This window comes from Hoplias malabaricus, chromosome 1 (genome assembly GCF_029633855.1).
Source record: "Hoplias malabaricus isolate fHopMal1 chromosome 1, fHopMal1.hap1, whole genome shotgun sequence".
Taxonomy (NCBI): domain Eukaryota; kingdom Metazoa; phylum Chordata; class Actinopteri; order Characiformes; family Erythrinidae; genus Hoplias; species Hoplias malabaricus.
Window position 1 is genome coordinate 43,067,028 of NC_089800.1, and position 72,089 is coordinate 43,139,116.

Consider the following 72,089-nt stretch of genomic DNA (forward strand, 5'->3'; position numbering starts at 1 on the left):
GATGTTTCCTCAGAAATATCAAAAAATGTTCAGAGATTAACACAGCCACTGTACTGGAATGAAATGACCTTTCGAAACTGCAGTCCTGAGAACTACTGAGATGTTCGTGTAAAGCAAACCAGTGCAATGTGAATATATAACATAACATAACATAAGTGAATGTCCTGACTACTACTATGGGTCTTGGCACAGAAGAGAAGTATGACTTGAATATATATTATCGCTGTATCTTGACTTTGTACCACAACAGCAGGTATGTAGCCAGTCTGAAAATGATGAAGAAAATGCCTAGAATGATGAAGTCCATGTAAAGTTCGGCATCCTCTACATCCAACAACTGAAGCACTGCCTCAGGCTTCTGGAATTGACAGAATTGTCCTGGACATTCTAGTTCAGTGCGGTTCATTCCATAGATGGAGAGAATGACCCCCTCGAAGCCGTATCTGTCAAAGAAATCAGGAGTGTCATATGAGAAAGGGCCTTGGTTAACAGTATTACATAAATGTGAAACAATAGGACATACCTAACATAAGAGGCATAAGAACTCCATTGGAGATATTTTGGAATAGCATTAAAGTTGACAAAATATCCAGAGAACAGGAGGATTGGGACGGCTATGACAGGACCAATAAATGTAGCCACCTGTGAGGAAAATTCATATTATAGACTGTATATACAATACATGAATGTATTAGACTTTGTACTCTAGAAAAATGCAAATATGCTAAACTATGGTCATCATTAAAATTTTAGATTCAGCACCATACTTTATAAAATTAAAATTTCAGATAATAAATCATTTTGGGAAGCTAATTATTGGGAGCTGGGCTTGCAATCGGGCTACAAGTTTGAATCTTTGTGACTGCGCAATCACCGAGATTCAAACTTCAAACGGGTATTGTCAATATCTGCCTATATTATAATGTAAGCTATTTATAAGTCTGGGTTCTTGTCTACAGAATAGAATACTTTCTGAAATACCTGAAGAGAGGTTGAAGCAGCACCAATGAGGAGTCCCAGAGACTGTGATACCAGGGCAGTGCAAATGGACAAGGCTAGAAAGAGCAAAAAGCGACTTGCCTCCGGTGGCTGCTCAGTCATCCAGTATGCAATGCTACAGTACAAAAGAGGGCAGATGACCTAGGATAGGGGTTACAAAAAATCCATAAGAATTTGAGAACTTTTCATTTTCAAGATCACAAGACAAACAAGGCATATTTCCCTCCATTTCAACATGCCTTCTGTGCCATTAGGATATTGTGAAATGTTCGTGCCACATTTCTGGTTAAAGATGTTCCCAGTGTCAGCGCATATCCAACACATGGGAGACTCACAGAGGCTCAGACAGGCACTCACCTGAAATGGAATGTCAGCCATTGTCTTGGCCAGATAAAAGACCTTCAGGCTGTACCAGTAGTTCAAATGCTCCCTCAGAAACACAGCCATCTCCAGAGGAACTGAAAGCAAGCAAAACACTCTCTCTGATTTCCTGTACTTCCTCAGTCAAACAGAGAGTGGGTGTTAAGACTAGTTTTGTGTACACAAGTACATCTGCTTAAGTTAAATTCTGATGGATTCTTATTTTCAAAGGAAATAACTTTATTTCAACCGAAGTATATATTACAAGTTCTACATTTTAATTCAGTCTTTGTGACTCTTCTCATTTTATTTTAGACAAGAGGGGGGAACAATATCATCAAAAAAGCTTAATTTCCTGTACACACTGATGCTGGGTGTAGAAATTACAATTCTTTTTGTTTCTCAACACTTGCAGAGCTTTTTTGTCTTGATATGGTTTATGCTTTTGGGGGAAAGTTTTACTAGATTAATATAATTTCAGTATAGACTATCTTTTAACCAGCTACGTCACTGGAGTAATGGTGGGTTAATTATGTAATTGCAACAAATCTCTACCCACATCTTAATACCCATCTCATCAAACATACTAATCAACATATTTACTAAATATTGCTGCTTTGTCTTTCCCTGGTTCCACACTCACATGTGAGCACAGTAGGCATGAGGGCTCCAAACATGAGGAAGAGCATTGAGAAGAAGATCAATCCAGTGTTGTTGAACATTCTACTGGCATCATTGCCGATGTTGAGGTAAAGCAGACCTACCAACACTCCAATGAAGATGTGGGACATTAACCGTAATTGTGTAAACACCTATCAAATAAACATAGTGCAATAACCTTCCATGAGATTATACTGGTAATATGGCACCATAACACATTACATTTTATTTACAAATGTTTACAACTGTAGTGCAGTTTAAAGATTTAGGCTTTCTGGATAAAACGTGCAAAGATGTATAACTATTTATAAAACAGATGACCTAAGGTTTTTAATGATAATAAATGACAATGGACAGACATAGTGACAAAAGCTGTGGCTTTCTGGCATAAACCACTTTTACATATATTTTAATCCATAATTCCAATTTTCCACATATAGGAAAGTGTGACTTGTTTTCAAGAAAATCTTACACAGAAAAACTATATGGCATTTTTAAATAGGCCTCAGCTCTCATTACTTGAGAAGGGTTTTTCAAAACCATTTGTTGTCTTGTGAATACTGATATATGCTTTTCATTTTACTTTATTATGATATTCAATGCTTATGCATGTGTTAGGAAGAACATGTCTAGTCTACAATGAAAATGTTATCCAAAAATGTTAAATACATACTTGATCTCTGCATATTGTTATGAATGTTCTTTTGAAGAGGATGCAGAACTGAGTCAAACTGCTTGTTGCAAAAGTATGGGTCTCAGCATGTACAGAGTCCTATAAGGTAAACAATAACAAAACATCAAACCTAAGTACTGGTGAGTCATATTTGCATTTTATTAATATATTAATGTTAAGTTTTAATTTGTTTTAATAATATGTTTTAGTTATATGTTAAAATATTACATTTGCTAACTATTTGCTTCATTCTGAGTCAAAAAGATATTGCAAATGAATAGGAATGTGGAATTCATTTGTACTGAAGGAACTAGTTTTCTTAATACATTTTCAGAAAAATGTATTAATTTTATAATGGTGAGCTGGAAGAGTGAAATAAGGACTTGCTTCTTCCAAAACATGTGAATCCAGTTACATTTCTTATAGAACTGCAAGTAACTTAACATCATTGGACAGACAACTGTGCCTGGAAATGAACACCAATTGCCTAGATCTGTTATATCTGGTAAAAGGTGTTTATACTGACTAGCACAATTCTGATTGATACAGGGAGAAGAAATGCCATCCAACCCACCCAGAGAAAGCCATTCCAGTTATGCTTTCTTGGTGTCCCAGGGTCAGTCACCAGGGGTCAAAGCAACAACCTCCTTATCTCTGTTACAACTTTGAGTGATTGTCCACTGCAAGCATCTTTGTATATAATACATTTTTCTGTGTTAGTTTTGAGGTCAAATTCTGTGCTGTGCATTGCCTCCTAAATGCTTCCTGATAATCATTGTTTAGAGGTCAACATATCTGTTTCTCTAAATTCAATTAAATTAGACATAAATACACTCTAAACACTATGCCTTATAAATAGATTTGGACAAAAACACTCCGCTGTAAACAAGTCATTGCAAGAGTCACTCACTTTGGAATATTGGTCAGGGTAGGGACTTGAGGTGTCCATTTTGCCAAAGTAGTTGTTCTTCTCATCCGGAGCACACATTCCACTTTGGACAGCTTCGAACAAAACTGGGTTTACATCCCCGTACTCTCCTGATGCCACCTCGAGGACTGGACATATGAATGAATTTAATGTAATATTTTGTTTATTAATATAAAAGTTGACATTTGAAAATGTAATTACCTGACTATTTATAATTACTTTAGAGAAATAAACCACAATATGCTGTGTGTTAGGCACAGCATGAAATATTATGAACAGATCTGGATGGCTTACTGCTCTTATATAATACAAATAAATTGCAAAGATTTGCACCAATATTCATTCAGTAATATATTAAAAATGTAAATCAGTCAAACAATACAGTTAGCCAACAGTAGCCTACCAACATAGAGGTAAGCAACCAGTAATATTTTAAATTTGGTTTCACAAATATGGTAAGCAACACAAAATTATTTAATAATGGTTTCTATTATACAGTGAATAAAGAGTGTACAAGCATGTTATATGCCAGGTTTTTGTAAAAATAAATATAAATAAATAAATAAATAAAAACACCACAACATTGTACTGTGACCTATACTTTGTATAATTTAGATGAAAAACAACTGAAATGTTTTAAATGAGAAAACAAAAACCATGAAATAACCTTGTTGCAGATATATATATATATACCCCCTTTAAAGTAGTATTTTATTGAAGCACTCATTCAGTTTTGTGAAGGAATCTATAAACCTGGCACATCTTGTTATCTTCTGATTCTCAGGGCATATCCTGTGCACAGCCCCCTCAATCACCCCACAGTTTTTCAACAGGATTTAGATCTGGGCACTGACTGGGCCATTGCAGAACTAAAAGATCTTTTTCTGAAGCCATTCTTTTGCTGTTGTGGAGGTATGGTTTTCATTATTGTTGAGCTGAAATGTGAAATTCTTCTTCATTTTCAACTTTGTAGCACAATCCTGAAGGTTCTGTGTCAAAATTTACTGATATTTGGAACTTTTCATAACTCCCTTCACCTTGAGTAAAGTTCCAGCTAAAGAAATGCCCTAAGGCATGATTCTGGCACCGCCATTGTTTACTGTGGTCTTCTTTTGGTGATGTGCACAGAACATATTGTTTGTAACTATGGACACAAGGTTCAAACTTGGTCTAGGTTTTTCCAAAATGTAGCCAGACTTGGAAGGATGTTTTTCTTTGTAAGAAAAGGCTTCCGTCTTGCCATCCTACCCCACAGATCAAACATTTCAAGAATACTAAGGATTGTTGTTACATGTAATATACTCCTTTAATGTTGCTGTAGGTCTCTTGGAAGTATCCCAGACAACTTTTCTAATTGTTTTGAGTACCATGCATTTTGCTTTAAGATGATAATGAAGCTCTGGGATATCCTATTAGAACAACTGAAATAAATATGGATTAAACATATGGCTAATTGAGAGCAATTGTGTACTGAACTGATACTTTAATACTGATACTTACTGAACTGAACTTTAATTCTGAACACAGACACCTCCTCAATTATAAGTGGTTATGAACATTATTGTAGTGTTTATTTCCACTCTATGTACTACATAATACCTCGGTGCATTAATCCAGAATAAAAGTTTTCTAAACGATGAAAAGGCTGCTGATCCTGAAATACAGGATTTTCCACAGACAAATGCATTTGCATATATATAAATAATTTGTACAAAGTAGCTAAAGAAACTCACTGAAATCCGCAGGGTTGTGGTACGTGGGACAGTGTAGTCCCAGGTTTTTCAAATAGGGAACAAGGTAGGGCACATTGCCTTTGTATATGCATTGGCCCTGACTCAGTATGTACAGCTGTAGAGGTAAAGAAAACAGCAGTCAAACTGTGGTCAGTTAAAAAGGCACCAAGTTGATTTATACACAAGTGAAACAGATGCACCACCTTATCAAACATCTCAAACTGTTTAGCGCTGGGCTGGTGAATAGTGCAGATGATGGTGCGCCCTCCCTGGGCCAGAGACTTCATTAAAGAGACCACTTGGAGACTTGTGGCACTATCCAGTCCACTGCCACAACAGAGAACAGACAGAGAACAAGAGAGATAGAAAGAAAGGAAAAAACAAAATGATTAAAACATTCAAAATCATTGGATGTGTCCTCTCTCCATGTTTCAACATCAATCAAATATCTTGTAGACCTATATCTATAATAGTATTCTGTTCCAGATCTTAAAAAGGAGTCTCACAATTATTTCAGTGTATTTCATCATTAACATAAATATACACAGGTTGTTTGATGTGAAATGCTTTGTAAAAGTGCATATTGTTGATTTAGAGTTCATAATTAAACCAGATATTCAAAGAGTTTAATGTCTACAAAATCTAGCTCACTATTATTTTATATATTATGAAAATGCTGCCTTACGTCTGAGACACTTTTATAAAAACAAATAGTCTCCAAAACAGTGTCATGTAGACTGCTGAATGTAGCTTTCTTTTAAAGTATACTACAATTATTACTAAAGCAAATCCAACTTTTTAAAACAAGCCTAGATTTGTGGGACCGCCATTAGCCATATAGTCATTGTCACAGAGGTGATTCTGATATTTCAAAAACAGGAAAGCCCAAAATACACACCCTTGTCATTGGAAGATCTGGAGAAGCTTTGGTGCTTCATGTCAGTGTCTTTGTTTACAATTATAACAAACTATAAAAATAGTTTATGTTGTCAGTTGCTGACAGTATGATCATGTAAAGCCTGTTATGTTCTGTTCATACAAAGCTACAAAACTGAAACACCATGTTGAGATGACATTAAAGCAACTCGTTTATCAGAAAGCAACAATATAACATTTAAGTTTTTGAACATTTCTAAACCAAACACTTGACTTTTCAATTCGAGTATCAAGTAATCTATACTGGATAAAGGAACAGGGCACCCTGGAAACTAGATATTTATTACTGACTTACATTTCGATAAGGCTTTGATTGATAAAACTTGTTTATTTTGAGTAACACCTCGCTCTGGTGTTATGTTGAAGCGGCACGAGTGTGTCCCAATTCAGCTCTCACCCCTTAAACACTTCAACCTTTGCGCCTTCTGCTCACCTTTCAAAAAGTGAACATTTAATTAAGGATTTAGGGCTTATAGCAAGAAATGGGATGAGGGAAAGCCTGCAGGCAGCAAAATCCCGGACAGCTTTAGCAATTTAGAAATCACTGCAGGGCGCATATTTTAGGTCCCAAAAAGAGAACTTGTCCAGGGAAAAGAGGACGTTTGGTCACCATGGTCCCAAATTTAGATCACAAACTGGAATGTGAAATATGGCTGAACTAACAACAGGCGCTGTAGTGGCGTCCTTCTGAAGTTTTCTCTGTGAAATATGGCTGATTTAACGTTTCCTGCTCGTGCATGGGCGTTTCAACATTAGGTGCCAGTCATTCAGCCAGTCAGTAAGTGCAAATGCCTCTTCTAGGCCAGCCCGGCAGGCAGTCCGGCAAAAACACCCCTGCTTTTTCAGTAACAGGATAAAGCAGTGTATCTGCATGATATAAGTGGTTATTTATTAATTTGGCTCATTTTCTTTGCATCACTTATAATCTGTGTCATCTGTGCTACAAGTGTTTTTAGCACAAAATAATTCTCCATCTATGCCATTTGTAAATTGTTTAATTTACCTGGTGGGTTCATCAAAGAACATGACGGGAGGGTTGTTCACCAGCTCAAGGGCAATGGCCAGCCTTTTACACTGACCTCCAGATAGAGACATTGTACGAGTGTTGGCACATGCATGGAGCCCCAATGCTGTAAGAATCTCGTTCACCTTTTACACAGAGACATACAGGGAGAGAGAGAGAGCAAGAGAGGGAGAGAGAGTATAAATATTTGGCGATAAAGCTATAAAAAATAGGCATGTACTGGGACAAGAGGTGGATTTGAATTAGAATAACAGAGAAATGCAAGACTAATTTCTTTGGGGTTAAATATTCAATAATGCAGTTCTAAAGCAAAATACATATATTATCAAATTTCTGAACATCTGTCCAATGCTGGTTTCTTCCCTTATGGATATGATTCCAGTCTGACTTTGCTTCCCTGAAAATGAACGGTACTGAACGCTACTCACCAGCTCTTTTTTCACCTGAGTACTTTCGTAGAGCTTCAGATTGGCAGACACCTGTAACAGCATGAAGTTGGGACAGAAACATGAAGTTACAGTACCAGTGCTATTGAGTCTATAGTTAGTTCAGTGCTAAACTCCTGAGCTAAACTAAACCTGTGTCCTCATACGACTTTGTACCAACACAGAACATGCTGTAGAGGGCATCAACCTCCACGTCATTCTGTTCCAGTAATAACTCACTCACCATCATTGCCTCCTGAACTGTAAGGTGAGGGAGCAGCTTGTCCTCTTGCATGATGTAACATGACATTTTACGGAACTTGCGGAGATGCCTGGGTCTGCCATTGACCAGAATCTGCCCAGTCATTCCACTTTCCCTATGAGAGATTTGGATTAATAACACTGAAATGTTAGTTTTCCATTCCAGTGAACTGAGTTCTGATTACTATATTGACCCGATTGCAAGTTTGTTAGGTACACCTACTTATTAATTTACATTCACTGGCCATTTTATCCAATAGACCAGGCATGTCCAAACTTTTTTCAAACTGGAGCATTTAAAAATCCTTAAGGGCCAGTCTCTCTTTCCAAAGATAATAATCATAATAGTGTTTTCAAAATATGAAAAACACAAATGTATTAAACAGTTTATATTCATTAACAACTGATACCAATACTATTTCATTTTAGAGCATTAACTGAATGTAAAAGAATGTAAAATCCACCATTTTGCTGCAAATACTTCCCTCTCTTGAAAATCACCAGTTCTCACTTTAAACTTTGCGTTTTTTTTTTTTTGCAGCCATCACCAAATGTTTTTCTGTGAACATTACAATAACAGGTAACTATGTGTTAATATCATTATTCTAATGAGAATGGTCTACCACTCACAAGGTATATAATTTTAACAGCCAGTGAATGCAACTGGAAAGTAGGTGAACCTAAATACTAGCAACTTAATGTAGATACACCTTTATATAAAGACTCCTGTTCTTTTCTTCACCTGTAGCCAGCCAGGATGTTCATCAGTGTGGACTTGCCAGCACCTGAGGGTCCCATGATCCCAACAAGTTCTTGGCTATTGAACTTCCCAGAGAGACACTTGATTAAAGCCTTATAACCTGCAAGAATATACAGAAGAATCCAAATGTCACGCTTTTCTCATTTGGCAAAATTGGAGCACCACTTGCTAATCCCTTCAAATACAATGTAAAGAGGTACAGTTTAATATGTGAACCGCATGACTGTGCCACATAGTTTTTGTAAAGCTCAATCTGTGTGTGTGTGTGTGTGTGTGTGTGAGAGAGAGAGAGAGAGAGAGAGAGAGAGATCAATGTGATAATAGGAACATTAGGATCATTAGAGTTGATGGTATGTGACTCATTTACTCTGCGCTTTACGGTACTTTTATTCTCAAATATCAGGAAAAAATACTATATTGTGAAAATACTGTTAATATTGCCATGCCTAACCAAGTATTTTAGTGTCATATATATTTTTCAAAGCTCAGCATGGTGGCATAACAGGTGGTTTCATTGTCACACAGCTCCAGGGTCCTGGGGTTGTGGGTTCAAACTCTGCTGTGTGTGTGAGTGAATGTGTGAATGTGTGTCGCCCTTTGAGGGACTGTCTTGCACCCAGTGATTCTGGATAGGTTCTGGACCTACTGCGACCCTGAACTGGATGCGGTTACAGACAGTCAATGAATGAATGAATGTATTTTGTCAGCTTAAGCATTAGACATAGGTGGTAACGCTTATAAGTTTAGTATTTAACACATATAGTACAAGGCCAATTCAATTTTTTGTTATACAGATCCTTCTGCTAGTAGCAGTATTCCAAGCTAATATGGCATAATGACTAGGCATAACAAGCAATGTTCAGTCCTACATTGCTTTCTAATCATATGGTTCTTAACAGTCAAAGCCAAACATGTTAGCATTCGCAAGTCCACCAAAAAATAACCTGCAATTTTATGTCATCCAAAGCAATGAACACATATCAGTATTAGATCATTACGTAATGTGTGCTGTTCTCAGTCCTCATGACTCAGAGATATTTTATGACTCAGCTTTTAGTAAAACAGTAGTAGGGACCAGGACGTGATGTGGCCTGCAAAGACGCATATGCTCCATGCACTGCTTTTAGTCCCTAATCCTTGATTCTGTATGTGTGCTTATTTATCTACAAAACCCTCAGACATTGAGAAGCTATTCTTTCAAACATCAACATACCAGATTGTATGAATTAGCATCCATAAAAATAAATACTACTCTGTGCTGACCTTAGTAGAGACCAAGGCAGAAATGTTTATCTACATTTTAAATATGTGAAAAATATTTCATGGTTTTCTTTGAGCATTAATTCCCTGATAGTCTAAGCATTGATGGTTCCATACTTTGATTCCACATTTAATTACATATTTTACATACATAGTAATTACCAAATTATATCCGTTATAAATAAATGATCTAAAATTTTAGAATCTAAGGGGTTAATTAGCATTTGCCTCATGTGCCCCATTTTTTTTCTTTTTCCAGAACATATCTCTCTCCCCATTATTAATTATCACCCCAAAATAATTCAGCCCTGATAGCAGTTGCTGAAGGTTTATTTACCATGGCAACAATGTTTTCTACATGCAAAAAATCACAAAGTTTATCAATAATTAACAATATACTCTCTAAAGGGAGATTTTTTTTTCTCTGATAAAGACTTTCTGACCTTTTTTCTTCCAGCTTGGCCCCTCACTGATTGTGTAGGACAGGTCTGAGAACTCAAGGTCCACCGCAGAGCGTTTAGGGAGGTGAGTAAAGCGCTGGGCTTCAGTGATCTGGTTCTCCACCTTCTTCGGGTAAATCTGTATTGGTGCCTCCTGCAGCTGTTTCTGCGTTCCACACTTGGACAGACTGTCCTCCATGGCTATGTTGACAATGCCCATATTACACGACTTCTTTGGCATAACAACAAGCTGAAAAAATAAAACTATTAGTCTATTAGAAAATGCAGGGTTTCTACACGTACTGACCTAGAGTCATCACCAGAGTGGTACTCTGCTATTAACATGTGCCTTTTTGAATATACTATGCTTAAAAAACAGAATAAAGTCACTGGACCTGAAGAACATTCAGAGGTCATTTGCATTCTCTGTAACTAAAATAATGTATATTTACCACATATTTTCTTCCACTACATGCCATGTCCCTATTTAAGGTCACTTCATATTACACTGATATAAAAAATATACACTGATCAGCCGTAACATCATTACCACCTACTTCTGTCTAAAATTCTTTCCCATTTTATCAGCTCCATTGACCATACCAGAGCCCACCTGTTGCTCTGCATACTTTGTTTGCCCCCTCAGGACCATGATTTGGGTGCTGGATCATCCTCAGCACTGCAGTATCACTGATGTGGTGGTGGTCATGTGTAGTGTGCTGGTACAAGTGGATCAAACCCTCAGTGCCACCAACAAAATAATATCCATTATGCAAAAGAAACTGGTCTGTGAAAGCCCTGTATCCTGTGTCCTGGCCACTTAAAAATGAAAACAGGAGGTGGAGCAACTAAATTTTATTTAGTCTGTAACCTATAGTATGTACTAGAACTACAATGTGAAAGTATACAGTGTGTGAACAATCAGTATAGAAACAAAGAGGCAGTAATAATGTTATGGCTGAGTGGTGAATAATATTAAACAGATTTCAGCAGAAGTAAATCATTTATATACAGTTATACAGTGTCATTCTGAGTTCATATGAAATGTTTCACTGAAGAGAATTTTACTGACATTGTGTTTAATACAATAATAACCTTATTATTTTCTGTCCTAAACAAGCAATGATACCACATTTCTTCTCATTTATTTCTTTGTAATCTTGAAAATAAAAATTGTAAATCAGAAAGCAAATGCTATCATTAGGTAGCATATTTTCCTTATAACACCCTGCACATTTTCTGCCATATATCAATTTTTTAGAAGCCAAAAAGCACAACAATGGAGGTAGCTAGAAACACCTTAATGAACTTTAATGTCTGGATCTCATCATTTTTAAAAATTCAGACTTATTAAGTGTAATCAAACATATAAAAAGACCACTCCAGATTTTAAAATTAATCATGCATAAATTTTAAGTCATTAGTGAAATTAAAAAGATTAATATTTTTAAATATCATCTTACTTGCTTGAACATTTAAAACACATTTAAAAATCAAAAAAATGTTTTACAATAATGGGTAACTGATGCATTTGAAAAATTTCCAAGTTCTAACTAAATTCTGCTGCCACAGAATTGTAATTTCTCATTACTCATTTCTGATGTAATATTGCTGCCACAGAAATGCAGATTGATCTTTTACCATTCACTACATTGTCCAATCAAAAGGGATCCCGCTACAGATTGATCTTTTTGTGCTTTTGAAAAGACCTCGTATATGGTTTCCACCGAGAGCCAGCATGTGCTGATGCATTAAAAGGCATAAAAAAAATCCCCAGAGCCGGAAAAAAGCAGCACTATCAGAATCACAGAAGAAATCAGAGTGGAACAAGGCCCCATTGCTTCAACTGCACAAAATATACTAGCTAGGATAAATAATGTCAATTATTTAGCCTAGGCTTAATGGTAAAATCTAGCAGTATAATTTGCAAAGCTGATAATTAAGGCACACTAAATGAATAAATTGGAATGAATGAAAGAGAAAGGAAATCAGTCAATAAGTCTTGATGGGGCACTGTAAATTATTAATTGACTCTCCTGTTTGTCTACAGCATTGTACAATGACATATTGTTTGAAAAAATATATTATAAACAAATGGAAAAGCTCATAACCCCAGTGCTTTGGATTTTTGTTTCACTCTGAGTATATAAGCTTATCCATGAGCATTATAGATTTTTTTACACTGCATTGCCAGTTAGAGGAGGTGTAAGCTGTGTTAAAACAGAAACCTAAGAAAATTTTAAGACACGTGGTTACACCCTTACCACTAAAGACATTAAGACACTTGGTTACACCCTTACCACGTTTGTAAATATATATTTAAAAAAAGGTATTAATACATTGGAGTTACATTACATAATTGCAGTGATTAAGTAATGCAAAATGTTAGAATATTTTCACTTTAACATGTTTAGCTTTGAGCTAAAAGGGGAAGCCTTATTTGCTTGCTTAAAAAACATAATGAACTTAAAGTAATAGACCAGCCATAACCTCCGTAAATAAATTATACCCTTCGGTACAGACTTACCCTTGAGGATATATCCATTTCTAACCCAAAGTAGTGCCTTTTCTTCCTTATTCTCTTCCAATTCAGGCTTCCAGTTCAAACTGCACATTAAAAAAGCATGTTGTGCATTTGAGAGTGTATTTACATTGTCTAGACAAAAATATAATTGTACAGTACCCTATTTACTGACCTGAATTAAAATTTATAAAAGGTCAAACTGGAAGTTAATACATTAGAATTTAGGGTTTTACATTAGTTTGGCAAAGTATTACATTGGTATTTCCAATATTTGTTAAAAACATTTCCATGCAGTTTTCATCTCTTCCATTCTTTCTTTAATATTTTTAATATGAGGAGTGTTTCTTGTGTGTTACCTGATTTGTAAAGTAATGTAAACCATGAATATAAACAAACAAAAACACAATAATATTAGGTAGAAAAAAAGAAAGAAAAATAGGACATGATTTAACGAGTGTTGGCATCAGTAACACTTCTCTTAGCTGTGTTGTCATTTTATCTCAGCCTTGTATACTTTAAGGAAAAGGAAAAAAGACACACTCAACATTTTTAAAATCCCAATGGTTAAGTTTAGCTGCAAATATCAGCATTTCTCATCTCTCTTATCAGCTGTAGCACAAGAGTAGAACTTACCTCAGAACACACTTCAATTTATCAGGAGTGTTCTTCACACTGTCTGAGCTGAAAGGACAGATCACAGCCCCTGAAACATTTCTACTTTTATAGCTAGCTCTCATTCACTTTCTCATCACTGGAGAGAGAGAGAGAGAGAGAGAGAGAGAGAGAGAGAGAGAGATGGGGTGTGACGTAAGTTGCCTAAGTTGCACAAAGAGAGAGAGAGAACCTATTCAAGAACAAATTTTTGTGTAGCATCAATTGTATGTTCCTTCCATTTTAGCCCATAGACTCTGAATTTAAGATGCTTTTATTTTGTTGTTGTTGTTTAAAAATAAAATAATATCTTCACAGAATAAATATTGTTTTCATTGAGAAAGTAAGATGGTATATGACCGTTGCCTCCAAACCTCAAATTCAAGTATAAATATTTCTATACTACCCCTATTTATACTACCCCGTTTATGTGGGAAAAAAAAGTACTTTTGACAATCAACTACATTGTGTATAAAGTGTAGCTACTGATTTCTCCTCACTGAAAGGATGACAATATTGTATATGTTTTGCATTTACTTCATTCAGCCATCCATTTGTCTATATTTGATGGTAGTTCCAGGATATGCATACAATGCAGTCAACCACATCTATTGCTGGGCCCATAATGAAAAGTCTGTTCAGTTCAATGCCTGTTTAAGCATTCTGCCAAAAAAGCATTATGTTATACACAGTACATTTGGAGCCAGGGAACTTACATTTAATTATGAAACAAAAAGCTGAGCAGGGTCAAATGTTTTAAACCAGAGGGTACAGTCTGTAAATCTTTTTGCTAAACTGAGTTCTACCAATGATTCAATGCTCATTGTTAAAATGCCGGAATGGTTTACAAATCTGTGGGTATGGTTTATATATATTGTAGGGATATTAAAACAACTGATTATGGATTTTGTAAAGGAGTAGTGAGCCCTGTACTGGACACTTTATAAACTCCACCTATATTAAAGATTTCTTCTAGACTTCTATACTTAATCATCTGCTACCTTATATATTTTCTCAGTCTCTTCTTTCTTCTCATTATTGATCATTTTCTGACCACAAGACATGAGGTGGTTTCTCAGCACTTCGGTGATAAGTATCCAGGAGAGTTCATTCATTGTCTGTAACCACTTATCCAGGTCAGGGTGGCGGTGGGTCCAGAACCTACTTGTAATCACCTACCTGAAAGGTGGAAACACATTCTGGAGGGGACACCATTCACACCTATGGACACTTCTGAGTAGCAAATCCATCTACCAACGTGTGTTTTTGATCCGTGGGAGGAAATTGAAGCACCTGGAGGAAACCCACGCAGGCATAGTGAGAACACGCCAAACTCCTCACAGACTGTCACCCGGAGCAGGGCTCAAACCCACAGCCCCAGGTCCCTGGAGCTGTTTGACAGCGAGACTACCTGTTATGCCACTGTGATGCTTAGGAAAGTACATTACAAGTTATTAATGATAACAATGCAGGCAAATGCAGGATACAGTAAATCAACATTGTCTAACGAAAAACACGTGAAAATTTCATGGACCAACAGAATTGCTCCAAATTTACTTATTAGATTATTTACATTGACTTCCACTGGAATATAAAAAAAATCTTTCTCTTGTAATGTTACTATTTTGGAGATACTACTGAAACTACTGGAAAGGTCATACCACATTTGCATATTCAATTAGGTAGATAGTTAGGGAACTGGGCTTGAAAACTGGTTGCCAGTTTGATCCACAAAGCCAACAGGTCATGACTGAAGTGCCCTTGAAGTGCTCCAACTGCTACCTGGGTGTTGTGGCTAGGGCTGCCCGCTACTCTGGGCATGTGTGTTTCACTATACGTTTTGGTTTAAAATGTGAAGAACTAATCCCTCTGTATGCAAACACAGTGGCCAAAGAAGTGATTCTAATTCTAATATTATAAAATATTACATCGTAGCTGTCAGACCAAAGCCTCATATTTTCAAAGTAATATTAAAACAAAAGGAAAAGAACATTTTAACATTCAGTGCAAATTATAATAATAAAAATAATCATTTGAAATGAATGGGAAAATGACAAATAAAAATTTTGTTCTGACAGTAGTGCTATAAAGTAAATCAAATTTGTAAATATGTGGGTGGTGTATGAGCTACAGATCACTAATTCCATGTCTAATATTCAGTGTGGAGCTGAAATCCTGAGGCGTTAACCAAGCATTTGTGGTGTGGTGTGTCAGCTGCTGGATCACAGACAAGTCTATGCTTGAAGAAATCAGATGATAGGATCTTTCCTCTGTTTGATTACATACTGCAGTTTGAATGTGAGGAAAGTAACAGGTTAAACCAAACTCAGAACAGAATACTTGGAACATCACAGAAGTCTTGGATTTGTCCAAACCGCCTTAAAAAGATGTCTAAATAAAGAACACACACCTCCTGATACTGCCATAAGTGGGACATTTGTATGTAGGCTATATATTATGATGACACACTTGACAGTGACGAGTGAAGTGGATGTTTCTGAATTTTGGGACAGAGGTAAAATAGAGAAAGAGAAACAGGAATGATTCTGTGAGAAATGTAGCCATATGGGTTTGAGAGTACTTCAATAAAAACCATTGCCACATAACACGGTTTGCCTCTACATCAAATGCAAATACAACTTGAAACTAAGTTACAAAGTTACAGTTCTTTATGCCAAAGACGAAAAAGGACCATACAGACTGTTACAGGGATTGTGTAGAAAGTGTCGAAAACAAAGTATGCAGAACAACAAATGGACTACATTCTGTAATTGTAGAACTACAAAGTAGTGAGGGTAGTGAGTGTAAAAACAAGCAGATGGTGATAATGTTATGGTTGATCGGTATATGCTGTCATCAAGGTGAAATATTTTCCTGGCATGTCCATAGTCATTTCTGCAAGACAACACTAGGCTTCATTGTGCACATGCTTCAACAGAATGGCTGCTTAGGCACAGTGTGAGCTTGACTGGCCCTCTAGATGTCTCCTATGGCACATCATGAAGAGCAGAATAGTGGCATCCACCTAAATGACGAGTCTAAACTAAATGAAGCATGCACTTGTCTTGGATGAAGAAATTTCTCAACAATATATTTAATCCAGTTGTATTTAGCTTCATATTTTATATTTAAATATGTGAAAAATGACTGGTCTGGACATCAGTGTTGGTGACTTCATACCTTGTGATCATAAATAAAGGTTATATATGATCTTTATAAATAAAGATAATATGTAAATATAGGTCTATAATTAGATTGTACTAAGGATACTAAGGATCCAGACCCAAACTGCAAACCCAGATTGAAAATGCAACGAGTTTTAAGGCCACAGCACTGAAAAAAGTCAGAATTCTCAGAATAAAGTCACAATGGTTATGAGATTAAAGTCAGAAAAATTCAGAGAAAAAAAGTCTATATAATTCTGAGAAAAATTATATAAAAAAACAGGGTTTGTTGTCATGTCACGTGAATGGAAGCGTTTAATAAATAATTCTGTTCACTTAATTGACTGCTCATGCTGGGAGTCTGTCTGTCTAAACATTACAATAGATAATAATCCAAACAGTATTTCGCTAAATACTCTGACGTTAGTCTCAGAAGTTTTCCGACTTTTTTCTTAGAATTCTGACTTTATTCTTGGAATATTATTATTATTATTATATAGTTTTTCAATGCCATGGCCAAGTAAGCAGACTGAAACTAAATTATATCCACTGAACTATAAAAGTGATTTAAGGCTTTGGGACAGAATTTGTTTTATTTTATTCAATTTAATTAAATTTCTTCACAGTGATTAACTTGTGTGGGTGGATGTCAGACTAACTTTTCACTATTAGAAAGTAAACACAAATGTAGGCCTAAGCCAATTTTATGTAAGTATTAAATTAATTTTATTCAGTCTGTTATTTTATTTCAAAATTGTTTGTCAGTAAAACAATTTCCTATGTGTATGAATAGCACACATATTAGTTTTGTAGCACCCTGTCTTTATCTCTCTCCTGTATGTTTTTTTTTTATTGTTGTAAGTTTTCTTTAGTCAAGACAATGATTTAACCATGAACAAGTAAAGGCAATGTCTACAATTGTGGAGAAACAATGTTCCATTGTTTGTTTATGTTCAGAATCTCTGCATCTTTTAATGTGAAACGGTACGTTGGAGGAAAAAACTGCCTGTTGTTTGTAAGTGACTGATGTTTAACTTACAAAACAAAACAAAAAAAAGATTTCATTAACTTTTTGAAATACCAAAGAATCACATTTGTATCTAGAGTTGTTTAACTTTGTAGCTAAGGATAAGCAATTAATTAATTAATTAATAGATAAGTTAATGAATAAATTACACAGTCAAAAAATGTATATATATATATATATATATATATATATATATATATATATATATATATGTGAACATTCTTAAAACGTTTTGTATAAAGTTTTTACTTTTTTCAGGATTAGTCAGAACTCTACCCACTGAGCGTGTATGGTGTTTGCGTAAGGGAGAAAATTGTTTGGAGTATTAACCTATACAACTTCACAATGATTATTTTTTAATCAGTTTTAGTTAAGCTGCTGGAATGTACAGTAACGTTTTTGTCTGAGATACACAATACATGCTGAGATAAATGTTCAAAAGTATCTAGACACCTCTTTTAAATAATGAATTCACGTACCCTAAAGCCTCCTAGGTAAGCACAGACATTGAGTTGCACAAACAAAAATATCTCAGCAAAATAACCATAAATCCTTAGATTATCCTTGGATTTAAACACATTTAATTAGCCCACATAGGAAATATGTTACTTGTCACTTATTAAGAAGCCTATGAATATCAGCACTGTTCGAAGCACCCTGTTCTTGAAAGACACCATTGAGGCAAAGTCCTGGAATCACCTTTTAAAGAGAACAAACCCCTCATCAGGAGAGGTCACTGAATGCAACACATACCTTTAGATGCTAACATTTAGAGCGTTAAGTGTTCTTAATAGGCCATGAGGTTTAAGTATCAAGTTTATCCAAACGTGTAACACTCTTTAGGCAATACCGTGAACAGTAAAGAACACTAAGCCATCCCATGGAATGTCAAATTGAGTAATTTTTGATTACCTCCTCCATTTACCTGTGCAGCTCCAGACACGTTTTTCATTCTGCTCCACTTCTAAGGCTCCTGTCTATGGAGGACCAAACCTGTCAAAATTTAAAATGAATAAATAAATGAATAAATGACTCAAAAAAATGAATTTCCTTCATAACAAATTTAAAAATATTTTTTAAAAACTCAGTAAAAATAATAAATTAAACATTGCATAAATTAAAATGTTTGTTTACCTGCATGGGTATTTAATTTACTTTCTCTCTCTCCTGATTGATTTATTTTTACATTTTAAAAAATATATATATTTTTTATTTTTATTATTTTTGGTCGTTTTTATGTATTAATTTTATTATTTATTCATTTATTTCTATGACTATTTATTTTTTGCATTCATTTTTTTTCTGTAACTATTAATTCTTTTTGCATTCATTTATTTTTTTAATTTCATTGCTCTTATATGATAAAAAGGTATCTGTCCATCAATGATGTCAGGGAGTCTTATTCTTATTGGTTGATCAATGCCCTAGATCAGCTGTACATGTCTTGCTCCATCAGAGGTATAGTAATGGTGGCCTTGATATACTGTTAGCAAAACTCAATGGAACACAGGGACTGACCATGTGCAGGAGAGACAGCTCTCTCCCCATGGCTATTCTGCTCCCAGAAATGGAGCAACAGCAGACACGTCTCTCTATACAACTCCTCTGCTCCAGGGATGGAACTGCAGGAGACACTGCTCTCTCTACGCGGCACTTTTGCTCCCAGAGACAGAGCAGCAGAGTCAATCCGCCCGGCAGGTCACACACCTCAGAATGAGCTATGATTGTGCAAAAAGTTCTGCCAAAAACACATTTGCTTTCTTTTATGTTGAATTTATTTATTTTTCTGAACTCCTGAACTGAGCTCACATGATTGATTAAGGTATTCAGCTTTATTCAAACAGTAAACACATGAATGTATGACACGGGACTGAAGGCACAACTAGACCTATTCAATTGTGTGGCATCACACTTAACAAGCGGATACATACATTGCTCCTTTTATTGAGGCGAGCAGCTGCTTCTTTGAGCAGATCCGACACCAGCTTTCACCCTGACGTTTGTGCCCTCGGACACTTCTATTAGAATCAACTACTCTGTTCTGGACATAAACCAGAATGTGAAAAATATGCCCCCTTCATTAGTGTGTATTGAGGATGAAACACAGAAAAAATAAATGCATAAATGATAAATAGAATAAATAAATGAAAAAGAAAATCAAACACAAGTTAAAAATATCAATACAGATTTTTTATTAATTAATTAATATAGGAAATTAATAAAAATAGTAAATAAAGAAATACATATATAGAATATTAAATTAATGCACAAAATTATATGCATAAATATACAAATTTTAAAAAATATATATGTACTATAACTATATTATATTATAAACCCACCGCCTGGTTTTATTTATCTTTTTTGTTTATGTCCCATATTAAGTCATTTTTTTATATTCTGCTCATTTCTTTCCAGTTTTATTAATTGATTTATTTATTTTTAATTTTGGCAGGTTTGGTCCTCCATACGTATCAGTGTGTGACAAATCTGCTTCAGTTGGGGTGAGGCTACCCTCCTGGGCTTCTCTGGGCCATTAAACAGAGACTTCTCCGCTATGAAAGGACCAAAATATTGTCACTAATCAACTCTGACTTTCTGTTAGCATGTATATATCCCATCAAATACTTGATCATATTTAATAGCAATAAGAAGGAGAAAGATTTGTATTTATGCTTGTGTCCAGATGAAGAATCCAGAGCAGTTTTCTTAAGCAGCCTTGCTGTTGACTTCTTTGAGGTAGGCAAGCTTGAGGATGTAAGCCAGGATCATCCAAGCATCTGAAATATCAAAAATCATTTTACCACAAAAGGAGCAAACTATTAGCACTAATAAAACCATTTGGCTCTTGCTCTGTATGTATACATCACATATATATCATGTCATGTTTAAATGGCTGGCAATAGATCTAATCTTAAAAACCTTGGAGACAAAATGTGTTGGAGTAATAAAGCAACAAAAAGTGGCTGAAATGCTCAGTCAATCACAAGCAAGGATGGGGTGAGGTTCGCCAATTTGTGAACAACTGTGCGAGCAAATTGCCCAACAGTTTAAGAACAACGTTTTTCAATGTACAATTGCAAGAAATTTAGAAATTTCATCATCTACAGTCCATAAAATAATCAAAAGATTCTGAGAATCTGGAGAAATTTCTGCAAATAAGCGGCAAGGCCAAAAACCAACATCAGGTGTCACTGCATTAAAAACCAACAGAATTCTGTAACGGATATTACCACATGGGCTCAAGAACAGTTCAGAAAACCATTGTCAGTGAACACAGTTCGTCACTCTATCTATAAGTACAAGTTAAAACATTAAACATTAAATAATATAATGTGAGAGTGCATGGGCCAGTTGTTTGGCCAAAGGTAAAGTTTCCTAAGCAAGAGGATGTTCTGACTCAGTTGTTGTAAACTATGATAATCATTCAGAAGCAGGGAGAAGAAACACATAAAAAGATTCAGCAACATGGAGAAATGAGTGAGCAATTAATGCAACAGCAATCAGAATCTTCAACATTTAGCAATTCACCTGCTCATCACACCTCTCCTGTAGTTTGAGCCTGCATAAATGATACAGTTTCAGCAGTCACAAAGTACTATTAGATACCACAGCTGAAGAACACATTGGTATAGAACAACTGATTTTAGCTCCTCAATCAACCCCTCACGTGATATCTCAGATACAAGTTGAAGATCCAATGTCAATCGGTAACAAATCTTCCTAAATCTGCTAGACAACCACAGTTCCATCAGCATTCTTTGACTATCTTTTTGATTGATTTTGCCATTCCAGGTCCCGTCAGTAGACACAAGCAAACCAGCAAGGTTTGTATAGTCAGCAACCAGCCCATGTCTAGAATCCCAGTTTTTTTGTTTTCTTTATTGTAGAGAATCCTTATCACACAATACCATCTATAGTTTCTTCAGCATCAGTAAGAGCCCATTATCGTCCTGTAGAAGGCCCTAGCGTTCCTTACATGACTTAGGAAAATGAAACTCAGTAACTGCTTCTTAGTATAGCTTTAGATAATCTGTTAGATTCTCTAGAATCTGAACTGTATAAATTCCATATTCTTTTAGATAATTTGAAGGTAGAATCCACTAGGATATTAGCCTAAGCATTCACATATTTTACAAACCCTTATACCAAAGCTATTAAAGAAGTAGATGAGCACCCGCTAGTCTCTAAACAAATTCGAGCTATTATGAATTTATCCCCTTTATAGAGTGGTGATGGGGAAGTGAATTTGCTTTTAGAGTCCAGTCTCTAGTAGGGCTGCTACAAACAATGAATGAGCAAGGCCAAGTTGAATTGCTTTGTGGTTCACATGTGAAACGTTCATTGGACAAACTTCCACCACATCAGTACTGTTGCCATATGTATACAATTCATCCTGGATTTTTCAAATTGCCTAAAAATTGATGCTTGTTGTCATCCGAAAAAGTCACGTTCGTTACAATCTACAACTTACACCCAGACAAATACCTAAACCAAAACTGCCTCTATTTAGCCAATCGACAGTTATGTGTGGAGTTGACATGCAAATAGGAAGATTTGGACAAACTCCACAAATTAATCCTAAACTCCTTTGTCCATGTTGTGCTTCATATAATCACAATGTCAGCAACTGTCATTGAGCATGACCAAACTACAAAAGATTGAATGGATCAAAAAGAACAAATGATGTTACATTGTGCAAGAGGGCACTTCGCTATTCACTGTTGTGCTTTATGTAAAGGCAAGCACCTTCAGGAATTTCACATTGTCTGTTATCTTCATGGTATCACCTGTAAATCAGCCAAAACTTGCTATAAAATTAATAATGCAATCACTGTAGAACAACTGGCATTTGCAGAGCATTCATATCCAATGACGCTGGAATGGAGATACAAAATCTTACAAGTTTTACCATTGATACCATTTACTAATATGTCTCTAGTTCTCAGTATAAGTGCAGATCATACCCATTTGATTACACCTGTTGAACCAGTACATTTTGGACCTAAACTGCACCTGCTGCAGTGAAAACATGGCTGGTTTGGATGTATCAAGGACCTCTTGTTGACTTTCCATTGGATCAAAGCTCAATTCAGTGTCTGTTTACCAAAGTCAGTTCTCCTGCTGATGAATTGTTCAAGAATGTAGAGAGACTGTGGCAATTAGATGTTTTACCTCCATGCAATGAAAAGGCAGCAATGAGATCACAACAGGATAAAACAGCTTTGGAGCTACTTAAAAACAAAACAAACAGCGTAACAGTTGCTGGTGTGAGCCATTGTGCAACTCCTTGTCTGAGAATGCAAGATGTGCTTCCCCTAAGAGCTACAGCAAAGGCAGTAATATCATATCTACAGAGAATTGAATTATTGAATTATAGATCTTTGCTGCGTTTTGACTGGTGTGATATGCAACATCAACTTTTTGAATCAGTATATCAATGGCAAGTGCTTCTTTTGGCACTGTTTGTAGCCCTTGTTGTATTGTCTATTCTCTACAGGAGCATGCCAAATCTACAAGAGATGCAGATGTAACATACTCAGTGGAAAAGTGTTTCTATGTAGATAACTGTCTGAAGAGTTTTTCATCAGTATCTAAAGTAATGCACATCCGTTATCAACTCAGAGTTCTACAAGCTACAAGAGGTTTTAACATTTGTAAATGGGCAAGTAATGAGTCTTCTGTGATTCAACATCTCCCATCTGAAGCAAGATCAACTAGCAGTGAATTATGGTTGTCCAATAATTGTTTTAACACACAGCAGCTTACTTTGGGAATGCTTTGGGATTGTAGAACAGACACACCTGGGTTATAAACGTAGACCTATTCAATCTTGAGAAGTAATGCAGCATATATATAAGGATTTTACCAGTCAGTATGATCCCATACTTTCACAACTCATGCTAAAATTCTTGTTCAGCAGTTATAGGAAAAGAAAAGGCAATGGGATGACCCTCTTCTCCCTCCAGAATATCTGAAAATGTGGCAAGACTAGGAGGATGAATTAGATTCAAGATTAGAGTTATGTGCTGCATTAGTAGGAGCTCGGCTCTTGGCTGTAGTCAAATCAGAACTCACTCTTCCCATAAGAAAAAAAAAATCTTATGGACTGATTCTATAACAGTGTTGTCATGGATCCAGAGAGAATTTTGAAGGCTTAAAATATTTGCTGGAACAAGAGTGAATGACATTCAAGAATTTAACAATCCTAATGACTGGAGTTATATTGATTCTCTGAATAATGCAGCTGATGTTATTACGAGAGGGAAACATCTGCAGGATCTCATTAGGCCCAACAGGTATAATAATTGTCCTGCTTTCTTATTTCAGATATAAGAAGTTTGACCATTTGATAATATAGTCATTAAGTTCAGTGTAAGTAATAAATATTCAAGTGAATATTGTAAATCCCTATTCTGTGGTTTGCTAACTTCTGATATTCCTCTGCCTGATATAAGTAAGCACTTAATGACGTTGCACAGTCCTTACAGGAGACTGAGGACCAAACATATCCTTCAGCATCTGATTACCATAAGGCTGAAGTAAAACTCTTAAAGAAAGCACAGATGAATGCTTTCAAGGAAAACGTTGTACAGATTTATAAAGGTAAACCTCTATTACCCATCCGTTGTGTGCTGATTAGGTAGTGTTGCAGTCACACAGCTCCAGGGACCTGGAGGTTGGGGGTTCGAGTCCCACTCCAGGTGACTGTCTGTGAGGAGTTTGGTGTGTTCTCACTGTGTCCGCGTGGGTTTCCTGCGGGTGCTTTGGTTTCCTCCCACAGTCCCAAAACACATGTTGGTAGGTGGATTGGCGACTCGGAAGTATCCATAAGTGTGAGTGTGTATGTTGCCCTGTGAAGGACTGGCGCCCCCTCCAGGGTGTATTCCCACCTTGCGCCCAATGATTCCAGGTAGACTCTGGATCCACCGCAACCCTGAGCTGGATAAGCGCACACAGATAATGAATGAATGAATGAATGTTTGCTTATTTTGTATTCTGAACTGGATCCCATCAATGGTTTGATCAGAGTAGGAGGGAGGCTACGTTACAGTAATTAGGATAGTGATGCTGTCCATCCAATTATGTAGAATACTAAACATCTAATATCACAGTTAATCATTAAAGACTTTGATAATAAATTGCATCATGCTGGCCCTTATTAATTTTTGCAGAACTTAAGAGAAAGTATTCTCTTATTCTCGTATTCTCTGGTCATCAAGCTGTTCATAATTTTCAGTATCACTGTCTTCAATGTTGCCAATGGAGATCAAATCCAGTTCCTCCTAAAATAGCAGATTTACCAGAGTCCAGATTAAAATTACCCAAAACCCTCCATTACATTCAACTGGTATGGATTGTTTTGGTCCATAAACAGTTTAAATTGGCTGCAGATTGGACTAGATCTTCCTAGTATGAACACAGATTCCTTTCTACTAGCACTAAGAAGGTTCATTGCAAAAAGAGGCCACCCATATAAACTTATATCAGATCAAAGTACTAACTTTAAGTGAAGGGGAAAAAAACAAGAAGCCTTCTAAAACCTGGTCCCTACCTTTCAACAACAGTTTTCAAACAACAAATTAATTTCTCTATCAACCCCCTCATGCTCCATACTTTGGGGGTGTATGGGAATAAGAAATCCGTTCTGTAAAAACAGCTCTAAAAATTGTATTAGGGTCTCAAACTTTATCTGAAAAAGTTTTGACTGTTCTAATCAAAATCGAAGGAATATTGAATGCTAAGCAATTAGGATATGTATCATTTGATATTGCAGATCCTGAGCCTGGATCTCCAAATATTCTCATGAGGTGACGGGGTCCTTCTTTGCCTTTAGTGTCCTACCCAGAATCTGAACTATTGAGTCACCAATATTGGCATTATAGTCATATATCTACCTGTCTTACAGTCCAGCCCAAAATGGGCAATGAGTAAAAATAATTTACAAATCGATACTATTGTAATGATAGTTGACAGCCAATTACCTAGAGGCTTGTATTGGGTATATATCTAGAGTTATTCCAAACAAAGATGGTGTTATCCACAATGCTGAAGTAACTGTTAAAAATAAGGTTCATGTTTGTCCAGTTACTAGTTTTATCCCTCTTCCTAAAGTAACCTGAAAGTTTTGTTTTACATTCAATTCTTTGTTAGATTCAAAATTATACCTAAATTTGGGGGTGGCTGTTACAATGTATCAGGGTTGGATATTGTGCCTTTAAATATAGCTTCGCACGCTGATAAGAAGTAGAGGGAAAATAGACTCAGAACCCATTGTTCAGATGTGTTTGTTTGTCTGGCAATGGATGGTTGTATGGTTCCTTCCCTGTGACGCAGTGTGTCAGTGTATATTTAACCACTCTTGGCTTGAAGGTGGAAAGAATAAAATCACCATGGCATCGTGAATGACTTGAATCCTTTCCTGTCTGTGTCTAATCGTACACCGTATGGTTAATGGGAACATCATACTGGCTAACTAAGTAATATATTATAATGATTCATGTTTGAGATACACAATACATGCTGTGATAAATGTTCAAAAGTATCTAGACATCTCTTTTAATAAAGGCCTCCTAGGGTATTCAGTTGCACAAACAAAGATGTCTCAGCAAAATAACCACAAATCCTTAGAACATCCTTGGATTTAATCACATTTTATTGGTCCATGTAGGAAATATTTTAATTATAACTTATTCAGAAGCCTATGAATATCAGCACTGTTCGGAGCATCTTGTTCTTGAAAGACACCATTGAGGCAAAGTCCTGGAATCACCTTTTAAAGAGAACAAACCCCTCAGATATTTATTAGTAAAATTTATAAATTACAATTAATAAAAGTAACAATCCTTGCTACTGGCACTTTATGCTAAAGTACCTGCAATTGCTTGTTTTTCTTATAAAATAATGTCAATGGGATTCTTACGTGAAGTTTTCATAAATATGGAAATTACATTTGTGAAGGACTGGTGTGATCCAGGGTGTGATCCTGCCTTGAGCCCAATGACTCCAAGAAGGCTCTGGACACACCACGACCCTAAACTGGATAAGCGTTTACAGATAATGAATGAATGGAAATTACATTAACTTACATGAGAATTAAACATGCTAACTATACTTTCAGAAGAAACAGTGTGGTTTAAAAGCTCAGCAAAATAACCACAAATCCTTAGAACATCCTTGGATTTAATCACATTTTATTGGTCCATGTAGGAAATATTTTAATTATAACTTATTCAGAAGCCTATGAATATCAGCACTGTTCGGAGCATCTTGTTCTTGAAAGACACCATTGAGGCAAAGTCCTGGAATCACCTTTTAAAGAGAACAAACCCCTCATCAGAACAAGTCACTGAATGCAACACATACGTTTAGATGGTAACATTTAGAGTGTTAAGTGTTCTTGATAGGCCACGAGGTTTAAGCATCAAGATTATCCAATAATGTAACACTCTTTAGGCAATACCATGAATAATAAAGAATCAAATTCAGTAATTTTTGACTACCTCCACCATTTGCCTGTGCAGATCCAGACACGTTCTTCATTCTGCTCCACGTCTAAGGCTCCTATCAGCGGGTAACAAATCTGCTTCAGTTGGGGTGCAGCCTCCCTCCTAGGCTTCTCCCTTCTGAGACGTCTCCGCTATGAAAGACCAAAATATTGTCACAAATCAACTCCTCTGACTTTCTTTTAGCATGTTTATATCCCATCAGATACTTGGTCATATTTAATAGCAATTGGAAGGAGAAAGATTTGTCTTTATGCTTCTGTCCACATGAAGAATCCAGAGCAGTTTTCTTAAGCAGCCTTGCTGTTGACTTCTTTGAGGTAGGCAAGCTTGAGGCTGTAAGCCAGGATCGTCCAAGCATCTGAAACATCAAAAATCATTTTACAACAAAAGGAGCAAACTATTAGCACTAATAAAACCATCTGGCTCTTGCTCTGTATGTATGCTATATGTATGTATGTTATAAAGATATTTATTAGTAAAATTTATAAATTACATTTAATAAAAGTAACAATCCTTGCTACTGGCACTTTATGCTAAAGTACCTGCAATTGCTTGTTTTTCTTATAAAATAATGTCAATGGGATTCTTACGTGAAGTTTTCATAAATATGGAAATTACATTTGTGAAGGACTGGTGTGATCCAGGGTGTGATCCTGCCTTGAGCCCAATGACTCCAAGAAGGCTCTGGACACACCACGACCCTAAACTGGATAAGCGTTTACAGATAATGAATGAATGGAAATTACATTAACTTACATGAGAATTAAACATGCTAACTATACTTTCAGAAGAAACAGTGTGGTTTAAAAGCTCTAAGAATATGGCAATGCTCTTGTTTCTAGATGCTCAGTTTTCTTGATTGTTTGAAAAGATGTACTGACCAGCTTGGATTTTGAGGTCAGCATGTTGCTGTGGCACGCTGCCTTCTCCTTCACAGGCTGGATTCTGGGCCAGCATTTGTGGTGCTGCCCAGAATCCAGGGATGCTGCAAAGCCTCCTCTGGGTTAAGTCGCTTAGTAGGGTCCCACCTAAAGGTGTTGGGTAATAAAAAGTTCACACGTGTTCAGTCCCAGACAGGAATTAGGTAAAAGACAGGAATTATTTTATTTGAACTGTTCAGTGAGCACATACGTCAGACAGCCCGCGATAAAATCCAGGAACAATGCGTCGTTTGTCTTTAAAGCATTTTCCAACTTTTTGGAGCTGGGCTGTCGGTCTTTGGTCTTGGGTGTGCCCTCAGAATCTGTACAAAAATACAAGACCCCTCATCACCCAAATTCTTGCCTGTACACATAAGTTTCCCACACGAAGTACTCACCAAAGAATATGTGTCTCCTGGAAGAAGTCTGGAGAATTTCAGTTGGTGGTAGTCCAAGTACCTGAAATATATATAAATACACATAAAATAGCATTTAATCATTAAAAAGTTTGTATTAAACAGTGTGTTTTGTGAAACTGGAAAGAAAAAACCATCATGGTAATGAGACATACTGAGCAAAATACTTAACCAACAATACCAGCTTTAACTAGCTCAGAGACCCTCCTTCATATTGGCAATGGGAAATAATTTCTTATTCAGGTCAACTTTACTTTTGCATGCATAACTAGAGAAGCAAAGGGTGCCTTTACCTCCATGATGCGGGCAATCTGATCATGTTCGTCCTCTCCAGGGAAGAGAGGCAAACCTGTGTGTAATTCCGCTAGAATGCAGCCCAAACTCCACATGTCAATAGCCGAGGAGCTGGGCTGACCCAGGATTACTTCTGGAGAGAAGTAAAACTGAGTTCCAATACTTGTGCGCACTGAAAAGCAAGATATGGAGGTTAATATAAAAATAAAACAACATATAATTTACACACACATATGTTACACAAAACTTGTTTCGCTCACCTTTCTGATCTTCAAAAAAGCTGCATCCAAAATCAATCACTGTAATGCCTTGCCCATCTCTTGACATCACAATGTTCCCCTTTACAGATAAAAATAGCAGGTCATCAGCTCACTTACTGACGGATCAATATAATTATTAATTATCATGACTAAACCACTTAACATTCCTTATATATATATATATATATATATATATTGTGTGTTCTCCTTGTGTCTGCGTGGGTTTGGAGATATTTAGGTATATATCTAAAGAGATTTATATATAATAAGACATCTCATTGCTGCACATACACATACAACCAATTAGCAATCTGAAACGGAATATACATCACATTTCACTCACTGTTTGTTGTTACTCAAATGAAAGAAACATCAATAGTAGCTTTTAGCAATACATATTCTGGTCTACATATGTTTGCTCATTCGTGAAAAAAACTTCTACAGTCAAAAAGGTGTTTTATACAATGACAAAAGGTAGTGTCACAGTGACACAGCTCCAGGGACCTGGAGATTGTGGGTTCGAGTCCCGCTCCGGGTGACTGTCTGTGAGGAGCTTGGTGTGTTCCCCCTGTGTCCATGTGGGTTTCTTCCGGGTGCCCCCGTTATAAGATATAAGTGGTTACAGACTATGAATGAATAAGTGTGCAAGGGTTACATCTAAGCAGAGTTAAAAAGGGACACTGCCAATGTCTATGAAAGTATCACTAGTGAGCACTCAGTGCTGAAAGGTCAAACAGTACAGACCATGAGCCATTCATGACTACAGATTGTTTGGTGAGCTGTCACACTTCTGCTGAAACTGATCAGTCTCCGTACAAAGGTTATACACACTGCAGGGCTTTGCTGTGTCATGGCTGTGGTGGTACTCACAGGCTTTAGGTCACAGTGCACAATCTTTTTCTCCTTGAGCCTTGTCAGGGATTTTAGCAGCATTTGTGCAATATGGCGAACTTTTTCCTGACTGAAGCCATGATAGCCGTTCTTCTCCAGCTTCTTATCCAAGTTTGGTCTGAGCAAGCAAAGAGGAGCAACATTAATTAGCAACCTTATGCTGCAAAAAGAGACATGTTCAGTGGCTCCTTAATTTCATCCTGGTATACGTCTGCTCTGAATATTTTGATGTTTTACTGATTGATTAATTAAGTCATCAGCTAATTAACAAGCCCTTCCTTAAATGGGGTGGATCTCCAGGATGAGGAGGCAATAGAATAGTATAATAGCCATGTTTGTTCACACACTCACACACTCACACACTCACCCCAAGAGCTCAAAAGTAATACATAGATGATTGCGGAAATAGAAGAAACCCTTCATGTTTATAATATTGCAGGAACTGTCTTTGTCCTTCCTCTGCAATGCATGAAGCATCCTTAGTTCCACCATCCCCTGCTGATGACAACTAAACACAGGCAAAAGACGCCCAGAAGCACAATTCAGAAAGTACACTTTCACACACAATAAATGTTTAAGCTAGTCTTCTATACAGTATTAACTAATCAGCAGTAACTGCAGATAGTTACAAAAAGCCATAGAGGTAAAAGTGTAGTAAGATCAAGAACATTACATGAGCAAGTGTAATATGTTTAGACCTTGGTTGGTTTCGGATGACTTTGATAGCCACCCTCTCCTTGGTTTTGTGATCCAAACATTTGAAAACTTGGCCAAAGCTTCCCTGCCCAATCAATCCCAAGACTTCATAGCGGTAAGCGATATGGTCATGAATAATCTGAAAATACAACAAAGACTTTGAACTACTCTTGATCTAATGAAATGATGGACAGCCTATAAAGCTATTGTTCACGCAGTAATGAGCTGGATTGTTACCGGATTGAAGGCACCATTCTTATTATCATAGCTGGAGTTGTAGGCCTTGCCAAATGTTTCCTTGATTTTCTTGGCTTTCAGTCCCAGGTACCAAATCTCAGAGTACCCCAATATCTCATGCTGCTCAAAATCATTCAATCTCTTCCCAAAGTGCCTAAGTGCGTCTGGAAGGAACACACAAAATGGTAAATACATCTTTTAAATCCATTTAACTACTAAACATGCAGTAATTATGTAGATACTTTAGATAGTTTTTAGATACTGAGATATTCAGAGACACTTTTTGTGACATTAAAAGTATACAAATTGAAGAATATTTTCTATATACCCCCCCCCCAAAGGAAAAAAAAACATTAGCAGCAAGTAGTCGTTAAACAAGTTAAAACAAGACAATCTTGTCACCTAGAGAAAATGTGCAGAGTAATTTCATACTCTGAGATACTTCCTAAATATAGGCTCTGGTCCGAGACCATTCTTTTACCTTTTGGGGCCATGGGGAGCGCATAACTCTCCAGGTGCTGACTGTGCTTCTGCTTATAGGGTGGGCTCTTGTACACACTGCACTTTGGAAGGTCCTCATCAATGGGCTTTGTCTCCTTATTATTAACATAAAACAGACAATGCACATGAATCAGATAAATGTGCCAAAAAAGTGTCCACGTTACATTAAAATCATTAATAAATAAATCCTTGTAGGCTTTTTTTCATTAAATACTATGACAATTATATGCATCTTATGTAGTTATGAAATCTATATCGGAGGACTTCTAATTCTGTTGATGAAAAAATCTTTTCAACTTATATATTGAGTTTTCTTGTGCCATGATCTGATTTGTTTGTTGAAGGAAAGTTAAAGTTTTGTCCAATAAAAAATATTGTATAAAGAGGTCATTTTCTTTAATTCTGCTAAAGGATTATTACAGCAGAGCACATTTAAATGTAGTTGTTCTCCAGGAAATGAATTTGGAAAAAATAAAGCATTTTTACAGTGGCTTGACACAGTATCTCATATTGTCATTAAACTAGAAACATAATCAAATAAATCGTTTTGGAAATACCACATTTACATGATTACCCACTTTTACTAGATGTAGTGGATCTGCTAAAACATGTCTGGAGTACAAAGATTGTCTTCGTTTATTAAGAGTTGTGAAGTTCGGGTTGTTCTGGAGATAATGGTCATTCAAAATGGCTTTCGTAAATACATGCCCAAAAACTTCTTTCAACCAGCTCAAACTGCATCCAGGTTTTAATAAAAGTCTTACAAATTAGTTGATGGATTTGAACAAAATATGACTTCAACTGAAATGTTAACGTAAATCAAACTTCAGTGAAATGGGCAGACTTGATATAAGCATTTTATACTGCTCACTACAGTACTTCATTTTACATGTCTAAGTGCCAATGTTGCTCATGAAACATAACACGCATTATCATTGTGCTAGTTCCTTTATATAAATACAAAATATTCAGTGCTACTCTAGTGTTGGGATGTCTCAGGCTTAAACATCAACTACTACTTACAGGATTTAGATGCCTGTGTGCCGTCATATAGCTGCTGGGCTGTCTTTTGTCAGCGATGTGAGGCTGTGGCTTTGCATTTATTTGTGGAAGTTTGTCTCTTCCATTGCTCTACACAAAGAAAAAATATAAGTAAGTGCCCATGGCATTACAGTCACATGTATAGCTCGCTATTTCACTAAAACTGACAATCACAGGGGTAGCACGGTGGAGCAGCAGGTAGTGTCACAGTCACACAGCTCCAGGGACCTGGAAGTTGTGAGTTCAAGTCCTGTTCCAGGTGACTGTCTGTGAGGAGTTTGGTGTGTTCTCTCCGTGTCTGTGTGGGTTTCCTCCGGGTGCTCTGGTTTCCTCCCACAGTCCAAAAACACATGTTGGTAGGTGGATTGGAGACTCAAAAATGCCCATAGGTGTGAGTGTGTGTTGCCCTGTGAAAGACTGGCACCCCCTACAGGGTGTGTTCCTGCCTTGCACCCAGTGATTACGGGTAGGCTCCGGACCCACCGCAACCCTGAACTGGATAAGCGGTTACAGACAATGAATGATATTTGTAAATGACAATCACATCGCAAATTTGAATGATATTTGGAACATGGTTGTTATCTTGCGTGGTATAAATTAGACTTTAATTATGAAGTACATTATTTAATGTAATGTGCCAAATTGCATGTAATATATTGTAAAAATATGTTGTCTGTTGGGGTCTTGTTCATGAGTGAGGGAAAACTGGAGTGGGAGATTTACAGGTGGATCGGTGCAGCTTCAGCAATAATGTGGACTCTGTACCGCTCCGTTGTGGTAAAGAGAGAGCTGAGCAAAAAAGCAAAGCTCTCGATTTACCGTTCAATCTACCTATGGTCATGGGCTTTGGGTAGTGACTGAAATAATGAGATTGCTCGTACAAGCGGCTGAAATTAGTTTTCTCTGCAGGGTGTCTAGACTCTCCCTTAGAGATAGTGTGAGGAGTTTGGACATCCGGGAGAGACTCGGAGTGGAGCCGCTGCTCCTCCACATCGAGAGGAACCAGTTGAAGTGGTTCAGGCATCTGGTTCGGATGCCTCCCAGACGCGTTCTTAGTGTTCCGGGCATGTCCAACGTGGAGGAGACCCAGGAGAAGATCCAAAACACGCTGGAGAGACTACATGTCTCGACTGGCCTGGGAACGTCTTGGTATCCCCCCTTGAAGAGCTGGAAGAAGTGGCTAGGGAGAGGGAGGTCTGGGTTTCTTTACTCTGACTGCTTCCCCAGTGACCCGGACCCGGATAAGCCGTAGAAAATAGATGGATGGATGAATGAATGGACTTCCCTTGGTTAGTCATAATGCTTCTGGATTATCCGTCAAAATCATTAATGACACACAAGTAGCATTAAAAATAACCAGCTTCTACAAATGATTAAGCCAGCAAATGTAACCATCTATGTATTAACCAGGAGTTAGATATTGCAGCTTCTGTCAGTCTTGTTCAGTTCTCTTCTTGATAAAAGTAGTGAACACCTGAAAGTGCTGAGGAATAATTTTGCCAATGAAAATATAGGGCACTCTGCATGGTGGGTGGTAAAGAGGATCTTTTGTAAGTAGGCTTTACAACTGCATGACCTAATGAAAATCTTACCAGCTTCCTGGCCCGGCTGGGTCCTGCATTCTCAGGCACAGGTTTCTTAAGCTGAGGGAGGGCATCAAGCTTCCCAACCTGTGGAGTCTAATAAGCAGTGATCAGTACAAGTTGAGATAACTGAAACCCTCTTACACTCAAATCAAATCAAATAAGGCAGTGAAGTTGTTAATGCCACACACATGCCAATCAAGGACAGTGGGTAACACAGATTCAGGAAATATACAAACCAGTGGGCCGGTAATATGCCTGTATACTGTAAAACTGAACCCAGTGCGCTATGAATTTTTATATGAATATTTAAATTTAACCCAGTCTATAGAATGTTTAATCAATGCCACAGACATGGTAATATAATTGTCTAATCCTTTGTAAATAAGCAAGACATAGTGGTTCTGAGACAAGAATACAGTCGTTAGGTATTGTAACTTGTGGAGCTCTCATTCAATACTCTTCATGATATAAGCAGGATACAGCAGAAAGGAATAATCCTGCCAGTGAAATATTGCTGAACTTTGCCTGGAGTTTGATAAAGGGAATCCCTCACAAATGGACTTTGCATAAATTATTGGAAGACTTACCAGCCTCCTGGGCTGTCCATATGCCAGGTGAGCGTTCTCACAATGTGGTTTAATATGTTGTGGGAGAGCATCAAGCTTCCCACCCTGTAGGACGTAAATAAGGTGAAATCAGTATTGCTCAAATAAATAAAAGCCTATAAATAAAACTGGGCCAGCTTTTGTCTGTGATGTGAGGCAAACCCTTGTCATTGACCTTGGACTTGGCAAGATCAGCAGGCTGTGGCTTTGCATTTATTTGTGGAAGTTTGCCTCGTCCATTGCTCTACACAAAGACAATACATAAGTGAGTGCCCATGGCATTAGTCAAATATATAGCTCGCTATTTCACTCATACTGACAATCACAGGGGCAGCACGGTAGAGCAGCAGGTAGTGTCACAGTCACATAGCTCCAGGGACCTGGAAGTTGTGAGTTCAAGTCCTGTTCCGGGTGACTGTCTGTGAGGAGTTTGGTGTGTTCTCTCAGTGTCTGCGAGGGTTTCCTCCGGGTGCTCCGGTTGTCAAAATATGTTGTCTAAGACTAGAGGATTTATCTCCAGAGTTCCCTTGGTTATTCACAATGCTTCTAGAGTATCCGTCAAAATGATTAATAACACACAAGTAGCATGAAATATAACCAGCTCCTACAAATGATTAAGTCAGCAAATGTAACCATCTATGTATTAAACAGTAGCTAGACATTGCAGCTTCTGTCAGTCTTGTTCAGTTCTCTTCTTGATAAAAGTAGTGAACACCTGAAAGTGCTGAGGAATAATTTTGCCAATGAAAATATAGGGCACTCTGCATGGTGGGTGGTAAAGAGGATCTTTTGTAAGTGGGCTTTACAACTGCATGACCTAATGAAAATCTTACCAGCTTCCTGGCCCGGCTGGGTCCTGCATTCTCAGGCACAGGTTTCTTAAGCTGAGGGAGGGCATCGAGCTTCCCAACCTGTGGAGTCTAATAAGCAGTGATCAGTACAAGTTGAGATAACTGAAACCCTCTTACACTCAAATCAACTCAACTCAAATAAGGCAGTGAAGTTGTTAATGCCACACACATGCCAATCAAGGGCAGTGGGTAACACAGATTCAGGAAATATACAAACCAGTGGGCCGGTAATATGCCTGTATACTGTAAAACTGAACCCAGTGCGCTATGAATTTTTATATGAATATTTAAATTTAACCCAGTCTATAGAATGTTTAATGAATGCCACAGTCATGGTAATATAATTATCTAATCTTTTGTAAATAAGCAAGACAGTGGTTCTGAGACAAGAATACAGTCGTTAGGTATTGTAACTTGTGGAGCTCTCATTCAATACTCTTCATGATATAAGCAGGATACAGCAGAAAGGAATAATCCTGCCAGTGAAATACTGCTGAACTTTGCCTAGAGTTTGATAAAGGCAATCCCTCACAAATGGACTTTGCATAAATTATTAGAAGACTTACCAGCCTCCTGGGCTGGCCATATGCCAGGTGAGCGTTCTCACGTTGTGGTTTAATATGTTGTGGGAGAGCATCAAGCTTCCCACCCTGTAGGAAGTAAATAAGGTGAAATCAGTATTGCTCAAATAAATATAAGCCTATAAATAAAACCTTCTAATCAATGATTAACACAGATTCATTCATTCATTCATTGTCTGTAACCACTTGTCCAGTTCAGAGTCGTCGTGGGTCGGGAGCCTACTCAGAATCTTTGAGCGCAAGGTAGGAACACACCCTGGAGGGGGCGCCAGTCCTTCACAGGAGGACACAGACACACACACCCACAGACACTTTTGAGTCGCCAATAAACTTACCCACGTGTTTTTTGGACCGTGGGGCGAAACCGGAACACCCACGAAAACCCACGAGGACAACACACTAAACTCCTCACAGACAGCCACCCGGAGCAGGACTTGAACCCACAACCTCCAGGTCACTGGAGCTGTGTGACTGTTACACTATCTGCTGCGCCACCATGCGGACCAATACAGATTCAGCTGTAGTTAAAAATTGGTGCACAGGTATTTTGGCTATACACTATGAAACTGAACCTAGTGGACTACATTTTATGAGGTCTATAAAAAGTTTCCCACTTCATGAAGGGCTTTGCTGCACAGCTAATAATAAAAGTTAAGTGCTTTCATTCTTAACAGCAGATAAATAAAACAAACAAATTACTAAATGAAAGCCAGGGTACAGCTTCCTGGGTTTATAAATAAACAATGCACAACTGTCTCCATACATAAAGTGTGGCAAACTGCCAACCCGGTCTCACATGTATTTGTGATATAGTCACATATATAGGGGACTGCAATTCATGACACAGTCGCATATTTTCAACATTTTATGCGACAATATCACGATCATAAGTGTATGGGTAATTACCATACAAACAATATGCGACAGTAACACGAAAACTCTTCGTCATTACAGGTGTCATTACTCATAACACTCATAAAAAGCATAATGCGAATCAAATAACATAGGTTCTTATTCCAACAAAAGCATAAAGTATTTTATTAGAATATTTTTCCTTAGCAATGCTTATTATTGGTGTCCTACTTTAGCTTTAACTCTAACGGGAACATTTCTTTCACTTAACGTTATTTTGACAAATTTTCAAAAGGTTAATACTGAAAATGACATTTCTCTAGCCATTATTTGCTTTGAAATTTTAGCAAATAATGAATTAGTAACGTTGTATTTTCTGTAAATAAAAATAAGACCATGGTATTAACGGATGGTAATGACGCCTTAATGAGGAAGTGTTTTCGTGTTACTGTCGCATAACACGGGGCACGGATATCACGTATATAGGTGTGGTAATTGCCCATTCACTTATGATCGTGATATTGTCGCATAAAATGTTGAAAATATGCAACTATGTCACGAATTGCACTCCCTAATGTATGTGACTATATCACAAACAGGTGTGAGACCGGGTTGAAACTGCAGTATTATCATACAGTCTTAGTTTAAAGCACAGCCGTATAGAGGGAGAGTTTTTGTTTAATTGTAATTTAAATGTGCATTTTAAATTTTTTAAACTGTATTATTTAAATCAGTTAATTAGCTCTGGTTTCCTCCCATAATTCAAAAACACATGTTGGTAAGTTGATTGGCGACTCGAAAGTGTCCATATGTGTGAAAGTATGAGTGTGTATCGCTCTGGCGCCCCCTCCAGGGTGTGTTCCCACCTTGCACCCAGTGATTCCAGGTAGGCTCTGGACCCACCGTGACCCTGAACTAAGCGGTTACAGACAATGAATTAATAAATGAAATCAGTTAATACATTATTTTACTATTTACATATTTATTTCATGTGTTTTGCACTTTTAAATAATTAAATCTGTCAACATCATCCATCATTCAACAACTAACTGTGATCCAGGCAGATTTATTGATTTAATACAAAAAAATCTCAGTTAGCATGAGTGCAGTGCCTAGCCTAGGATCTGTCGCTACCAGGTTTGCGCCGCTGCCTGATTTGGACTGCGCATGCGAAGAACACCATGTTTGTGTACACTACTGATATTTTACTAATTTCTTCTTCGAGTATAATTGTAAAGAAACATGGCCCTCTTTGGTTGAACACCATGTGTGTCTCACATCGTTATTCGTAATATTTTGTTTAAAAAGAAGACCAAATCAACATGGATGTTGTTTGTTTTAAATACATTTTGCAGGTACTCCGTTTTTTTTAAACTGTAAAGGACAGCAAGGTAAGGCTAACTCATGTCTATAGTAAAATAAAGCTCTTCTTTGTGAAAAAAACTCTCTTTGCTGCTATAAGCTATATGCATGAAAGTCAGGAAATGCGCCATCTAAATCGAGCAGGTCGTGAAAATCGGGTAGTGACATCTTTTTAGACCTAGCTAGCGCTGAAGAACTTAGGGGAACCTTGGGGAGGAACCTGATGAAGTGAAAGATAACGGAGCAGCAGCTGTGTTCCTTAATACCTCTTCAATTAGATTTGTAGCCTCCCTTAAGAGTTCAGGGCAGCTTTTCGACTTTTTGCCCTCTTAAAATTATTAACGTACATGATCAGTCTGTCTTGCCTTAGATTTAATTATTTTATAGTGCAGGGATGCAAGGCGTATGAAATAAATATGTAAATACTTAAATAATTAATTAAATAATTTAAATAATGAAATTAATGAAAACAATTAAAGGGCAGATTTAAATAATGACTAAATAAATCAGAAATCACAAAAAAAAAAAAACCACAGGAAAACAATTTATATTACGTGTATAATATTAAACACTTTTCATACACAATTTTCAGTTAATGAAATGTATAAAAAAAGCAATGCAGTGGATTATGGGTAATCTGATATCTGTTAGTGTACATGGGTAAAACACTACTTTTTGCAGTGCATTGTGGGATTGTTTGCGTGCACTTAAAATCACCCACTATGTTTTCAGTCACTACTACAAAATGGTGGAACCCCAAAAGAGTGCACAGTACAGTGAATAGTACAGTGAATATATATATATATATATATATATATATATATATATATATATATATATATATATAGTGGAACCCCTACTTACGAACTCGATCCGTTCCGTGACCCGGTTTGTAAGTAGAAAAGGTCGTTTCTCGATTCAATTTTCCCCATTTAAAATAATGGAAAAGCAATTAAAGGGAAAACTCTCAAATTGGTAAAAAAATACATGTAGCAGTACTTAAAATAAAAAAGGAATACAGTGGTAACAGTAATAAACGACTGTCTGGAGGAGTAACACAGGCCCTGGCTGTATGACAGGAGGTGCGGGGTAGGGGGGGATAATGGAGAGTCGGCAGGTGAATGTGGGGAGACGAAGCGTAGATACGGCTTAACTTAGCACGAATTTCGAAGTCTGCTATTTACACTAGTGCTAAATTGCTAATACTACAATTTGCTAATCTTAAAAGCACGAGGATCGAGAGAACTAGGGAAAATGGGTCAATGACTCAAGTCTGGGCGCGCTGGGAGACTCGCCTATTGGGGTCAGTGGCCATTTCCAGCCGCCGGCTCGGCGGAGGCTCGGGTTCGTTTCTAGAGTCATGGTTCGTTGGTGGAGGCAAAAAAATATTCAAATGCCCTGTTTGTATCTTGGAAAAATCGTTAGTATAGGCGTTCATTATTAGAGGTTCCACTATATCACACACACACACACACACTACCCGTCAAATGTTTGGACACAACTACTCAGGGAGGGTTTCCTTTGCTTTGGGTAATTTTCCACATATTGTGACTGTACAGTACCAGACAAAAGTTTGAATATCTTCTTATTCAATCACTCAATGGTTTTTCTTTGTTTTTTGTTTTCCACATTGTAAATAAATATCGAAGACATTAAAACTATGAAGGAGAACATATGGAATTATGTAGCAAACAAAAAAGTGTTAAACAACTAATTTAATTAATTGATACGTTTTTTGATCCTACCTTTGCAGGAAAAGAAGTCCTCTCCTGAATTACTTTCTCCAGTCTCTTGCTCATATTTGTTCTGGAGATACACCAGTTGTAAATATTATAATAATTTGGCACTCTAGCCAGGTATTCTGAAGTAGTTAATTGAAGTGATAACTCTCAGTTTTACACCCGCCGTTGTTAGTGTCATACTAAAAAGATGAACGTTCTGCAGCATCAGTTATGGCTATGATGTCAGCAGTGATGTCATTAAAGCTGTTGTTTGTGATGTCATTTAACACGAGCTCAGAAATCCATGCTGACACAAGAGGTTCAGGGTCAGAATATACAAGAATGTTCTGGAAAATCAATGTGAAAACCACACAGTATAAAGTTTTCTAAAAGTTCACAATAACGCGAAATTAAGCATTTTACAAAGATCACCAGCAGATGGCGACAACACTGCATCGAGTAAAAAGACTGTTTAACAGATGTCATTTAATTGGAAGCAATACAAAAACATTTTAAATGTAGAAAGTTTTCTGAAACATATGCACACGTTTATTTTCATGCCAGCAACATGTGTAAAAATAAGACAGGGCAAAAGCTGGTAAAATTGGGTAACGCTACTAAATACAATTAGGTTAATTGGCAAAAGATCTGTAACATAACTGAGTTTAAAAAGAGTGTCTCCGAGGGACTGAGTCTTTCTTTCTCTCTGAAAATTATTACAGTTACACATGTTTTGTTATTCACATCTTTATTTCTTTTTATTACATTTTTCTGGAAAAATGTCAGGGGTTCCTTTGGGCCATAACTGTATAAGGTGATGAGGTATTCCATTCTGGGAAAAAAATGTGAAACTTAAAATTGAACCTGGGGTTTTTTTCAGCTACAGTACTTAATGTTATAAAGAAATGCTGATCATCCAGAAAAATCTCTGTGCAAAGTGACAAAGGCTCAAAGCCGATATTGGCTGACTGTGGTTTTAGGGCCTGAAGTGACACTGCGTTTTAAACAGACACGGTTCTGTAGTGGAAATCAGAAGCAGAAACGAAGCCATAGGCTTGTATAAAAAATGATCCAGGAACACTGCCGCTTTCTCTGGACCAAGCTCATTTAAGAATGACTGAGATAAAATGGAAAAGTGGCCCTGTCCCCCAGGAAATTCAAATTATTTCTGAAATCAAGATTGGAGCTGCAGTCCAATATTAAGCCCTTCAAATACTCCCGATAGTTCTCTATATGCCCTTTAAATAGTTCTGAAAGTTATTATTGGGCCCTTTAAATAGTTCTGAAAGTTATTATTGGGCCCTTTAAATAGTCCAGATCCTTTGGTCTTATATTGTCCCTTTAAATTTTTCCCATGGTCCTATATGGGCATTAAATAGTTCTCGTGGTTATATATGGACCCTTTAAATACTCCCGATGGTTACATATCGTTCATGAAGATAACAGTTTCTCTTGGTGTCTGAAGGGACTCACTAATTGAGTGTGAACTACTGGCCAATCCTGGCGCAATGGTGTGGGGGGGGGGCTTCGCCTGAAAACAGGTGGGCGTCCAGTAGAGGACAATGTCAAAGCCATGAACATTTACACGCACTGCTTATAATCAGGCATGATTAAATAATTTATTTTAAATGGAAAGTAATTAGTAATCATAAAAGGTAAATCATAAAAGGCATTCTATATTTTAGGCCTATATTTTCACACATACCTTTAGAAAAGAAAAATACTCAAACATATTTTGACAGACACCCTGTGGTAAACATGGTTGTGAGTTTGTAAATGCTAATTTGGCATGTACAGTATAAGGGCATATATTTAGATGTAAATTTCCTTATGGGACTGGCTTATAACTCACTCACTCACACATGTTTAATGAAATTATCCATAAGGGTTGATTTTCAGTGCTTCACATCAATGACACACTATCTATCTGTATGTGAGCTACATATATTTTGTTCCTGTCTTTTCCATGTTATTTATACTGAGTTTTGGGGTTAACTGATGTATTTCGCATGTTTTGCTTACACTAACTTTTCTTGGACAGTTTTAAAAGTGCTTAATAAATATATAGACACTTAAATGAAACATTAATTATTGTTGTAACATTATTTTTTTCAGTTACTACAACTTCCCAGATAAAAACTAACCACATATGAGTGCAGCATCAGCACATTAACAGCCTCAAATATATTACAGACTAAGAAAGTGCTGGGCGATACAAGCACAAATCAATATCACGATTAATTGTACATTTTACCATGATTACAATTAATGAATGATAATTTTGTTTTTGTACTTTGAACCTCATATTTCAGTGACAAGGCTTGTACTGTAAATATGCTCCATATGCTGGGAGCTTGTTCCTCTATTGTTTTCTAAGGACTGTTTATATTTGGTGTGTGATAATGCTTTGGTCTGAAAGTGTTTAGGCTCTTCACCATGTTGCAGATAGGGGCAGAATCATGTGACTACAGCATGTTAGTGTGGTATTACAGGGACGGTACTCACAGTGGGGACATAACAGAATAAAAAGAAAAAAACAATTACAAAATATATATAATAGTTATAGACAAGATTATGCCGATTCGATTGTAGTCCTGAATATTGATTAATTGCCCAGCAATAGACAGAGATTAACACCTTGATGTCCCAAAAGGCAGGATTATCTATTTATTTCAAATTTGAACTGTATTATACAGTGTTCCTGGACATAAGCACAGAAAGCAGTTCTTTTGTTGTTCTGTTATTAACATAAGCCATAAACCCTAACTGCAATTAAACAGTGTAACCCATGCATCCGTAATAATTGTCCTTATGTTAGAGACAGGTGTAGAAAAAACACTGACACGTTTCATGCTTCTGTAAAAACATTAACAATACATAAAAGCAAATTCATAATTAACAAGTAAAAAAAATATACAAAACAAATATTTACATGGTAATGCAACCATTACTGAGGAAGCTCATCAGTGTGACAAACTGATGAGTCCCACATTAAGAAATATCCATAATTGCTGCTATGGTTGGATATATATTGAATTTTTAAGCTTAATAAATGTTCTTATTTTATCTTCTGAATTGTATGCCTTCATCCTACAATTTACAATGGACTTTCCATGAGAAGTCACTGGCAGTAGTTCACAAGCAGCCAATCACTCTTCACTGGGGTTCAGCACTTGCTGCAACAACAATACCATGTTGTCTGAGCTGGTTCCTTAAAATCTGATTCTTGGATTTCCAGTCCTCCACCTTTTGGCAAATAAAAAAGGTAACTTTAATATCAGCTTGGCTCCTAACTTGCAAACATTACATCTGAACTCCCAAATGACTGGCCATCCATATTCTTCTTACTCATACACCTTCATTAAAAGCTCACAGCACAGTCACAGATGGGCCTTTTCTGTGGCCTAGTCTCGGTTATAAATGACACAAAATATTTTCATAAGGCCTTATAAAAACGTTGGGCACCCTTTGTCAAAGGGTACATTAACACATCTTCCACAGTGAACACACTTCTGAAAATAAACCCACTTGCATATTATCTTAAACTGCAATGCTGCATTAATGTGGCTATATGAGTGCTGTGTAACCAAATCTATACACAATATTAAGCAATGCATAACTGATGTTCACTGTTATCTGTAATCTGTAAGACTGATATTAGTAGAATATGCTGAGTGAAATATAAAAATATCAGAGATAAAAAAAATCAGATGTAAAACTAACAATTTAATTCTCAACATTAAAAGAAAAATCTTACTTCTTGACGTAAAAGCTGGTTGTCCATTCTTAACCTATCAAGAGTATTCAGCTCCTCTGCCAATCGATTATTACTCTGTCGCAGCTCCTGGATGTAATCGCAGGCCTTTGAGAGGATCCCACCTTTACTCTGTGACAGGTATAAAACAAGTTAAAAAGCTGTTCTGCACTATCCTGCTGTATGTAGACTCCTATGCAGGTACCAACCTGCCCTGTCTTGGTGGAGTCCAATGTACAGTCGGGAATGGTCTTAGAAAGCTGAACAATCCAGTTATTAATCTTATCCCTGCGCCTTCTTTCCACTAGAACATGGACAAAATTTAGCTCTGTCATTTCACATATACATTTGTATTCACATATAAACACTAAGTGAAACTAAATCAAAGTTCACCTTCATTATGTTGGGCTCGTCGTTTCTCATCTCTGGAAGTCCTTGGGGCCTCTGCCTTACTGTGAAAAGCATGAAAATGAACCTCAAACAACAACTTTGAGACCACACACTAAACTAGCTGAGTAGAAGAAGACAGAAGAATATTGCATAGTATTCATAAGTCCGAAAACACAAGGAAATGCAAAATTAAGGTTTACAAAAGTAGAATGAGGTGACTTGCAAGAAAAAAAAAGCTATTTGAATTCTAAATGAGAAAGTAAGATTACGTGTTGAAAGTTTGTGTGCGAGGTGCAATAGACCTCTGGTTTGCTCCAGTCAGAACTTCCTGGGGGGACATCATCACATACAGCTGACCTGCAATACAAATGAAGACAAAAGACATATTAAAGTTGACTGTTTGACAAAGTGAAATTCTTTGAAATTTGGAAATGTATTGTAAACAAACAAACAAATAAATAAAAGAACATGTTTAAAGGCAATGTCTCTGGTCTGTCTTTTAATGTGGAATGGTATATTGTAGGAAATAAAAGCTGTTTGTACGTGGCTGAAATTTTACTTTAAATATTTATTCACTGTTTGCACAACTACAGAAACTCATTTGTTATTGAAGTTGTTACGTTTTGTAGATTTTGTCTGTGTTTAATTTCACATAGTTAGTGGCCTTCTAAATTTAGAGTCAGTTACACCTTAAGTAATCTGCAACAGCAAAAATAAGTCAATATTACCCACATAATGAGCAGAAATAGAGCCACGTTCTCATCCTGGTTCATGCTTTAATGTTCGGAGGTCTCTTCGCTGTCTAAAAAATTCTGTGAGTAGAGAGACAGCATAGCATAGGGGACTGAGACTCTTTTTTTTTTTTTTTACCCATTTACTGACACTGGGGCTTCATAAACACATTAGACCAGTTTTCAGCACACAGACTGGAGATCTAGCAAATGTTGAGGAAGCATCCTCTGGATTTTAAAAATTGTTGTTTTATTTACTAAATTCCTGAACATCGCCTTTAAGTCTGTTGATCATCAAAGCCTTACTCATCACCTGCAGGTGTGCTCTGGCTGAGGATTGTGTCAGAGGCCTGCACGCCAGTGACCATAGCACCAGTCCCAGCATCTGAAATGGTGGCCGGGTAATAAGTGTAATGTGTTTCTGTGCCATCTCCTTCCAAGCCCTCTGACTGGGAGAATACAGCCTATTTAAACAAAAGCATGGATCAGGATGTACATATCGGACAAGCTGTGAATAAAAAACATACTTTAAAGAATATTTACCTGCGTAACAGGCTGTGTTGTAGCAGGGAAACCAGCCACTACACTAACAGCTGTTGTGCCATCTGTTTGAGTCTCTAGCTGTCCATCTGAAACCTGAATTACACGATATGTCACCTGGAAACAGTGATGTTAGATACAAAGTTAATATGACAATATCATCTTTGATGGTCTTATTTCTAGTTAACTTCAAAATCCAGTCCAAGTCCTGAACACTATTTGGACAATTAAAATACTTCAGTTTTCAAGTTTAGAAGCCTGTTTTCTTTACTCCTCTCCTACCTGCCCGGTGGGAGGGTACAGTTCCCCTACCTGCCCCCCAGCTCCTTCTGTCTTGAAGAGGTATTTAATTGGCTGTTCAGAAGAGAATGTGGCAGCTGACTGAATAGTTGCAATAGCTGTTGGGTCTTCTGCTGTAGCAACAGCCCCTGAAGGAATAACACACACAGACATCTCATTTTTACGTATCAAAACCAGGAACATGCAGTTGTATGTGAAAGTTTGGTCATGTTTGGATCAAAGTACATTTTTTTACACAACAGCTGCATGGAACACACAAATGACATAATTTTTTAATGTAAAATTTAAAACAATATTTTGCCAAAAAGTTAATCAAGTACAGTATGTGATTAACTGTTGGCAAAATGTCTTTTTTATTTCTGTCAAAAAGTAAAATGTTTAATTTTACAGGACAATAATCCAAAGCATGAACCTCTTTAGTTAAAACTAACTTAGAATAATACACAATATTTTTGCCCAATATTGTATATTCAGGGCGGCACGGTGGCGCAGCAGGTAGTGTCGCAGTCACACAGCTCCAGTGGCCTGGAGGTTGTGGGTTCGATTCCAGCTCCGGGTGACTGTCTGTGAGGAGTTGGTGTGTTCTCCCCGTGTCCGCGTGGGTTTCCTCCGGGTGCTCCGGTTTCCTCCCACAGTCCAAAAACACACGTTGCAGGTGGATTGGCGACTCGAAAGTGTCCGTAGGTGTGAGTGAATGTGTGTGTGTCTGTGTTGCCCTGTGAAGGACTGGCGTCCCCTCCAGGGTGTATTCCCGCCTTGCGCCCGATGATTCCAGGTAGGCTCTGGACCACCCGCGACCCTAAATTGGATAAGCGGTTACAGATAATGGATGGATGTATATTCAGCAAATAAAAAAAATGTTGTGCATTTCAATATATCAATATACACCAAATAACTAAAGATTAAAAAACAAACGATGGAAGTGAATAACATTGTTGATCTAGTCACAAAGATGATAGACCAGCAGCATTATGTTGTTGAGAACATGTTTTAAGTATTTTTTTAAGTATATTTTTTTTCATTGAACTCATTAGCAGAAGGTCTTGCTTTGCTCCCTTGGACAGCACCAAGCCTTAGGCACCCTTATAATTTTTTCGCCAGTTGACCACTGATTGTCCTTCCTTGGACCACCTTACATGTCTAGTAACTGCTGCTACATGTCTATGTATGTATATATATATATATATATATATATATATATATGTGTGTGTATAAAGTGTACAGTTTTCCCACATATGACCGTCCACTAGGATTCATATTAACTCTATAACTGCTTAATAATACACATCATACCTTCTTCAATTACAGGAACATTGCAGTCGGGATCTGAGCTTTTCTGTTGCCTGAAAACGAAGCATTGCAAATTGTGAGAAGTGGTTAGAGACAGAGATAACATGGTAAGAAATTGGCTGAATGTACAATGCAGTTTATTGAGTTTCTGACCCTTTCATATCCACCGGCTCTGTCAAGGTCCCAGTTAATCCACTTTTATCCTTCAAAATATAAAAAAATAAATATCAAACACACTTCAAACATTTCAGGTCAGAAAGGGAAAGCACGCAATATACTCTACGGTTACAGGTTGTCTTCCTTGCTCTTTATATCTCTATAAACTTTAAGGCGTGTATTGAGCTACAGAGCTAACAGTTAGCTGAAAGCTAACACAAAGTGACAGGCGAATACTCAAGGCAATTAGTAGTTTATTAAGTGCACCACGTGTGTCTACTGTCCAAAACAGGCTAGTTTTAGGGTATTGTATATTTCGAATTTATCTCCGGGGTTAAAAACTTTATGTTAAGATGAAGGAAGCAGGGCTTCACCTCCGTTAGCTAGGATAACGCTAGCGACGTCATTAACGTCCCACTCTAACATGAAACAAACAAGAAAAAATGAAAAAAAAAAAAAGTCGTATTACAATGTACCGGCAATCACTTGAACAACAATAACTCGACTGTAGCTTCTCTTGGCGTTACCTCTCTCCGTGTGTGATAACTCCCTCTGGTCTTCGCTGAGTCTTTGTTTACATGAGCTGAATACTGCTGTTAGATTTCGGCAACAGAACTTGGTTTAGATTCAGTCCCCCGAATTGATTCTTTAGAAACGGCGGGTTCAAGGAATCGTCTGATTAAATGGTCAATTCATTCACAAACGAAGTCAACGTTCACGTCCTAGTTTTTGCCCTTAAGACCTACTTTGAAGTGTACGTTTGTCGGCATAAAGGGTTGAAGGCGTTAGAAGCTTGAATTGGGACACATTCAGCTCACGTCTGCTCAACTCTATAAAGTTAAAATTATTAGTTCGGAGCTCGGGGAATGGCCGTGGGTAACAAAAATATTAATTCAATTGAACTACTTACAAATACTTGCGCATGTTTTATTTAAATCGATTGGGCGATTTGTAATTCGTGTAGAAATGGTACTACAAGCCCGCACACACAAACAAGCGCGTGTAAACAACGGGCAAGGGTGACAGTGCGAGCACTTTGTCCGGGATTCTGTGTAACATATGAGTCGGTTGGATCGAGAACCGTTTCAAAAGAATCGATTCGTTCGTGAAAATCCATGTTGTCGCCGGCAGGAGGCAATAGAGGAGGTGACGGTTTTCCAGTGAGAAAAGATATACGGAAATTGTAGAAAAATTATTAAAACATTGACCTGTAGCCTAAAGTCTGTGTAAAAATCCAGGTGGTGAAATGTTTCTGTTAAAGTAAGTTTGTGCAGACGAATTGGAATGTTTCAGATAAAATAAACCACAGATAAAACACTGGACAGCGCCCGTGGTTCGACCTCTCCTTCGCAAATGCGGCGGAGAATGTAGTAGATTGATTTGAATCGAAGTAACCACTGAGCTACACCAGTGCGCTGAAACTCTGTGCTAGACTCTTTATATAACCAACTCCCTCCTTGGCTTGACAAAAAACACAGATAAAGTAGGTTTTTTTCAGCATTCATATATAAATGTGCACTCATTAACGTATTAACACAAACAGATCTTCATAAACTTGTCTGAAGAATAAGTGGCAGATCCCAGGTGCATAAGTGGAGAACGCCAAAAGTTCCCATTTCTCATGCACAAAGTAGTCTGTAGACAACAAATAATAAACAGAAGCATACTCTTAGCATCAGTTTATAACAGACAGCATAACTGCTTTTAATTGCATACTTTCAACAAAATTTCAGTTCTTGAAACATGTTTGTGCTGACTTTTCTTGCAACCACTGATCTGAGGAACAATCCTCAAAAACCATACACAGTATGCATATATTTTTTGCAGTTTTATATGTCTCTAAGCAGTTCATGCAGCACTTCAGTCAATACATGGTACAAAATGCTTGGTATTCTGCACTGTAGAGTTTCCAGTCACTACACCTGTACATTTCAATTTTGAGAATCATTCATTAGAGTACAACCCTGTATCTTAGTGTATTGAAATAATACTTCTTATATTTACTGTTAAGCCACTGAAATTGTGCTCAGGCCTGGAATGATTGTTTTCCAACGATGGCCTAAGAGGCAACACACTAGTGACATCATTAAAATAGCTTGGCCATCCACATTCAGGATTACATTTAATAGTATATGCCCTACAGGACAATAAAGGGCATCTCTAAAAGACATCACAGAAAGCATGTAGATATTGTTTTACAGTTTTAGTGAACCAAAACAGGTAACAATAAAATAACCATGTAACCCACATTCCAATTCAATATTTTTAAAACATACCCCAGTTTTCTCATTGTGAAGGCTACAGCACAGTAAGTAAAATGAAAACTGAACCCGTTTAGCTGTAACAGTCACACAACTACTTGGTGAATGTCAATGGTATCCATTAAATCTCCTTTACCTTTCAGATTCAACAAGCTGAATTCTTCTGTCAAAATTAGTATAAACTAACACAATGCCATTCATTGTCAATAGTTCTTATAAATAGCTATTTTTAAATCTGGTCAGTTACCCAATGACATGTGCGCTTATAAATTCAACTACCCCATCATACCTTGCAGGATCACCAGTCATGTCCTTGTTATGCTCTTTGGCCTCTCCTGGCACATTTCAGTCATCGTTCTTAAAAGGAATACATTTGAAACTGAAATTGTACAACCCCATTGCATATTAGTTTTTTTGCCATAATGTACAAAGATTGTGGTTATAACTCAAGTAAAAAATCAAATTACCATTAACATACACCATATTCAACTGATAACAGTAAACAACCTGAATGTAATCACCATGGACTATTGTGTGTTTTTGATGAAAGTATGTGAAAGACTAGATTATGTATACCACAAATGTTTGAACTGCACAACATTTGTTCATTTACAACTTATCAATAGCTTGAGGACAGAGCAGTCATCAGCCTTTATCTGGACTGGACTGTTCTGTCAGATAAGACATTTATAAAAAATGGTAAATATACAATGACTGTGTGAGGAATGAAAAAAATCTTAATAGGGTTTGTACTGGGGTGACATGGTGCCGCAGCAGGTAGTGTCGCAGTCACACAGCTCCAGGGACCTAGAGATTGTGGGTTTGATTCCCGCTTCGGGTGACTGTCTGTGAGGAGTTGGTGTGTTCTCTTCGTGTCCATGTGGGTTTCCTCCGGGTGCTCCGGCTTCCTTCCACAGTCCAAAAACACATGTTGGTAGGTTGATTGGCGACTCAAAAGTGGCCGTAGGTGTGAATGTGTGAGTGTGTGTGTGTTGCCTGTGAAGGACTGGTGCCCCCTCCAGGGTGTGTTCCTGCCTTGCGCCCAATGATTCCAGGTAGGCTCTGGAGCCACCGTGACCCTGAATTGGATAAGCGGTTACATATAATGGATGGATGGATGGTTTTGTACTCCTATACCTTGCTTTTGATCAATTTCTTGTGGCCAGGATCCAGTTGTGTTGCGATTGAGCTATAAATGATAAAAATATTCAGCTCTTTTGTATCATAATGGAGGCCACTCCAGACAGCACAGAACTCGGACTGAACATCAGGACAACACACAAACATTACCATTCCTTGAAGTTACAGACAACAGCCAAAGATATATATATTAAACAAAAATGGCCTAATTTGCCAACATTAATTGCACTGACAAAACAATCTTGCAGTAAGTAAGTACATCATGTATAGTAAAAAAAAAAACAAACATGTCCTGCAGAACTCTGAAAGGTATAAGGAATACTGAACATGTTTTTTCACATCAACATTTCATAAGGAAAATTGAACACTTCCTATAAGTGCTAATATTAAACCTGAAAATGGTCAGTTTCTATCTCCAAGAGTACTAGGGTTGGCTGTGTCCAGCTAATAAATCCAGCACATGTGAAGTACAGAGTTTGTGATGGAAATGTATGTCAATATTTACTTTTGTTTCACAAATTCAAGCCATCAACTTATAGAATTCTTTCAATAAATGTTTACCTAAGTGTAACTGTTCTGGGATGATGTTATTAAAATGTTTAATTTCATGTGTTGTGATATACAATGTAAAAACGTTTAAAAAAGCAATAGTAACAAATGTATGTGGAATCTATTACTTTGAATATATGTTAGGTTAAAAAGATTGAGTTTGTATAAAAAACTAGTCACATGACAAGACTTTATTTAAGAGCTTGACGGTGGCATTGTGGGAAAAAGACAAACAAGGATGCAGAGACAGGACTTAACGTCTCAAATAATTTAATCCTACATGTGGTCCAAGAGGCGCACACGGTAAAACGCTTTATAATTTGTGCATTTGTGTACTTTTACATGGACTAAATCTTACATATATGTGATTATATTAGAGTTCTCTGCTGTTTGTGTGCTATCATGTCTGGATTTGTTCAGTAATGGACACGGGCTTAAAAACCTTGAGGAGGGACCGATAGGATATATATTTCGAACTGAGTGTTTTTTGTTTGTATTTTTTCACGGTGTCCGATGAAGAATAAGAGCAGGAAAGAGTGAGAAATAAAGCTTCAAAAGACATCTGTATGATGCGTGGCCGTTATTTGTTGGACCAGTGTAGCTAAAGTGAAAACGTACCGCCATCGCGGCCGAGAGTCCAGAGTAAAAGTGAGAGCAGCACAGTCGCTGGAGCAACGCGTGACCCAAAACGCTGAATCCTTGCTGAATCCACGGGAAAAGACAGAGGTTTGGCTGCTGATACGTCGGATCAAGAGTGCAGCGCCTTCACCGGGGAAGTGCAGCGTTTACCAGCGTAGTTTACAAATACAAAGCTCCTCTGCTCAGGCTTCGTTGTGCAGCGCCATTTTCAATTATCATCTTCATGCAGAACAGTGCGGCTCGCCTTCAGGTTTGACTGAAGCTACCTCTACAAGTTTAAGCACGTAAAAAAAAAAAAATAAAAATAAAAAAACCTGCTAAAAGAAATGCACTGATTTATTGATGAGAAAAGTAATTGATTTGTTATTCTTGTTTGATGAATGTATGATTGTCATTAATGCTCTAATGGTAATCAACAATAGTGCACTAGATAGTTTATTTGAGCGAATACATTAGTATCACTACTTACGTTGCACAGAGTTAAATAGCTGTTAATGTTAAACACATTTTAAGCAGTAACTTAGTGGTATACAGTGTGTTTTCTAAGACGTGTACAATGTCATATCAAGGAGAAAATTCACAGGGTGCTGAACAAATTGAGCCTTCTCAAATAGAATTAAATCAGTCTAATGAACAATCAAAATCACAGATGGATGATGTAGAACAGGATAGATTAGAGTCACTCAAATGTGGTAGCCATGCTAAATTAGAAATGCTCCAAACAGTTATGCTGGAGCCTACCTCCACCACTTCAAAGAGAGTAGAACCCAGGAAATCTTTACGGGAGAGAAAGATTACCCCAAAAATGCTGGAATTAATGCATCAAGAGGCTTCTCAGAGGGAGAATAAATTCATCATGCTATATAAACACTGGAAAGAACAAGCTAGAGTTATAAGAACGAAACTTAAAGAAGAGTGCTCTGACCAAGACTTGGCTGAAATGATGGATGTTATTGAAGGGCTGGAGACAAAACTTAAAGATACGTATGAAAAAATAAGATCTCAGCTGGCACCTTCTACTGAGGTTAGAAGAAAAATGGATTCCTGCATAGCAGTAACAACAGATTTGATGGGGCTAATGAAAGTGCGAATGAGTGAAGTGGGGCAGGAGGAATTTGATGCAAAAGCAGAAAATGCAAGGCTTCACAGAGTGCTTGATAGAGAGTATGCCCAGTCAATATTTGGGACGACAACCTCCAAATCAGTCAGAAGTTACCACTCTCACTCATCAGGACAGCAAAGCATTGCAGCAAAAATAGCAGAGTGTGCTGCTCAGTTGGCTGCAAAGAAGGCTGAAATAAAAATGGAAGAGGCAATTGCTACACAAAAACAAGAGCTTAAAAGATTAGAAAACCAGAGAGATCTTCAAGTAATAGCTGCTAAGCTTAAGGCATACTCTGAAGCCGACTCAGATGAGGCCAGTGAAGAGAGTAGAACAGAATGTAGTGAGGTAGCTGATTATTCTCAAGTACATTGTAAAGAAATTAAAAGGGAACAAGCATGTAAGAACAATGAGAATGAGCAAATAAATAATACTAACAATGAAGCTTCTTTAGCACAAGTCCTGCGGAACACAATGGTTCTTACTAGACTTCCTACACCTGAGCCTGGTATCTTCTCGGGGGACCCACTCAAATTTCTTGAGTGGAGCACAAGTTTCAAAGCACTTATAGAACGGCGATGCACAAGCCCAGCTGACAGGTTGTTCTACCTACAAAAATACATTAGTGGTGAGGCACGGTCTGTATTAGAAGGAAGCTTCTACAGGAAGGATGATGAAGCCTACAAACAAGCATGGGAGACACTAAATGCTCGCTATGGCCACATTTTTGTAATACAACGTGCATTTAGAGAAAAATTGAACAACTGGCCAAAGATTGGTTCGAGGGAGTCTGTTAAACTGAGACAATTCAGTGATTTTCTAGTAGCCTGTAGTAATGCTATGCTGTACGTTAAAGGGCTTCAGGTGTTAAATGACTGTGAAGAGGATCAAAGGATGCTTCAGAAAATCCCAGACTGGGTGACCTCTCGCTGGAATCGTCATGTCACAAAGTGCTTGCGACAAAATAAGGAATATCCCAGTTTCAAGGTTTTTCTGAATTTATGGCACAAGAAGCAGAGATTGCATGCAATCCTATAACATCCTTTCATGCATTGAAACACACTGAAGAAAAGCCATGTAAAGAAATAAGGCGTCCAAAGGCTAATGCATTTATCACAAATGTGAAAGCATCAGATAAATTAAGTACAGCAGTGAAAACATGTACATACTGTGGAGAAAATCACTCCATCCACAAATGCCAGAATTTTGCTAATCTGTTGATGACAAGAGAAGTTTCATATTTGACAATAACCTGTGCTTTGGCTGTCTTAGGAGAGGACACAGTTCAAGGGAATGCAAGAATAAAGCTATTTGTGGCATATGTAAGAAACACCATCCAACACCACTTCACGAAGATCGTCCTTCTGCTGCTGCAATCTCAGTTTCTAATGGTCGGCAAATTGAAGAAAACACAACTTCCCTTTCTTGCTGCCTAGACAGAGGCGATGGTGGGAGCACGTCCATGATAGTGCCTGTATGGCTTTCCACAACCACTCCCAAGGAAAAAGAGATCTTAGTGTATGCCTTATTGGATACACAGAGTAGCAACACCTTTGTTGACAGAGAGGTATGTGAAAAAATGGGTGCAGAGTTTGAGCCAGTCAAATTAAAGCTTACCACCATGATGGGAAAAGATTCCATTGTTCAGAGTGAAAGGGTTAGTGGACTTAGAGTTAGAGGGTTTTCCTCACCATGCTTTATTAACTTGCCGACTGCCTATACCAGAGATTTCATACCACTGGAACGTTCTCATATTCCTACCTCTGAAACGGCTAAAGGGTGGAAACATCTAAAGAGAATAACACAGGAAATGCCACAGTTGATGAATTGTGAGGTTGGACTTCTTATTGGCTATGACTGCTCCAGGGCATTGGCTCCACGACAAGTCATCACAGGACATGATGATGAGCCATATGCCATCAACACTGATTTGGGTTGGAGTATAGTCGGCAGCTAACAAAGGCTGCAAAGGCAACAGAAGTGACAGGTCTGTGTCATCGTGTGTCCGTAAAGGAAATCCCAACATTAACACCAACCGCCATTCTGAGGGCACTTGAATCGGACTTCAAAGACACAAACCATGGACAAAAGAGCATATCACAAGAAGATATACAATTCTTGCAATTACTGAATAAAGGAATACGTCAGAATGTAGATGGTCACCTAGAAATGCCCCTTCCCTTTAAGACACGTCCACAACTGCCAGAAAATAAACATCTGGCTCTGGTTCGATTGAAACGCCTAAAAGGGAAATTTGAGAAAAACCCAAAATTCAAGGATGACAATTGCAAGTTTATGGAAGGTGTCCTTAAGGATGGTGAAGCTGAGAGAGCTGAAAACCAGTCCAAAGCAGGAAATATGTGGTATATTCCTCATCAAGGTGTTTATCACCCTAGAAAACCAGAAAAAATTAGGGTGGTTTTTGACTGTTCTGCCAAATATGGTGGCACAGCTTTGAATAATCACTTACTGACTGGACCTGATCTTACAAATGGACTGACAGGAGTGCTTTGCAGATTCCGTAACTTCCCAATCGCAGTCATCTGTGATGTAGAAAAAATGTTTCACAGGTTCCATGTAAATCACGATGACAGAGATTTTTTAAGATTCCTGTGGTGGGAAAACAGTGATACGAATACAGAGCCAAAGGAGTATCGCATGAAGGTCCATCTGTTTGGAGCAGCTTCCTCTCCTGGCTGTGCAAATTATGGAATGAAATATCTTGCAAGCCAAAATGAGAAGAAGTATCCTGCAGCAGCCAGTTTCATCAGGAGGAACTTTTACGTTGATGATGGGCTTATCAGCATGGAGTCTGTGGATTCAGCTATCAAGCTAATAAAGGATGCACAAAATGTGTGTGCGAAAGGGAGATTGCATCTCCACAAATTCATCTCCAATAACAGAGAAGTCTTGGAGTCGGTTCCTGAAAGTGAACGAGCTAATGGAATCCAAGATGTAGACTTGAATCATGAAGAGCTTCCATTTCAACATGTGTTGGGAGTAAGGTGGAGTGCAAACAGCGATACCTTCTCCTTTAAAGTTACCCTGGATGAGAAACCAGCAACACGGAGAGGACTACTCTCAACTGTAGCTTCTGTGTTTGACCCATTAGGATTCCTAGCTCCCTTTGTCCTTCTGGGAAAGAAAATACTACAGGAGATATGTCGAAAGGGTATTGGATGGGATGAACCAATGCCCTCACAATTAAAGCCACAGTGGGAGAGTTGGCTAAATGGCCTAGAGGATCTGCAGAAACTCCACTGAACTACATCATTTTTCGGATGCAAGCAGCCATGGATATGGTCAATGTTCATATATTCGAATAGTGAGTGAAGATAAAGTGCACTGCTCTCTAGTCATAGGTAAGGCAAGGGTTGCACCCATAAAGGTTGTAACCATACCAAGGCTGGAGTTAACAGCTGCAGTGGTTTCCTCAGCAGTCAGCCGTATGTTAAGGGAGGAGCTGGAGATTAAAATTGACCAGGAGTACTTCTGGACAGATTCACAGGTAGTCTTGGGATATATTCATAATGAAGCCCGACGATTTCATGTTTTTGTTGCCAATCGAGTCCAACAAATCAGAGAAGTAACTGATCCAGCTCAGTGGTACTATATAGACACTGACCAAAATCCAGCAGATCACGCTTCCAGAGGCCTCAAGGTGGCAGATTTGATGAGTTCAGATTGGCTTACTGGACCCAAGTTCCTGTGGGAAAGAGAGATTGTCACACCAATATCAGCACCTGGGCTTCTAGTGGGTGATCCTGAAATCAAAACAACACAGGCACTACAAGCAAGAGTATTAGAAGAGAACAATTTCTTGGACAGACTGGAAAGGTTCTCAAAATGGCATACAGCATTGAATGTCATAGCTCGAATTCAACAACTAAGGAAAAGAGCAAAAACTTCAGAATTCTTAAATGTAGAAGACAGAAGAAATGCCAGTTTGGTACTTGTAAAATTAGCGCAAAAGCATGCATTCATAGATGAAATGCAAATACTGAGACATGGCAAACTTCCCAATAACCATCGATTGTTTCAGCTTGACCCAGTAATATTAGACGATGTTCTAAGGGTGGGAGGACGATTAAAGAATGCTTCTCTACCTCTTGACTTGAAGCATCCAGTAATCCTACCAAAAGATGGTGTGGTCACACGTTTGATCTTAGATTACTGCCATGAAAAAACTTGGCATCAAGGTAGAGGACAAACCCTTAATGAATTGAGAGCAAATGGCTACTGGATTTTAGGTGGCAGCAAAGTAGTGGCGAATCACATTAAGCAATGTGTTACATGTAGGAGAATTCGCAGGCCAACAGAAACACAAATGATGGCTGATCTACCTGCTAGCAGGGTCAATCCTTCACCCCCATTTTCCTACTGTGGAATGGACTGTTTTGGACCATTTCATACTAAACAGGGTCGTAAAGAGTATAAGAGATATGGGCTCATATTTACCTGTCTGTCCTCGAGGGCAATTCACATAGAAATGCTTGAAGACCTAACAACTGATGCCTTCATAAATGCCTTTCGTTGTTTTATAGCAATTCGAGGTGCTGTAAGGCAAATCAGATCAGATCAAGGGACCAATTTTGTCGGGGCTAAAAATGTATGGGCAAAAAATTTAAAAGAATTAGACCAAAAAAGATTGACTGCCTTTCTTGTTGAAAAACAATGTGACTTCACAATGAATGTACCTGATGCCAGCCACATGGGAGGTGCTTGGGAAAGGCAGATCAGGACAATTAGGAGCGTTCTAAACTGTGTCCTTTCACAGAGCTCAGGAAGATTAGATGATGCTTCTTTAAGAACAATTTTCTACAAATCCATGTCAATCATAAATAGCCGACCACTTACAGCCGACTACATCAGCGATCCCAAAGGTCTAGAACCACTTACGCCAAATCATTTACTTACCATGAAGTCCTCTGTTCCGCTGCCTCCACCAGGACAATTTGTTGCAGAAGATCTGTATGCTAGAAAAAGATGGCGCAAAGTGCAGTATCTCACTGAGCAGTTTTGGAGTAGATGGAGGAAAGAGTATTTAGCAAACATCACTCTTAGGCAACGCTGGCACTCTCCAAGACGAAATGTGCAGATTGGGGATATTGTAATTATCAAAGAGGAACAGACTCCCCGCAATGACTGGAGACTTGGAAGAGTACTTGATGTTTGTAAAGATGAGGATGGTCTGGTGCGCAAAGCCACAATACAAATTGGAAATCGAAAGCTAGAAAAGGAAGGTCAAAGTCAAATTAATCCATCCATTATTGAACGTCCTATTCATAAATTAGTTTTACTTATAGAAAACAACTAGAATGTTTGGAATGGTTGGAATTTACCTTTAATACATTTGCTTAGGGAGTTTAAAATACCAGTGTATATTTTGACATGTTTTCCTTTAAAAATACAGTTCTTAAAATTACTAGATTTATTGACATTTTGGATAAGGGTTATCATAAATCATAGTAATTTGGTGGGAGTGTAACTGTTCTGGGATGATGTTATTAAAATGTTTAATTTCATGTGTTGTGATATACAATGTAAAAACGTTTAAAAAAGCAATAGTAACAAATGTATGTGGAATCTATTACTTTGAATATATGTTAGGTTAAAAAGATTGAGTTTGTATAAAAAACTAGTCACATGACAAGACTTTATTTAAGAGCTTGACGGTGGCATTGTGGGAAAAAGACAAACAAGGATGCAGAGACAGGACTTAACGTCTCAAATAATTTAATCCTACATGTGGTCCAAGAGGCGCACACGGTAAAACGCTTTATAATTTGTGCATTTGTGTACTTTTACATGGACTAAATCTTACATATATGTGATTATATTAGAGTTCTCTGCTGTTTGTGTGCTATCATGTCTGGATTTGTTCAGTAATGGACACAGGCTTAAAAACCTTGAGGAGGGACCGATAGGATATATATTTCGAACTGAGTGTTTTTTGTTTATATTTTTTTTGTAGTTTTCACGGTGTCCGATGAAGAATAAGAGCAGGAAAGAGTGAGAAATAAAGCTTCAAAATACATCTGTATGATGCGTGGCCGTTATTTGTTGGACCAGTGTAGCTACACTAAGTGTATCACTAGCAGAAACAAAAGCATTGTTTAAAATGTGTTCACAGAAACATTCATTCTTCCACTTACAATATAGTTGTTACTTTTAAAGAATACTTAAAAAGTCCAACCTGCAAGATGAAAAATATCATTTTAAAATAAATATGTTTCAATAAGAAAAAGAAGAATAAGAAGGAATTTGAGATGTCCTGGTTTCTCCAGCTGAAATGATTTCATGTGTTCATCATAACAGGCTACACGGGTCTTGACCATAAATCCAACCACATTCTCAACAATAACAATTTTGTGAATCTGCAAAAAATCTGTGAGCAGTAGAGCCATGGACCAGAATCATACCTGCACAGTATTTTGCTCAATTTGATTTGGGAATTTTATTATTATTTCTTCCTGCATATTCGTCTTCAACAAGTCCAAAGGCACAAGACAAACATGTGAAACAGAAAGGTCTGGTTTGAGAAGCTGCAATTCTCTGACTGATAGGCCAGTGCTAGCTGATGTTTAGTTGCAAGAGATAGCAAAATGTTTCTGAAAGGATTTGTATGCCAGACTTTACATTTTTTTAAAAACTGTTTAGTCTCGAAACACATTGTCCATATAGCCACAAGAGGACCAAAGGCCTGTATCAAGTCTGGATAATGCTCCAGAAAGTGATGCTTTGGTATCAGTTTTTCACCTGGAAAGACATGCAAATATCTATGTCTGTGCTCTCATATTTTGATACCTAGGTAGCAAATGGTCTCTTTGGTATGGACTGGAGCAACAACCAGGTTAACAGTTTCTTTCAGATCCATTAAAAGTAACCATGCTGGTTCATTAGCTGGTACTTTCATTCCAATAAGAAATGGCAGAAATCTTAACAGGGCCCAGTTTTCATGAGTGTTTCCTCCAGTGCTCTTTCTAGTGAGTGAGAGATGTACTGACTTAGGAGAGTTAGTTTTGTCTGGCCATTTAAACTGAGAATGTTTGATGAAATCCCTGACCACTGACAAATCAGATATTTTTATTTCAAGAGGAACAATCCTTTCAAAATGATCATGTAGTATGACTGGTGAGTACCCTTTCAAAACATGAAAGTTAGTCAGGTTTTCAGTCAGCACACACTGTTTTTTGGCACCACAGCAGTGGGAACTACTTTGGTCATGGTGCACTATTGGAACATGCAATAAGTTCTCAACTGAAGTTCACCTGTGTATACATCCTTCAGCTGATAATTTGAGCACTAGCCAAGACAAAATCTGCATGGTGTTGCCCTGAAAAACTCAAAAACACAAATCCCCCTATTGCATGTGCACAAGAGGATTGCAGACCTCAAAATAATCAATGTACAAAATTAAGGACAACCTAAATTCATATCCATTCCAAAAAGTGCTTTCTTTAAAGTAAGAACTATCATAGAAAGATTCGTAGTGAAGTATCACACCATGTTTGGAAGTTTCAGTACTTTCAACAGCTTTTTCTAAAATATATTAGTTATTCAGTAATTGAGGCAAAGATTTCAGAATTGGAACATATTGAAAATACCTTTTTTTGACCTTAAATCAATTATATACTCAAAAGGTTGAACAACTAATTGAGAAAATGTCCAAATATCAAAATATCTCTTTCTCTTGTACTGTTAAAGGGGCCTTTCAACACAAGTGCTGCATTTATTGGGCCTGGTTCAGAAAGCCCCTCACTAAATCTGTAATTACTCATGCAGCAAGTATGCAACCGTGTTTCATAGTTCGCTAATAATAATTTTGAAATCTTGACCTGATGCTACAGATGAAACTAACTGCAATTCCTATACTAACTCATCCACACAATTTCCTAATTCATGAAACAGGCTTTCCAATTTAAGCAGCAATGAACCAAGTTTCTCACATAAGCATTCTGTAATTCTGTTTACTCTGCTCATCAAAAAAGTCAAGAAATCGTTTTCAGTAGTATATTCTGTGTCAGTTACACTATCAACAGTATTACAAGCATCCGGGGTTCTCTGCAGAACTGCAAATTTAAAATCACTGGCTGAATAAGTAGTAAGTTTTCTGCTATTGTGAGCTACAAATGTCCCATACACATTTGTCTTAAAGTCACAACCATTGAAAATAGAGTCAACTGTTTCCTGCTGACTCAGATGATGTCTTACATGTGCAATAAAAAAAAAAAAAATCCTTGTGAATCTGCTTGATCCACAATTTTGACAACAGTAAGAAAGGTGCTCTCTGCTTATTGACTGATCTGGGCAATGGTGTTTTGCCAAGTGCAACTTGCAGAAAACTGTAAGTCTTGAAAGTACAAGGACATTCAAAGTGTGGACAAGGGTGTGATTGGTGTCACGATCACATGACACCCAAACAGTCACGATCAATTCTATAATGTTTTACAAGAGCTCCTCTCCTTGAAACTTGTATTTGACAAAATTTACATGTCCACCTCACGTAATCCTACAGAGGACAAAAACAACAACACATGCTTTGTAATATGTGGCTACAGTGAAACAATATAAATATAAACACTAACAGGTCCACTTACCATATAGGAGGATTTTCTACAGTTATAGACTGTTGTCCAAATATGTTTCTCTTCATACTTTATTACCGTTTTTTAATTGGTTGGTGGACTGAGAATAGTCTACCAACCAAATATATTCAGCAAACAGCGTCCTGTGTCCACTGATGAAGGGCTACAGCATGACCAACATAAACTGTGCAGCGATAGATGAGCTGTCTCTGACCTTGCATCTACAAGGTGGGCCAACAGGGTAGTGTGTAATGGAAGATCTAAATATTTAACGGTCCGATGTTAATATGGACTTTATATATATGTATGCGACCATGATCAATGAAAATACTGGAATAATACATTAATCAATCAGGAAATGTAACTTGTCTTGCTGGGACAGTTATATAACTTGTTTTGATTGAGCAGAAAGTGAAGGTAGCAGAGGGTGGGGGCCTTGTGTGAGTGACCTGGCTCTCTCATCTCAGTGATCATTCTCATGCACGTACTCACTTTGTAGCTCAGTTCTGCCAGGTATAAGGACGGGTTTTCACTTTTTCCTGTGGAGAGCTCAACCACAGGGTTTTTACCGCCTGGTACTTGGACTGTATATTTTACACTGTCAAAAGGCATGTTCTTCCAAGCTACAATGTGTGCAAAGTGGTGTGTGTAAACTGGAGGATTTGTTTAAAAAACAATCTCAATATACAGAGTGAATATAACTGAAGTGTGATTGATTACAGTGGTTCTATTCTGAAATGGCACACCAGAATGACTTGATATTAAGTGAGTGACATATTCAGTTGGTGTACTCTCATTATGAAGTGAAAGTGGTGTGTGCAAACTGGAGGATTGGTTTTAATAACAGTCTCAACATACAGAGTGAATATAACCGAAATGTGATCAATTACACTGGTTTTATTCTGAAATGGCACACCAGAATGACTTGATATTAAGTGAGTTACATATTCAGGTGGTGTGGTTTCATTCTTCAGTGAAATTGTTCCATGCAAACTGAAGCATTTCTTTTAATATTTAACTAAATTTTTAATTCAACTTATAGAGATAGAAAAAAGGAAGGGCCCTTATTTTGAAATGACACACCAGAATAACTTGATATAAATTGAGTGACATTCAGGTATTGTACTATCATTATGAAGTGAAATTGGTGTGTGCAAACTGGAGGATTTCTCTTAATAGCATTTAGAGAATGAAAATGAGAGAAATGTAGTAATTTAAAGATCCTTTATTTTGAAATAACATGTCCTGATATCTTCATTACATCCACTAAATAGCAAAAATATTTTTTATGCAAAAACGATAGCAAAAACGAAATAGCAAAAAATAGCATTTTATACATATATATATATATATATATATATATTTGTGGAGGCTGGCTTGACTCTTTAATATTGTGTGTGTAAGCGAGTGAGAAATAAAGAGAGCATTTAGTTGTTTTAGTACGTTATAAACAGGTCAACCATAACATTAAAAACACTCACAAGTGATGTAAAAACACCTATTAAATTACGCAAACGTGACAGCAAATCTGTATGGCATGCATTTGGGACCAAAATCGTCTTTAAGTCTAACACCTGGACACGTAAAATTATTACGTGTCCAGACGTAAAATATGTACGTGTACAGACGCGTTAATGCCTCTTCACACTTAAAGCCAATCAGTGAACTACAAAATGAATATATCTGCATGTGTATAAGGGACCGTGTCAAAAGCTGACAATGTGCAACATTTGGCTTCCCATATTCATGAGACATTTACACATGTTACAACGTATTGCCTACTTAACATGCAATACGTTATTTGCACGTGAGAGCACACACTTCATACGCACTGTGCTCTTAACCATTCATTCATTCATTCATTCATTCATTCATTCATTATCTGTAACCGCTTATCCAATTCAGGGTCGCGGTGGGTCCAGAGCCTACCTGGAATCATTGGGCGCAAGGCAGGAATACAACCTGGAGGGGGCGCCATTCCTTCACAGGGCAAGACAGACACACACACACACACATTCACTCACACCTATGGACACTTTTGAGGCGCCAATCCACCTACCAACTTATTATTATTATTATTATTATTATTATTATTATTAGTAGTAGTAGTAGTAGTAGTAGCAGTAGTAGTTGTAGCAGTAGTAGTAGTAGTATTTGTAGTAGTATTATTAATAATTTTTTTTTTCTTTCGGACATTTCAAAAGTCTCAGTATTTGCAAGGCACACAGCTTGCTGGAAGGTACAAAGATATGTGATGACAGGTTTACACCATAAAGCAGTTAAATAATCTTCATAGGTTGTCAGCATATACAACTGTATTATTTGAAGAATACTGCAAAAGAAACAATAATTGCTGCTGTAGCTGTGGAAGATTATATGCGCATACAGGCACTGGTAATACACACATGACCATGGCAGAGTGAGAACCATATATTTCGCTAGCTTCTTTTGACTATGGTCCAAGGAAGAAAACATCATGTCTAAATTATTATGGCTGCTTGTCTTTAACCGAAATAACAATTACAGATCTGGATCACTTTTAGAGTGATCTTTTAGAACAGATTTATTAGCATTACATTTAATATATGTGTCTACATATTGATTTTGCTTTATTTTTATTTAAACTGTATTTTTAATTTTATTAAATTAATTTCTTATACAAAGTAATAACCTAACGGTGTTTAATACTATAAATGTATATTTACATCATACTACATTTATCATAATAAATAGATACATATTCTAAAATCCTACATATCCTACAGATTATAAAGCAGCGGGTTAAAAACCATTCACGTACACTTTGCAACTTTTTTCATTGTGTAAATCGCCATCTACTGGCAGAATGTAATTTTTTTTATTGAAAAGGCCCAGACGTTGTACAATTACGTCTGCACACACACACACAAAAACAAAAACCTCTGTAGACGTAAATATATGCCGTCTGTACACGTAAAAGAAATACGTCTCAATACATAAATACATATTTTATGTCTGGACAAGTAATATTTTTACGTGCACAGGCGTTAGATTTAAGACGATTTTGCATGCCATAAATCTTATCCGCCTCGTGATGTAAGTGTGCCTAAAACGTTTTCATGTCATAAATGCAGTAATATTCTGCTTTAATCTCCTTATGTGTATTTGTGCTGCACTTTCACATATTATGACTGGGTATATGTTTTTTTTTTTTGTTTTTTTTTTTCAGTTTTTTTTTTTTTTTGAGATTTTATATGACCTTTATGTTATGTTATCTTGTGAATATAGACTTCTTGTGTGAAATACTAAATACACAGCACAAATTATGACTAAAGTATGGTTTTTAAGTAACATGTTATTAAAATGACATAAATTAGCTTGGTCAACAACTACTGCTTACCAACATCAGGATGTCATAGACGTCAGGAAAAAGACGTCTAAAAATCTTCCAAATTCAACCATATTTCGACCATCAGCTGACGTTAGGGAAAGATGTTGTCTCAACTGACTTGTGCCCACTGGGTAGAGACATTCATACACTGCTATTTCAAACCTTACAGCAGACACTGGAGTAATGCGTCAATAAACCATTATTTAGTTTTCATTCATTCATTCATTGTTTGTGAACGCTTGTCCAGTTCAAGGTCGCGGTGGGTCCGGAGCCTACATTAGGCGCAAGGCAAGAACACACCGTGGAGGGGGTCATTTACAGGGTGACATACATACACACATTCATTCACACCTATGGACACTTTTGAGTAGCTAATCTAAATACCAACTTGTGTTTTTGCACCGTGGGAAGAAACTGGAGCATCCGGAGGAAGCCCATGCACCAAACTCCTCACAGACGTTTCTCTGGAGCTGTGTGACTGCCACTACATGCTCCTCCAAATCTTTGATTTTCAGATATTAAAAAATCTCTGTTTTTCAAGATGAAAAGCTACTCATGATTACATTTAATATTTGTGTGCAATAACAGTTAAAGAAAAATGTATGTGTTAAATGTGAATATATGAAATACTTATAGAAAATACACTGTGCACTACTTAACAATGACACATGCACAAAACCGGAAGCACATACACATTTCTTGAAAAATTGAAAATTGAAGTCATTTTAACTTGATTTATATTTAGCAAATTTAAAAGAGAACAGTGGACTCCCAAAATGTTGCACAATTAATCAGATTTAAAATAACTCAAAACTGAAGAGTAAGATAAAAAAGACACATGCTGGGAAAATAAGGTTAAAATCTATTTAGAAACAGTAAAAAGCACAAAGCAACTGATGGCAATACAAATTGAAAGCAGGACAGAACAGACAGATTATAGCATGATCTTTAAAAGGATTTAAAGCCCTGAGAAAACAAATAGGTTGTTATATTTCACTTAAAAATATATATTGTGGGAGATAATCTGACAGAAAAAAATTAAGACTTCCAAAGTCAAAAGAAAAGTTCAGTCATATTTAAAAATCAATACAAAGCATGCAACATGAAACAGGTCAGATATACAGCTTGGGGCCAGAACACAAAATCATACACTAAAACCTCAAAGTTCCAATCTGTATACAGCTGGTAACCTGTACAACAAAACAAGTACAGGGCTACTGCTTTAACCTATGTGGTGCCTGTCAAATGCATCAGAGCTTCATTTTGACTGTAAGGGTAATAAGCTTGAGATAATCCTGAGCAATAGAAACAATGTAGTAATTGACTTGCAATAGGCAGTGTGTCAAGATATTTTAGGCATAAATGACCATTACCAGTTCCTTAAAATTGTGCATGTGTTTGTGTCTTGCAATATTCCTGAAATGATAGAAGCTATATAAACAGTTATATAACATTATTTAATTTACATTTGTCTTGGTTAATTTTTAGGACATTATAACCAGAGATAACCAGTTTTACAATTTTACTAAACTTGCTTGGCATATAATGGGCCAAGTAATTAATAAGTGTTTTAAAATCAACACCTGTGTAGAAATGTGTAATAGTGTGTGGATATTATGGAGACAGAAGCATACGCCATAACAGATTAAACCAAAATAAAACCAAACCAACAAGCAAGACTAACAGAAATGAATGACAATACAGTTCAAGACTAGAAAAGAAACTAACCTAGCTAAAGAAGGAAACATGGGAACTAAAACAGAGCTACACAGAACTACAAAGTTAAACAGAAAAGACTAAACACAGAGCTAGGGCTAAACAAGCAGAACATATACCAAGACCTGTGAACTGGGACAGGAATGTCAAGAGCAGACCAAAGAAAGACAAACAGAATACACACTGAGAACACTAGGTACTTGAAACACATGGAAAAAACAGAAGAACAACAAGAGCTAGGATATGAAATGTCCACCAAAGATAACACTGAAATATACAAGAACACGGACAAGAAAACCTGGGAAGGATAATGAGAGGGCAGGTCTGCAAAAAGGAGACACAGGTGGAGACACTGATAACAAGGTGGAACTAAGGTCGGGGCTAAGGCAGAGACCAGGACAAAACAAAACAAAACAAAACAAAATAGAGACAAGGAAAAAAACAACAACAACAAAAAAAAAACCCTGGAAACCTGAAACCAGGCAAAAGCTTGACAAAATGATGGTTTCCTTTGTCACTATTTGAAAGTTTCATCAGAAGTACACATACTCTTTATAAGGATAAGCTAAAAGTGTGTGATTTATTTTTTTAACCTTCAGTTTTAGATCAGCGTTGGCATTTTTAGCATCTTTAGCAACTGCATAAGCAGTTAAAGACAATGAATAAATGAATGAAAGAAAACTGCAGATACAACTGGAGAACTGTAGTTTTTTGGCCTACTACTGTTTCCCCAGAGGAATCTCTCAGTATTTTTTTTACTTTTGGGAATTTAAACATTTAAAAAAAAACCTGAAATTAAATGTAAAGGAATGGGTTTTGGTGAACTAACAATTTTCAAAGGGTGCTAGGAACAGGCTGCTGTTCTCATTAAACCACACAGTATACCCAAGGCCTGTTTTAGCAGGTAGGTTCTTGTGGAACATTAGCCAAAGGTCAAAAAGAGAGTCAGATTAAAAGAGAATCTCTATCATAGCAGGAAGCGCCAAGCACCACAGAAACCGTGATGCTTTATGAAGTTGTGCAGTAGCTGTAGAACACACTTTTGGCTTCTCTGTAAATTAAATGACATTTGAAAAAATATTAGTGACACACACTTCTGGGCTACAAGAAATTCAAGAGTTATTACTTCTTAATTGATCAGGATTTAATCAATGGCATTCACTAATATAATACTCTGTTATCAGTTAGCTAATTTCATAAATCTGTTGCAGAGCATTCACTTTCCCACTGATTTTGTAGCTATTTTATACTCCACAATTCAGAAAACATTACCTTTGTATGTCACAGTGCATTTAATTTAAAAAATAATTCTGATGATTGTGTTGACATTCTGTCTCTCTTTGCCTCTCCTTACCTAGAGTAAATAGTCATTGCTTAACTGTTTTGTAAATTGTTTTTGTGATGGGATTTCAGAGTTACACATAAACTTAATTTTTTAAAGTTATATACACAAAGAATTTAGTTATTACATACTTTTTCCTTTGCCGTCATTCACAGTTATATTCTTCTCCTCTGTTCTTTTTCGCCGGATCAGTTTACATGTATAGTTGATGGGCTTATCCGATGTGAAACTGATGTTTTCACTGAGAATCAGGTGGCACATTCCCTTAGTCTGTCCGAAGACTGCATCATCTCTGTATACATGTACAGTTGAGCTGCCTAGCAGAGCACCGGCGTTGTTTTTAAATTCACAATTAAAAGGTGTCTTGTCCTCACATGGTGGATATGAACAATCAATCCTGAGTCTTCCATCTTTCATGATGCATGATGTCAGTATGCCAAAATCCCCTTGCTTCTTTCCAAAGTGTGTGGCTGGGAATACAATAAAAAATTTTTGTAAATCACTTCCAAATTTTCTGCTCTCTTTGTAACATATTGATATATTAATAATATCCTTCTCATATATATGGTATATATGTATATAACAGTTAAAAAAAATCTTGCTCTAGATATTTTCAGTGCAATTACATTGCCTATATGGTCATTCTATGGGCATGTCAAAACACCTATTGCAATAAAATAATTATAAATATAAAAACAAATATTAAAAAGCATACAATCCTACAGTTTTGAAAAGCTGTGGTCCACATGCAATTTTTAAAAAAATGAATGAATATATGCCTCTGTAAGATGTAAATTGCATAGTAAAATTAGTGGATAATTATTTATATTATACTTTATTTCTCCACACAATTTCATTCTGAAAAAAAAAAGCAGTTTGTTGTGATACAGTGCTGAACAATACAGAACCAGCTTGCTTCAAATCCAACAAAAACAATTTTGTTGAAACATGTGTATATTTCCTTCTGCTCTTTTGCACACGCAGTCAGTTTAGGAGCATGATAAGTTTATGCAGGTGAATCAACAGAAGGTGAAAATTCACCAGTGTGAACACATGTTCCAGTTTTCGTCACTGACATCTAGTGGCAGCAAACGTGGCTGCATGTTTTAACTGCTTCATTTTTAGAGCCCCTTGCTCTTGTGCCTCTCTGTTACATCTCCTGAAGCAGCAAAAAAGGCAGGTGGGAAAAAAAATCACAAAGCTGCTTAGCTTCAGTGGAACTTCATGCTCTGATTTAGTTGTTTGTTTAATTGTATGTTTAGATGCTATGCCATTGTTGTTTAAATGCATGAAAGAAAAATAATGTGTTTGTCACTAATAACTAATAAATAAACCCTAATAACCGTTCTCAGAAATGTTTGGTGTGGACTTTCAACAACATTAAAACCTTTTACATGGTCATGTCTTACTTGGTGTGAATAGGCCTGAGTTAGCATGATTTCAGCTGAACATTTTTGCTAGGGTGTGTAAAGTTTACTTAAGTGAGGCTCTTACCAAACAACTGAGACAAGAGCACAATGGAAATGTGAAGGCTCCAGGCACTCTGGATGTGGCCTGCATAAGAAAAGACAGTTTTCGTAGATTGTAAAGAGAATTGCTTGCTGTTAAGCACCACATTTAGCTCTCCTGTTACTGGCATAAGCCTATGCCTTTTCAATGAAGAACCGTATGTGTGAAATTTTGTAAACTCCTCTTAATCCTGAAACTGTTTGATGTCCTCTATTTAAATTAAAGCAATCATGAAATATTGTTCTGTACTTTTTTTTTTTTTACATTTTTATTTTAAATGCATGTGTTTATAAAGTGTTTATCTCCATTTCTAAAACTGGATAAACAAGCTGTGCTACAAAAATATGTAAATACATGGTTCTTCATTGCAAGGGCTCAATTATTGTGGAAAAAAATAATGACCTATGACCGTAACATTATGACCAGCTCTTTGTTTCTTCACTCACTGCCGGCCAACAGTGCATGAATCTTCGAGATTCATACTTGTATCAAGTTTCTGTTTCATTCCCATTTGAAGCACTAAGCTAACTTTGGCTACGTACAGTCGCTCATTTAAAGTGGGACTTAAAATTGAAATAAAAATAACTTAGTTTCATAATGCAGTTGCTAGTTTTATGTGTAATTTTTAATTTGAATATACAACAACGTAACTGCACAATACAAATGGTTGTGGATTGTGAAAGATGGTGAACATGACCAGTCAGTTTTTATAATAACAATAATGATGATAATAATGATGGTGATTAGGGCAGCATTTTTTAAAAAAAGAATTAATATTTTTATAGTAAGTTACAGTGAATTTTTATTCATTGTTCTTTATCTAATCTGTATAACTCTTCAATTATTTAATGGATGATTAGGGGACCATTGAAATATTCATATTCAATATATTTTTTGTTTATTTGTTTGTTTTGTTTTGACTTTAGAGAAACATAAGTACATCATGAGCTGTGAGCTTGTGTGTGTGTGTGTGTGTGTGTGTGTGTGTGTGTGTGTGTTTGTGGGAGGGTGGGTAGGTGTGAGTGCACTGCAATATCTTGAGCAGCTCATTAATTTTTTTTTTGTGTGAATACATTTTTATTATATTATATAATTTTTCCACACATAAAGAAAAAGTAACAAAGACACACATGTGAAGGAGAAAGCAAAGAGGGGAAAAAGTGAAAGTATGTAATACACTGCATAAAAATACACTGCACAAGTTGAGCAGCTCATTAATGAGTAACCAACTATAGTGTCACACTGGAATATTAGGCTATAACAGAATTGAACCCTTGTTTTTTTATTTATGTAGATTAATTAAGTTACAAGTCACTGACTGAATTAGTGATAAGGACTGCATTCATGTAATAATGAAAATTGATATTTGGCAGTATTTTCCAAGTAACATTCAATACTTACTGACTTTCTTGCCAACAAAGGGATATCAATTGCAAAAAAAAAGGTATTATCTTGAAAAATGATCTCAGAACATCACTCTTACAATGTCCAGTACAGCAGCTTTTACCATGAGGCACACCCAGTCCATTCACATGCATCACTTTTCCTGTTCACAAGCAAAAATTCAGTAGTCCAGTATTTTTCTGATTTAGTAATATGTTAACCATGTAAGCCATTCAAGCTCTTAGAAATATAAGAACAGGAAAAATGTAAATGGCCTCAGATAATATATGCTCAACAAGTTGTTGACCATTAAACTGAAAAATCAGGTCTAGGAGCCTTACCTCTAATCATGATTTTCTGTATGAATGCAAAGCTTCTGATGTGGATGAATCTGGTATGAAGACCCTAGGAGTAGTACAGCATGCTTTCTTAGAAACATCATGTGGGCAGGGCACAGAATGAGATAAACAGATTAGAGTGCTATGAGCTGAGTGGAGACTGCAGATAATGGTGGTGTGTTATGGCTGGATGGGTGGGGTGAGTTAAAGGTGCAATATACAACATAAAGCACCAGAACCTCAGATCAAAACAGCACTTCATATTCAGCCATGCCCTCACACTCGTGTCAAGAAGAGGAGCACATCACACTCAACAACAACAAATCATGCCTGCTCCAGCCAGTCTTCAGGTGTGAAAACATTCTTAGTGTCCTCCATCTTGGAAAAGCCAGTCCAGTGAGTGTCATGTGTTGTTCTGTCAGAAACATTTTAACCTGAATATTTTTTTTTCCTGTGTTGGAATATTTTGGTCTTGATGGTAAGAGCAAAACAAAATGTGGGTTGGGTCAAAGTCAAATGTGTGACTTCATTGCCTGCACAGGATGCTTTTACTCCACTATATCTTTACATTGAAATTGTAAATCAAGGTATTGGCTACAAAGTTTTATGTGTTTTAAAGACATTTGGGGACTATGGCCCCTGGGATTAAAAAAAACAACTTAAAGGGGACATATTACAAACCTTTTCCCACAAGTCAATAAAACATTACTGTGTTTGCATTTTTTTTCTATTTTTCTCTGCTCTGATTTTCACATTATTTAATCCTTATACTCATTTCTCCATATTGAAGTGGCTTTTTTCATAATATATACCCTTTAAAGGAGCAATCTGTAGGATATTTAC

At 37.1% G+C, this 72,089-nt stretch overlaps 2 protein-coding genes and 1 pseudogene across 7 annotated transcripts; all 3 read right to left on the reverse strand.

Annotated features, from left to right (window-relative positions):
* Window positions 1-217: 217 nt before the first annotated feature.
* Window positions 218-10,700, reverse strand: abcg4b (ATP-binding cassette, sub-family G (WHITE), member 4b). Of its 2 annotated transcripts, XM_066678140.1 has the most exons (15): window positions 10,463-10,700; window positions 8,742-8,859; window positions 7,983-8,115; window positions 7,742-7,792; window positions 7,293-7,438; window positions 5,557-5,680; window positions 5,354-5,468; window positions 3,603-3,748; window positions 3,334-3,336; window positions 2,693-2,791; window positions 2,003-2,171; window positions 1,357-1,457; window positions 982-1,140; window positions 524-642; window positions 218-443 (listed from the first exon to the last, which is right to left on the reverse strand). In XM_066678140.1, exons 1-15 carry the CDS (start codon window positions 10,698-10,700, stop codon window positions 218-220), a joined length of 1,947 nt encoding a protein of 648 aa, XP_066534237.1. The 2 variants fall into 2 exon arrangements, with proteins under 2 accessions (XP_066534237.1, XP_066534236.1); XM_066678139.1 differs by lacking the exon at window positions 3,334-3,336.
* Window positions 10,701-27,003: 16,303 nt separating this feature from the next.
* On the reverse strand, window positions 27,004-40,334 carry LOC136664197 (dual specificity tyrosine-phosphorylation-regulated kinase 4-like; annotated as a pseudogene).
* Window positions 40,335-42,471: 2,137 nt separating this feature from the next.
* Window positions 42,472-48,075, reverse strand: usf1 (upstream transcription factor 1). 5 transcript variants are annotated; one of them, XM_066678146.1, is made up of 11 exons: window positions 47,837-47,879; window positions 47,307-47,356; window positions 47,157-47,206; window positions 45,876-45,991; window positions 45,567-45,680; window positions 45,337-45,487; window positions 44,562-44,649; window positions 44,296-44,354; window positions 44,112-44,206; window positions 43,906-44,034; window positions 42,472-43,394 (listed from the first exon to the last, which is right to left on the reverse strand). In XM_066678146.1, the coding sequence occupies exons 2-11, from the start codon at window positions 47,312-47,314 to the stop codon at window positions 43,305-43,307; spliced, it is 900 nt and encodes a 299-aa protein (XP_066534243.1). In that variant the 5' UTR covers window positions 47,315-47,356; window positions 47,837-47,879; the 3' UTR covers window positions 42,472-43,304. The 5 variants fall into 5 exon arrangements, with proteins under 5 accessions (XP_066534243.1, XP_066534242.1, XP_066534240.1 ...); XM_066678145.1 differs by having other exon boundaries at window positions 42,473-43,394; window positions 44,595-44,649; window positions 47,837-48,075; XM_066678143.1 differs by having other exon boundaries at window positions 42,477-43,394; window positions 45,846-45,991; window positions 47,786-48,073.
* Between the last annotated feature and the right edge of the window lie 24,014 nt (window positions 48,076-72,089).

Excerpts from the sequence above, each read along its gene's own strand:
- abcg4b (XM_066678140.1), bottom strand. The coding sequence starts at position 10,700 with ATGCCAAAGAAGTCGTGTAATATGGGCATTGTCAACATAGCCATGGAG. Across the intron at positions 8,116-8,741 it reads AACATCCTGGCTGGCTACAG|GGAAAGTGGAATGACTGGGC; the intron begins GTGAAGAAAAGA and ends AATCTCTCATAG. Across the intron at positions 7,439-7,741 it reads CTCAGGTGAAAAAAGAGCTG|GTGAACGAGATTCTTACAGC; the intron begins GTGAGTAGCGTT and ends TCTGTGTAAAAG.
- usf1 (XM_066678143.1), bottom strand. Across the intron at positions 45,992-47,156 it reads TGTTCCTGTAATTGAAGAAG|GGGCTGTTGCTACAGCAGAA; the intron begins GTATGATGTGTA and ends TTATTCCTTCAG. Across the intron at positions 44,650-45,336 it reads CAGCCAGAGCACACCTGCAG|GTCAGCTGTATGTGATGATG; the intron begins GTGATGAGTAAG and ends TTTGTATTGCAG.